A 72,089-nucleotide genomic window follows, 5' to 3' on the forward strand; every position below is an offset into this window, starting at 1 on the left:
TACTTGAATCATCTTGTTGTGGTGTGTGGATAGTTGGAAAGATATGTTAGAAACTGTTAATGTCTGAACAAAATAAAATTATTCAATAAGTTCAAAGGCATAGCATGAAATAGACATCAGTAGAGGGAGCAACTTTCTACCTCTAAATCTATTGGCTCTATTGAATCCAAAAGATTGACATTAGGAGGACACTGATCCAATGCATCTAGAAGTCTTCTAATACAACTGCAATACATATAATTCAGTTAGTGTGCATTAAATCCAAATAATGAAGTTTAAAGTTAAAAATAACACACAAACCACTTACAATTTAACCTCTCTGTGTGTGTTTCTAAGAGAGTTGAATAAAAAGCATTGCTTCTGCTGGATGTCAATAGAAGCAAAGCTCCAGTGGTCACTGCATAAGGAAAAAAGCATTAAGAAATCAAAGGCTACAAGAGTACTCAATCTTGAAGGAAAATCCCAAAAGAAGCAGCCACACACATACTTGTTATGGTATGGAAGTAGCAAAATATCAACATGATCAAAATCACAGTGTCTGAACCAATTGGAAATATCCATGGGAGTTTCCTTTGGATCTTGCAGGATCAATAATATAAACTGTATGCTGTACAGCATGGTTCAGCCAGCTTCTCATCATGCTACATTGGACAAAACAATAATTAAGGTAAGGTGTAAGGGAGGAGGTACAATAAGGATTGTTTTGCAAACAAATGTAAAATAAAAGACACTTACTAGAGCATTGCAAGAATGATAGTATCTGAGCAATACTCATTCTTATGAGCCAATGCTGCCAAGCATGCTCTTGTCAAGTCAAAATTATTCTCTGAAAAATCATCTTCAATATGGACAACTATGTTAGGGCCCAGCTCCTGCAACCTTCTCTGTATCTGTAGCTCCATCTGTACAGTCTCCACATTTATAGCAGACTTGGATTCCTCTATTTGCTGCTTCAGTGACTCCTCATAAGCAGCTTTCCCTCTGGTGCTCATTGAGTGGGTCACTTCAACAACCTTCACCTTGTCTGCCTTCAATTTCCTTGTAGGTGGAATTAATAATATGTCTCTCATTTTAATGTCCTGCCATTCCACAAGATGGACCAGCTTGTCATACCTCCACCTCACTCTGGACAATGTGTTGAAGTCCTTGGCCATCAGAGTTACCCTGTGAGCATGGGCTGCTACAAGCATTGCATCTTCAAAGTACTTCTCTAGGTAATCCTCTGCCATTTCCTGTAAGGAAAGAATGGCAGTCCTGTTCCACCTGAAACCAAGGTGCCAGCTATCATAGATTTCTCTCACTAGCCTCTGAAAAGGTGCCTTGGGGATTGCAAAGCCTATAACTTTTTGCTGTTTTCTGATCTCCTTTAGCACACCAGCAGAATGCTTTAACCTCTTGGACTTTTGCTGTAGCATGCTCATTGGCTTCCCCTTCCTGCCATGTGCAACTCTTCCTTTTGTAGGCACACTAGATTCCTTGACATCAGCCCCAGCTGCTGCTGCTGCAAGCCCTGGCCCCTTGCCAGACCTCCTTGCAGTTGCCTTGGTTCTTGCCATCACTCTGAAAAGGTCCATACAAAGCAATAGTAAAAGATAAGAAACATGGAGAACATAGAATGATTAAAGAAGGTGATGACAACTTGGATGAAGCAAAATTGAACAATTTGCAACAAAAGGCGATTATGAAGATTTGAAATTTGTAACAGCTCAGAATCGCGTTTTTCTGCAAGTGCTTGAAACAACATGCTTTTGCATTCATATGATGAATTCTCTATCTTTCTAACTACAAACAATATGTATTGTGTTTATAGAAGAACTATGCAGGCCTGAAATGGGTGGATAAAGAAGCATTTTAAAATCTGCAACAAAATGCGATTTGCACTATTTTGAGATTTCTAAAATCCTGTCCTCGCGTTTTGCTGCAAATTCTAGAGACAACATACTTCATCATGCCTTTAGTCATTTCAGTGTGTATGCAGCTTGGTGCAACATAGATTGAGCCTATGGACATCAAGAAGTGATCAAACTCTCATTCAACAGGGCCAAATAAAAAGTCTTCCTGCTTCTACATGCAGTGGAGAAAATCTAAAAAATGCATATAATATTTATCATAATATGTAACCTACATCACATCAATCAATTCCTTACCCTAATATACTATTAAACAAGAAGGAGAGGAAAAAGATTTTCTTACTAACCTGGAAGCTATCTGCAAGTGTTCTGTGCTGATGATGAGTATCCTGTGCTGGGTGTGAACCTCTGCCTGCTGGTCTGGATGCTGATGGTGTGGAGTAGGGAGGTAGAGATGCAAGAGAACTGAGTTAGGAGAGTAGATTATTACAAAATACAAATAATGGAGTTATTAATACCACACGTGTGAGATATAGTCGTTTTTTAACACGTGTGGGTCCCACCAAATCTTTTGGGATTTGAAATTTGTGGGTCACTTTTTGCCTTGGAACTTGTGCCAATCATGATTTCATAATTAGATCCATTAACACTTTTCCCTCCCCGTATTCCATCCCTGCCAGCACCCTCCCATCATCCTCTTCTCTCCCACTTTGACCACTTTCTACCCAACACACTCCATCCACTCTGCAACCTGTCTGAAGACTACTACCATTACCAGATCTCCAGGTTACCAGTGCTACAGCTCAGTTTTGGAAGAGAGCAGGACAATCTCCAGGGCTTTTCCATCAGTATGGAAGAGGAAAAGAAAGGTCAGAGATTTATACCATTTCCAATGTTTTCTGACATATATTTCTTCCATCTGTAGAATTCTTAAATCTCAGTGCCTAGAAATCTGGCAGATCACCCTAGGATTTGATTAGAGATGGATATGAGTAGGATTTAGAATTTTGCAACAAAATGCGATTAAAGAGGTTTATGTTTTCCAAATGCTCCAAATCGCATTTTGCTGCAAATTCTGATATTTGTTCTGGTTTATATTTTTTCTCCTTCTTTTAATCTCTTTTGCACTGGGGAATTCCTCCTTGCATCATTTACTATCCTGAACATTGTGAGATATCCCTAGCATTTGATTGGAAATGGATGTCAGTAGAAATTCAGAATTTGCAACAAAATGCGAGGAGAGCACTTTACATTTTTCAAATGGGTCTGCATCGCGTTTTGTTGCAAAGTCTTGTGTCTCTTTTGGTTTTTACTGTTTGCTCATTGTTTTGCTTTCTATGTCCATGGAGATGTCTTTCTTGATGATGAGAAATGTTTCTGCTTTGGAACAGTTGATCCTCAGGCCCCTCCTTTCAAGAGGAAGTTGGACTTCTCTGCTGCTATACTCAGACCACAGCAATCACCAGGTGATTCATGTGTGCTGATGAAGAGTTTTGTTTGGTGATATCCTATACTTTATCTGATTGCATATGTGAGCATATAGAATTCATGTTATATAAATTTTGCTTCAGGCAAAAGCAAGAGACTAGAGCAGAAAGGTGAGTCTTCCCTTTCAAAACAAAGGGAACCAGCAGAGGACAAATCTCCAGATTTGCTCCTATTTGACTTTCTTCACAAGTGCAAGGCTCAAAGGAACTTCCACATATACCATAGTATTTTCAACAGGGAGTTCACTATGAGCTCTCTTTTGGACCATCACAGAGATTTCCTTTCATACCATTGGGATACCTTCAAACAACTGACAGAGGCAGGAAGGATTGTGGAAGGTGAAAAGATTTTTGTGCATTTAAATCATATTGTCTCCATTGAGAAGCTGAGGTATCATGTGAATAGAAGGTTTGACAGCCTGCCTGAGGAATATAAATTCAGTTGTAACTTGCACACCAGAAAGTGTAGAGTGCTTGAGGAAAACATGGCATTCCTTATGTACATTGTCTTTCAACAGCAATCTCTAGAAGAGCAAGGGCAGGAGATTGAAGAAGAAGATATATCTGTGGCAGAGGTAAAAGAGAATATTCCTATGGCAACAGATATAGCAGAGCAGGAAGAAGATATCAACCTCGAGGATGAGGGGCTGCAAGTGGCTGCTCTTGACCTTGTTCAACTAAGGACTGAGACTCTTAGGGCAGCACAGCCAGTTGAAGACTTTGATGTTCATCAGAGCAGCAACTATGCAGTGCCCATGCTTCCAGGTGTCTTGATTGGTGGTAAAGATTATGTTTTCCTCCATGATATAGAGTGTATGTTCAATTTGAGGGAGGACTATGCCATTTCCCTTATTGCCCAGGCTTCAAGGCTTGACAAGGAGGTTGGCATAGAGGATGACCATTCACTGCTAGCTTTGGAAACAACCTTTGATCCTGCAGAGGCCCTTACTATTTGTTTCAAAGAGGCTGAAAGTTTCCAAGAGCCAGATGAAGCTGCCTTCCAGCTCACCCTGGAAGCTATGAATCTCTCATCACTTCATAAGGAAAAACTTAAAGAAGAGGCTGGACTGGAGGGGAGAGGAATAAATCTTTGGAAAGATGAACTTCTTGTTGCTGATGAAAATGAGAGGGTATGATATTATTACTTCAAATCAAATACTTTATGTTGTGTTTAAATGTTTTGTAGTTATGTATCATTGTCTCACTATAATCTTTTGATACATGGCAGCTACAAATTGAGGATGACACATTCCTCCAGAGATCAAGTGGAAGCAGGCCAGCTGGGTTTGGCAAAATGTCAAGCCTAGCTCATTATATTCATGATCTAGGTAGTGCTAAGATCTTGATTTACCATAGGCAGTTGAGCAACAATGGAGAAGCCATTGTTTACTTCTTTAAATGTTTGTCTAGGGTATTAGGTGGACATGATCTTCCATGGCAAAAGGAAAAGATCATTTTAATAGAGAGGTTGTCCGCCATAGATATATTTGGGGATTATGTGAATAAGCAGGCCTCTAGGGCCTCTTACTTTTTGTCTTACACTTCTTATGCATTAGCATGTGGTGTTAAGGAGCCCAAATGTCTAGAGGGCTATGGAAAACACAAGCTCATAAGGTTCCGAGAGCCACCCATGATTGCATCAGGCCACACAATCCAAGAAGAAGAACACGTGGAGATAGCTGAAGACAAGGATACCCCTCTCAGACAAGCAACATAGGCAAGCATTGATAAACAGAAAGTCGACATCAAGCCAATAAGGAAGAAAAAGAGTCCAATCAAGTTCAAAAAGAGAGTTCCGACTCGCAAGCCTTAGGAGTAATAGGATTTAGTCATCAAATATAGCATAAACATTATGTTGAAGTTGAACTGATTTGTACAACGTCTTTGATCCTCATCAGTTCCTTGTCCGTACGGACGATCAGTACCCTTTTGCATTTGTCCCATCATTGTATGACACTTCAGTACTCTTCCCACAGTCAAAAGCTTCTAAAAGTGTTTGACACTCAGTATTTTATTGGTAAGGATCAACAGTATGTCTAGCATAATTAAGTAGTATTGATTGAATTTTTTGTGTGTTAATATATGGATGTATTGATGCTTGTTAATATAGATCACATGTTTCACAAAAGACTTACTTTTGATAGAGTCTCAAAACATATAGGCATTACACCAAGAGTCACTTGTTCCACAGAATAAAAATCTATTGATTGAGTTTGAAAACATGTGGACATAACACCAATAAGTTACAAACTGCTATTCATGTTTACTTGTCCATTTATGGTTTCTAAATATCTTCGAATCCCTCCACTGTCTATGTCTCTCTGCTGCCATTGAATTGTCCAAAGTTTGTCTTCGTCTTTGCTTTTGGGCTAGAATAAAAGCAAGCTTGACTTTGGAGCTAGCAACTTTTCTTTTAGCATGCAGCCTTTGTAGAATGCCTCGGTAAAACCATTGGAAGACTTCCTTCAGACTATTTGCCTTTTGACTCCCTCCATAGTGTTGTGTGTGTCTGAAAAATGCATTACGTGCCATGTAGTGAGACTTCTCCATGCCTTGGGTAGACCAAATTGCTGGGCATCCATACTTTTTGACAAAATAGGGAAGGTGGTTGTAGATAATATGCTGTTTTCACAAAGACATAAGAATGCATAGTAAGTTATAAAAGAAAAGAGGATCACACTTAAGTAAAAGAAGAAGACATCACTTTACCATGTAGTGAGTTATATTGCAGGCTGTCCATGCGTCTTTCATTGACTTCCCAAAATGTTTTATTGCCTCTTCAAAGTTCTTGTAATCACTCTTTGTCCATGTTACATTGTCACAGAACATGAAGAGTTGATCAAGAGACCTCCACACCTCTGCCTTCACATTTCGTGCTTCCCCATCTGCCTCATGATCTTTCACGGCATTATGGACTTGCTTCCACAATCCATAACTAATCCTTGAAACTGTTTTACCTTGCCTTACTTGCTTACTATTGTGTTTGGGTCGAGACAAGAATCTTCTTGCCTTAACACCACCAATAGAGGGCTTGATTGGTACCTCCTTGCCATTGCTAGACTTTTTAAAATCCTTTGTGATATGAACATCACCTCCATGCAGACCTATATCGGATAACACTTTTTCCAATGCATGAAGAGCATCCTTTCTATTTCTTTCGGGACGGAGTTTCCAAGCAAATCCAATATACAAAAATACCAATTTCTCAATAATTCGACATAGAGCATGCAATGTGCATATGTGAACATTACATAGTGGAATGTCAAGAATGGCCTTGAAGTCAGGGTCAACTTTATCTCTATTAGGTGCTCTCTTCCACCATTTAGAATCCATTACTTGCGCTGATTCTTTGCATTAAAGACAAGGAGACTTTGAGTTACCTCCTTTACTAACGTTATACATGCACTTAAGTGTTTTAAGATCCCCCGCCATGTGCCACTCTACTTGAAAATCACCTTTTCCTGCAACATGGAGATTCTCTCCTTGCACCTGTCTTTTAATTATTCTTGGTATTTCCGTGTGGTGAAACACCCAATCTAGTGTTTCATGGTCTTCTGTCTTTACCTGTGATTATACAAAACAAAAGTCTTACTATAAAAGATTTGAAAACATTGACTAAAATCAAGTACGAAATAAAAAATGATCATACCTGGAATGAGCCCAACCACCATATGTGTTTCTCCGACTGCACACTAAAATACTTCGAACTCGCTTCATTCAATGATGTATCAAGTGCTCCATTCATCAATGTGATAGTAATCCTTTCCATTTTCTTTTCCTTCACAACCTCACACTCATCCAGTTTGATAACAAATTTCAAAATGCCTTTGCACTCTTCAAATGTTATTCCATAAAACTCGACCATTCTTCTTTGAAGTTGTTGTAGATCTACAAATATATTGTTCCAAGGGTCATACACAGTGGTTCCTTTAGCACCATGAAATATATCTTCAATATGGATATATGGTCCAATAAACTCATCTATACTTTCATTCAAATGACCTCTTATCTTCCACACTGTTGCTGGATTTGGCAGTAAAACTCGTTTAATCCTTTGATCTCTCAAAGTTGAGGATATCGCATGGAAAATTGAACTATATCCCTTCCTGCTAACTCCACTAACATCAAGAGCCATTGTAGTACCATCAACTTGATTATTGGATATAAAGTCCTCTACAACATTGCGTTTGATTGTTTTGTATTTTTTTTCTTCAATCAAACCTTTTGCTACACCACAAGAAAGAAATCCTTTCATTTGTTTAACTGGAAGAAGGTTGGGATCCATATTTTCTTTTGCAGGCTCCAATAATTTCCTATAGTAACAATATAGTAACAACACAATATGCCTATATTATTCAACACTTCCAATCCTGTTTTGCATTAATGGACAAAATACATAGTCATTTGAGAGTATTTTTGAGTTTAAAAAATAAAAAATTGCAAACTAACCTTGCTTCCTGAATTCTTCGCTTGCATCCACCAGTTTTAGCCTTCAAATTTGCAATGTTTTTAATCTTCCTACTTCGTTGTCTGTCTCCAAGCATGGTTCTCTTCCTTCTTGATCTTGTTAACTCTTTTTTACTCTTTGAATGTTCCTCAATTTCATTCTGCAACTGCTGCTCCAATTTTGCACGAATAGCTATCTCTTGAATCCTGGCTCCCTTTTCTTGTAGGTATATTGTTTTATATGTTTCTGCAAATGCAGACTGTGCTGAAATATAACCAAGAAGTCCATTTTGTCCATCGCCCGCAAACCTCAATAGTGTGGTTGGATTGACAAATGGAGGTGTAGAGTTTTGTACTGGACATTTTGGATATATACTTCCATCACACCATAAGTCAATATGTTGGAGCCCTTCTCTTCTCATATTTTCCCGTTGTTGAGCATTTAGCACCGTATCCTTTCGTCTTTTTTGTGCTGGAGCATATTGTTCTTCTAAGTCGATGTGAAGATGATATAATCGCTTCTTCTCAGATTGTACTTCACTAGTATCGGCCATTTTTGTGCTTCTGAGGTTGCAAAGTTGGCTTCTCAATCTCATAGTCTTTTTGTAACATGAATTGTGGAAGTGTGGCGGTATCCATACAATCATTAAGTTCAGTGATGGATTCTTTATGAGAGGCCTGCACACGTCGTCAAAAGAGATGCGAAATCTTCGAGAAACAAAAAAAATTAAGGAGATATTTAATGCAAAATCGTGTTAGTTAGACAAAAGATTATCTTATTCTTTTCTGAACTGACAGTTCAGTGGTCTTTACTGACAGTTTTGAGCCACGTTTCCATATTTTATTATTTTTGAGATCTTTTAGGAGAGAAATAAATCGAAAAATAGTGAATTTCTTACAGGGCCCCAAAATGTGCTCCGTTTTTCCCTAATGCCTCTTCCATTTGGGAAGTTACTAGCATGTTGTGCGCTTTTGCCGCACAGGTCGTTGGCTGGGGACTTGCCCGACACCGTATGCGAGCCACGAATGGCTACAAGCATACAACCAGGGAAGGAAGCTCAAACAGAGTGCAAAGGGTGTGTCACTCACCGCTCAACTGCCGCCTTGAAGGATTCCCGCGTCCAAGCAGTGAAGAAGGAGCCGCCGTCCCCGCTCTACCGCCTCTCCGCCACCGTGCCGCTACACAGTGCTTGATCGCTCTCTCACTCTCTCTCTCTCACACGCAGGAGAAGGGAACCAAGGAGATAAGGCAAGAGCACTCTTATATTCACAACACATGAGAATGAGGAGTTTAGGGTTACATTTGACTCTTATAGGTGACTTGGTCGTTCACACCTGGGTGCCCATACATGGCCGGCCGACCCTAACCCTTATCCTACTGATATTCAAGGTGCGCCTCTCATCGGCGATCACCCAATCCCTTCATCCTTAACATATGGTGCCGACAAGCCCGGCCCATGACTCATAATATTTAAATTAATGACGTAAAACATAGTACGTCTCAATGTCCGTCATAGGTTAACATGCCCCCCTTCCTGATGTAGATTCCGTCCTCGGAAGCTATGGTATGGTAAGCTCGATAGGGTTGTTGTGGTAGACCGTCTGCAAAACAGGGAAGTAGAGTGAAAGTATGCTGGAATTCAAAAGATATAAAGTGTATAAATTCAAGCATGTTAGACCACAATGGATATTGCTATGAGAACTTAGTTTAAGGTTCACATGAATGAGCTAGTGTAGCAAATTAACAGGAGTTTAATAATTATTGAAAGTAAATCAAGAGTTAGTAAGGTGTCAAAGGTTAATCAAGGTTTATGACTGGCCTAAGTCAAGGAAAATAACCAAGCTTAATAAATAAACAGATGGCCACACTGTGTCTACTCTAAGAACAAGTTAATACCACACGAGTCTAGGGACACAAGAAACATCAGAGTTACAGGAGCCTTTTGCCTTTATTTCTTTATGCACGTGACAATTTTTAAACACAATGGCGACCTTCCTAAGGCAAACTAACATCGATCCCGGTACCATGTTTAACACAAGGCATTATCCAGGAATCTATTAGTTCACCTTAGGCAAGGCTACCCCCTACCAACCATGGCATCGGTCTGGAGTAGAATACTCCTCGCCCACCAAGTATCAATAAGGCGATAGGCCAACATTAAAGCACATCATAGACTTGTATTGCCACTTATTGTAGGCTTTGTTTTTTTTTTAAAAAAAAATTATTTCTTTTGATCTTCGCTCCTGAACTATAATTTGTCTTGCATCCTTTCGTCAAAGGGGTAATAGCTATGTCCTAGAGGTCAACACACACATGGCCAGGTGTCAAACATTAAGATGGTTTGACCCTAGACCTAAGACAATCGTATTCCAAGGTTAACTAAAGACTGCATGCATTCTCTAGAATATATCCAATAAGGTTAAACTGATTAATGATTCACACTAGCACGTCAGGCAACTTCAAAAACTAAGTAGTACATTGACAATTTCCATGTGGTCATGCATTATAGTTCATGCAATTAATTGAACAGTAAAAAATTAAAGAGAGTGGGCATGGAAGAATTACACCTGAAATTGGAGATCTCCTTGATTTGACGAGACAGCTTGCAATTTGATGTAGATATATTTTGATGAACGTTGCGGTAGTCTCAGGACTTGAAAGCAAACCCACCTCAAGCTTTTTAACCTGTACAATCAACTAACAAGCACTATACCTCGAGAGGCACATCAGTGTGAAAAATCAAAGACTCGTTTAAAGAATCCAAACGAGAAAAAACTTGAAAACACTAACCTACCTACCAGTCACCACATTACTACTGAGGATACGGTAAGAGGATGTTGTAGAGTCCTGGCTCTAGCCCTAAGGCTAAGCCTCTATCCGTATCATCCAAACAAATAAAGTCAACCTCAGTAGTGCCATGAGTTTCATCCGTCCATTCATCATTGTCAGATATTTCCTTTTCAATTTCCCATCCACATAAACTCATCAAGAATGTAACCATGCGAGGATAGTCATCTTGTGAAAAAGGAAAGCATTGGGCTAATGGGGATATGTCCTCTACGGAGTAGGGGTCAGTCATGGTCAATAGGCGAATTAGCCATTCTAATTCCTCAACATTTTCCTCTCTGGCTAGTACATCTATATGATCCCATTCAGTCATGGTCAATAGGCGAATTAGCCATTCTAATTCCTCAACATTTTCCTCTCTGGCTAGTACATCTATATGATCCCATTCAGTTTCAATAACAGGATAGCACATGTGAAATATCTGAGAAAGGTATAGATGATACCTCTCACCAAGGGTGGGAGTGGATGAAGTGTATGATGATCGTGCATCTGCCATATCTGCAAACACAGATATAGCATTAGTAGGTTTATGACAGGTCAATCTAGTTCCGGATATTGCTCCTCTTTTTGTGCTCTTGCTCTTTTTACTATTTTTTGTTTTTCTTTTCTTTGCTTTTCTATGTATGAAGCTATATATATACATCCCCTTGAATTTGGCAATTACATGGTCAGGGGAGAAGGTTAAGGAGGAAGCATTAGAATGTCGAGCGTGAGTACATGCTCCCCCTTTCCTTGGGTAGATCATTTTATTTGCAATGATGTTGCAGCCTCTTGGAACCAATTTGTCCAACAGGTCATAGGTTGTGATGTGGGCAGATAGCTTTTTATGACCCTTGTGGCTACATCCAATTGCAGAGATGGTAGTGTATGCTCCCATTGACGAATGGAGGAAATGGTTTCCGCCGACGATACTATTACAAGGGGAGACGTAGACTCATCGGTTGTTTGTTGGGTGTTGACAAGAGTAGGTGTAGAGCATGTAGAAACTTCTATATGAGTGTGTGCCTGGCATGAGGAGCTAGAAGCTTCATGTGGCTCCCCCCTTCCTGAGCTAGGTGGTAATGATCGATATCGTTTGGGAATCCAAACTAGCTCTGGAGGAAGTGGTGCAGAGCACTCTGTTACCTTTCCCTTACCACGGTCTTGAATTGTCATTGGGGTGGCAACAATTGGTTTGCAAGGTTTTACAGGTGATGTAGAGGGATTCACCTTATGTTTAGGGACCCAAATTTGGTCATTCCCCTCGTAGTACCCTTGGGCTACTAATAATTTTTTAGGGATCCATCGTGATGTTACATTGCTTTTTCTCGAGTGGGTAGCTGCTTTCCTTCTACGCTGCTTCTTGTCTGAATGAGATTGAGCAGGGGAAGTAGCTGTTAATGAAGCTTTTGGGACCCATTTGTATATACTCTTGGGCATAGTAAGCGAAACCTTAGAGACCACCTTGCCTGTTTCCACTCTTGGCGTTGAAGCGTTAGAGGGGTGGCGAACAATCAAAGATGGTTTTGCCATTGGACTTTGTGATTTTTCATTATCTAACAATTGAGTGGATGACTTAGGTGCGGGGTTTTGAACGGTCAGACCTAGTGTTGGTTCTTGCGTTGTGACTCGTCTGGTTGCCCAATCGATATTGCACTTGGTAGCCATCATCCATTTGCGCCCTAAGTTTAGAGTCCCTTCCATGGTACCCGCAGGCATAACCAAAAAGCTTTGAATTACTATCCCCTTGTCATAGGCAACCGGAGTGTGCAGAATTCCTGAGATAGGGGTTTTCTTCTTGTTGATTCCTTGAACTTGGATAGCGCTCTTGGATAAAGGTGGTTTTCCAAGTTGACACCACACGCCATATGATAGCAAATTGTGTTGAGCTCCTGTATCCAATAATGCATTATACAGCACCTCCCCGTAAGGACTCTGTAACTCAATTGGGTATCTTAGAGGCGGGTTAGATTCCAGTGCATCCTCCTCTGCTTCCTCGAAAAATACTTGTATAATTCCCAAGTTGGCTTCTCGTTATCGTCTAGCACGCTGTTGACGTTCTTTTGCTTCGACTCTCGCTTGTATCTTTTGAAGCTCAGCTTGTTCTTTAGCTGCCTTCTTTTGATGGATTGCATGTAACTCCTCTTGGCTCAGGGGGTCATAGTATCTTTTGATGAACTTACTCCCATTAAGGAATCCAATGGTTTCAACTCCGTCTCGAGAGTCTCCACTCTGATGGTACCTTGCGGGGTAATTTCACATACTCTATACGGTCCCTTACCAACATATTTGAGTTTTTTCTTTTCGTTACGCACTCCATACATCAGGACTTTATCCCCAACCTTGATGTCCTTGTCCTTGAGGTGGCGATCAAACCATTTTTTCCTTCTATCCTTCTCCACAAGGGCATTGTATACAGCCAATTGTCTTTCTTCATTTAGCCGCTCAAGGATATATAGACGCTCTACTAAGGGATTACCATCCCAACCCTCTTGAGTAGCAACATGAAGACTAGGAATGACAAATTCCCACGGCATGACTGCTTCTTGGCCATACACCATTTTGAATGGTGTGCAATTAATAGCCACTTTGTACGCAGTACGATAGGCCCATAAAGCTGTCGTAAGCTTTAGATCCCAATCCGTGCGATGAGCTTTAACTGTCTTTGTCAAAACAGAGATTAATGTCTTGTTTGTACTCTCGGCTTGGCCATTCGCTTGCGGATAATAAGGAGTAGATTTATGATGGGATATCATGAAATTTGTTGTTAGCTCCTTAATCACGTCATTTATAAAATGCATCCCATTGTCGCTCACAAGTTCAAAAGGACAACCGAAGCGTGTGATTATATTTTCAAAGAGGAACTTGGCTGTTGTCCTCGCATCTGCCTTATGTGTCGCTTTCGCTTCAGCCCATTTGGTCATATAGTCAGTGGCTACAATAATATAGCGAGATTGTGTGTTTCAGGCCGCTGGACTAATTGGACCTACAAAGTCTAAACCCCACTTTTCAAATGGTTGGTTTACTTTGATCGATGTAGGGGCATTTGATCTTTCCGCTGGGGTTTCTTGTATCTTTGGCATTCATCGCAACCCTTCACAAAGAGTGATGCATCTTGGAACATAGTGGGCCACCAATACCCTGATTGTAAGATCTTTCGCGCCGTTAAGTCTCCTGAGAAGTGACCACCGGCTACACCCATATGTGCCTCTTGCAAAATGTATAGATACTCATCCTCTCGGGCACAACGCCTAAGAACATCATCCTTTCCTCTTTTATAAAGAGTCCCGGCTATCAGGCAATAGGGTTCGCATTCTTTGATCAGCTTTCGAGCTAGATCTTTACGAAGCTCCTTGGGTGGGAAGCCATTAACCAAAAAGTTAACAATCTTCTCACTCCATTCAGGCATTGTCTCCACCATGAACAGGGAAGTGTCAGGTAAGTCATCATCAACTCCCGTAGGAGCTTCACCATTAGGTATGCGAGACAAATGATCAGCCATAATATGTTTTTTGCCAGGTTTCACAACAACAGTGAAATCAAACTCAAGAAGAATCAATAGCCATCGTGTGATTCTTCCTGTGGAGCATGGTTTGTTTACCAGATACAACAATGCTTGATGATCCACATAGAAAACAAACTTGGTGGCAAGAAGGTAATAACGAAATTTCCTTACTGCATATATCATTGCCAACCCTTCTCGCTCCGTAGTGGTGTAGTTCATCTCTGCATCGTTCAACTGGCGACTCGCAAAGCTAATGGGGTAGTCTAGCTTGTGTTCTCCAGGTTGAGTTAACACACACCCAATAGCAAAGTTTGATGCATCAATATGCACATGGAAGAGTAAATCCCAATTAGGCATTCTCAAGATTGGAGCACTCGCTAAGGCCTTCTTTAATAGCTCATAGACACGGTCACATTCTTCGGTCCAAATAAACTCAATGAGAAGTTTATACAATGGTCGAGCTATCTCGGCGAAGAAGAGAATAAACCTTCGATAATAACCAACGTGGCCCATAAAGTGTTGGACTCCCTTGTAGTTGGTGGGTGGTGGCAGTTCCAGAATGACCTTGATTTTACTCTCGTCAGTGGAAATCCCATTTTTGGACACTATATGCCCTAAAATAACTCCATGTTTAACCCAGAATTGGCATTTGAAAGGATTCAAGGAGATGCGATATAATCTACACCTTTCAAATATTTTTCGTAAACACATCAAGTGCTCATCCCAAGAGGAATGAACAAAAAGATCATCTAAGAAAGCTTCACAGAAGTCCCTTAGATATTCCTTAAAGGCCGTGTTTATCAATCGTTGGAATGTTGCAGGTGCATTGGTCAAGCCAAAAGCCATGACGCGAAAGGCAAACACTCCAAACTCCGTGATAAATGCTGTTTTAGCTTGGTCCTCGACTGCAATTGTGATCTGATTGTAACCCGAGTACCCATCTAAAAAGCTATATGCCTCCTTGCGCCTGCCACTCTTTCAAGCACATGTTCAGAATATGGCAAGGGGTAATGATCCCTTCTGGTGGCTGCATTAACCTTTTTGAAATCAACGCACACTCTAAGTTTCCCATCCTTCTTTGGTATGATGACTATCGGCGGTGGAGAAATGATGACTATCGGCGGCGGAGAAATGATGACTATCGGTGGAGAAACCCATTCTGAGTGCTCAATAGGGTATATGAATCCACATTTTACAAGCTTTTCAATTTCCTCTTGCACAATCTTTGCGTACTTAGGATTCATTGGGTAGGGACGTTGCTAGACTGGTTTAGCAGTGCTAATCATTGGAATCGTGTGTTGCACCACCGAGGGTGGAACACCCTTCATATCATGATATGTCCAGGCAAATATGTCCTTAAATTCCTTAAGAAGCTTCGTAAGTGCAGCTTCTTCCGCCTTGGTGAGGTCTTGAGCAATAAAAACTGGTTTAGACTCCTCACCCGGATCTGCTAAGTCTATCTCCTTAACTATCGCAGGGCCATCGTAGACACCGCCACTCCCATTGGTAGGCATTCGTTGGGCTTTTGTGTAGACCACTTTACGTTCCCCTGCTGTGGTAAATGATTTGAAATGCTCGGGTGCGGGGTGTAAGTCTACTGGTTCTTGTTGTGCTAGGTTTTTTTCTTTCAATTCCGCTTCCTTTTGTTGTTGATCCAACTCTTGGTTTTGCCGCCTTCTTGCAGTACGACTTAGTTTCGGCTTCTCTTTGATTTCTAATTGGGCGACGTCATGAGGTTGCGGAATACACCACGTGACACTTTGGAGGTATTGTCCCCAATTATCCGCTATCTTTCGATGAGCATCAATGGCTCCTACATAACTGAGCCATTCTGCAGTGGATCTTTCCTTGTTTATTGCAGTGCGTACATTAGCTCGATAGCGTTGGCGCTTATGTCTCGTTTTCTTCTTACCAAGTTTTTGATTTTCGTTTCTATCAGATTCGGACTCACTTGGTCGATCTTCACTTTCGGATGAGCTGCAGGAGGTCACTGTCCTAGGCCTTGAGCACCTTGCTTCCACATTTGGATATTTGATTCATTCCCCCCATCAGGCTCAGAGTCAGTTTCTTCTTGAGATTCATACTCAGAGTTACATTGGTCAGAGTCTTCACTACTGTCAATGTTAGTGGAGTTTGCCACTTTCTTGCCATCAGGAATTAAGTGCATAACACCTATCATGTTTATTAGTACTAATGGTGGCATATCTTGTCCCTCAGGTGTTACCCAACTTGTGCCTCTATTTCCCCATGTGTCTATGGTTGCCGCTAGGTGTACCCAATCCACGTTATCCGACTCAGTCATACCCGGTAGGACATCCATATAAGGAGAATCTTTCCCATCATCAGTCTCTTTTTTGCATGTATAGCAATACCTTAATGGGGCAGAGTGAACAGTGGTATCCGATCGATTATCGATAATAACCTTGCTTCCTAAAGGATGCGCACGACCATTGTCAAGATCAACTCGAATGACAGAGTCCTGGAATTGTAGGTAGACATGGTTTTTCGACCAGTCATGTACCATTTGTGCTTCCCTCATGAAAGGACATCCTAAGATCATTTGATATGACATAGGATGCTTGGAGAAATCCATTACAATGAAGGTATGTTTTACCTTGTATCCCAGGACCTTGATCTTAAGATCCCTTAACATTCCAATAGGTTTAGCTATGGTTCCGTTTGCCATCTTAACCACTATGTTTGTGACTTCGAGGTGAGGTCTTCCCATGGATTCCCAACAGTTTTTAGTCACAATGCTCACTCCAGCACCACCATCAAGGATTCCCTTTAGAGTTAATCCCTTGGTAGTAATGGGGAGGGTGGCATTAGATTCGTCCCCTTCAAAGTACTGTCCCAACTTGTTCACAGGTATTTCAACGACCGAGTCTTCATCTAGGTTGGGTTGTAGATCCCAATGTTTCCCTTCATCTTGAAGCGTGTCGGGTCTATCCATATTTGCAAATTGTGGTAGTCCCACCTTTAGCTCTCCATTGAGAAATGCCCGAAGAGCTAAGAATAGCTCAGGATCTCCGTATAATTTGGATATGATTGTGGTTCTGATCTCAAAGGACATGAAATCCATTAGCTTAGACACATTCAACGGTGCTTTTCGAGACATCGCCCCTTGACTAGGGACTGGTGAAGATGGAATCACTTCCTCTTCAATGGGGTCAGGCATTCCCTCACTAAACATCCTTTCCAGTAAGAAGGGTGTTTGCCCACTTCCTGATGTCCTATCCTCACTTTCTTCCCGAATGATACTAGGTATAGCTAACGGTTTATGGTTCCTGTGAGGCTGAACTTGCGTAGGAAACACTGTGTCTGGAATTTTGATTTTTCTCGGGTTTGGCTCCAGTTCTCTTTGTGTTTCTTCCACCAAACCCCTTAAGTGTTGCACTTGTTCAATCTCCTCAACTGGGTTTGGGTAAGTTCCAATCTTTGTCTTGAGGGTTTTTGGCCCACGTGGCTTGTCTTGGGGAGTCTCAGTCAGTTTGGGTGGTCGAGAGGGCATTAACTGACTTGGTTGTGGGGCTGAGGAAGTTTCCTTTTGTTTCCCCTTATTTATGTATTCACTTGATTCCCCTTTGTTGAGCTCCCAAGTGGGTTCCTCCCTTAAGGTAGTGGCTTTGGTCCCCATGGTTTCTATTGAATCTAAATCATCTTCAGGATCATTCATATACACGGGGTCGTCTCCTGTCCCTATGTTGGTCTTTGAACTGGGCTTGGAGCTCGTGGCATTAAGCGATCTCTTCCGCCATGTTTTCTTTTTCTTTGCCTAAGCGATTGATGCAGTATCCCTCTCTTCAAGAATGTAGTTTTGATTTTGAAGCATTGACCGTGTAACTACATTCGTGGGTACAACGGGTGTGGTTTCTCGTGCTTGGTTGGTGGCCTCAACCAAATTCAATGGCGTAATCTTGGGTGCATTAGGATTATGTGGACATTGAGTAATTAAATGATCTATGCCACAACGATTACATGTAAGTACCGGCATTCCCGATGTGCTCCCTTGATTTGGTTGCATCTGAGTAGCGATCTTCTGTAACCTATTAGGGCACTCCGCCACACGATGCGGTCCACCACACTCGTAGCATTGAAGAGGTGGTCTTCTTGCCAAAGTATTAAGGTTTTGCCCTCTAGTGGCGAGAGCAGCCGCTTGATATACAGGCTTGACTTGCCCGAAATGATCCTCCATGTAGTACTGGGGAATCATTTCAAACGTATCAATCCCGTATGGAGCAGTCGGGTCTATCTCCTCTTCATAATCCCCACACGCACTATGTGACTCACAACCCATCTGGTTTACAGGGGTAATCCTTGGATGTGGGGGTTGTGGTCCTAGCAACTGGCGGTGGTAATGGCACAGACTGGATTACATTCGGATTCCTTGGAACTATGTGCTGTGATGGTTGCTCGACAGGTTGTGCAGGCATTAGCGCGGGTACTTGAGGTGTGTTTGACCAGGCTAGTGGTGCCTGATTTGCCAACATTCGCTTAAGTACTAGGCAATCCTTAGATTGATGGCCATACTTACCACATGCATTGCAATTCCCATTGAATTTGACTCTGAATGTGGGACATTCACTCGTGCTATGTGGTCCTAGCACACCGAACACCATTGTTGCTCTCTTCTTGGGTACATAGGAGCTCGATTACCCCTAAAGTATTCTTGGAGAGCCTTAGTAAGGTCGGTCACAGACATTTCAGATATCTTGGGCTCCTTGGCGATAGGTTTTACCGTCATTGGCTCGTGCCCAAATACTTGTGAACTAATGGATTTTGTCTCCGAAGACACCTTTTTACCTGCAATCATCAAGTTGTCTTCTAACTGGATTGCATTGGCAGTGACTGCTTCCCACGTTGTAAGACCTCTAATGACTAGGCCATTGTAAATGTCCTCGTGGCACAATCCTCGGATGAATCTATCGAGGAGTTGGTTGTTATTGAAGCGTTCATCGGGAGTGCAGCGAGAATTTAGATGCTTCAATCGACTTATAAAGTCTCTCACTGACTCCCCTTCCTCGCGTGCAGCTTTTTGGAGTTGAGATGCTACTCCCCAAAGCACACCCTCACGTATGTATTCTTTCAAGAACAATCTCTTGAGAGTGGGGTAGTGAGTGCGCTCTTCAACCCTTAAGGTTCGATACCAATCTCCGGCCTTCCCACTCAAGGTTAAGCCTAAGGCTTTACACTTATGCAGCTCATTGTGTTCTTCCAAGGAATCACACACGTGTTCAAAGACTTCAATGTGCTTCCTAACATCCTCGTTACCACTGAAGTTTTGAGTGAGCTTAGCCACTTGTACTGCCTTGCTTCTAGGTTCTCTCTCAGGCATGCCCCGCATGTTTTCCGCAATAGATCGTCCGATCGTCTGAGCAAACGCTGCGAGATCACCTAGGTGAGCAGGCATAGCTGGTGGAGGCACTTGTGGGATAGCCTGGCTGATAGGAGTTGGCGTTGGTCTGAGTATGTTGGCAAATGACGTAGGATATGATATGTGGCTAGGCCTAGCTCCTCTTGGATGATGGTTGTGTTAAGGCAGTCGTGAAGCATACGCCATTGGCATACTGAGAGGCGTAGGAGCTACACGAGCATGAGTAGCGATAGCTACATATGGTTGATAGGCACTGGCACGCACTGTTGTAGGTACTGTTCCACTAGGTAGCGGTGTTGTACTAACTACAGCGGTAACAGCTATGCTCATCATTGGGGTAGGCATTGCGGATTCCCTAATGGAAAGTTGAGCGAAGGTTGGAAAGCTAAAGTTACTACTCGTGGGCTCAACCTGCATTGAGATTCCAGGCAAAACAACATACGAAGGGTCTATGGGACTCACCGAGGAGGTCTCCAATTGTGATAGGGTTGGTTGTTTGGCCTTGCCCGTATCCAAAAATCTCATAGGGCCAGCGAAAACTAGGTTCACCCCCCTATTTTGCCTCTCAATTTGGATAATTCTATGAATAGCCTCACATATCATTTGTTGTTGCTCCTCTAGATTAGTGGCACTAGATGTAGATCGTAGGACTTCTAACCAACCTACATGGTATGTGTAACCCGTGTATAGGTCCGTTAGAGTCTCTGTGTGTAGATCATATTCCCAATTTTCATTGAGAAATATCCCATCTAGACTTGGTGTGCCAAACGGTTCTCTTGAAGTGGACGCAATGTCACTTCTTATGGATTGGCTTCTAGGGACCTCTACTTTAGGAAGAGTATCGGAGGGTGGTAGCTCAGTAGGGCCCTCATTAAACAAAGTGGGTAGAATATCCACATGGACACTCTTTGGGAGGGTAGGGTCCACATAAGATGTGAATGGCGAATCTACTACCCCTCCTTCCTCATTTACTTCGCTTGTCACATGTTCAGAGCGTGTAGCTCTACTAAAGGTCTCTATTAGACGACTAATCATGCTAGATCCGGGTTGTGGGGCCCACCCTGGCATGTTTTGGATTGTCTCCTCAGGGTTCTTGGTAGGGTGCCCTTCCATGGCTTCTGAGTCAGAGGACGAGTCACTATCCACTATTCGTGGATCTTGGGTTGCACTCCCTTGGGTTCCAGCCGAAGGCCAATATGCCAACGTGGAGGGATGGTGTGAGCCTGCGTAAACTGAAACACTTTCTAGTGGTTCAGGCTCTAGGACCCGACCAGAACGTAGATGCATGTGACGTGGGTATCCTACGTGCGTTAGTAACTACCCTTGAAACTCACACAAGTGGTTTCTTAGGTGTTTCGCACCCCGTTTTTACTTGTTTTTAGATTGTTTTTAACTCATTTTTGACCCCCTTACTTACGGTCTAACTTGGACTAGGGCGTGTGATAGCTCGAAACGAGCGTATCGTTCAAAGGGTCCTAGTGTGCTTTACAGCACCGTGTTCGCCTATCTAGAGCTCCTGTAGTCCTCAAAACAGTCCGTTTCCCTTGGGGGGAAGGAGCGAAAGCCTATTTGCTTGTGGAGGAAAGGGTGAGGGCTTTATCCCACATGCTCACTTTACTCCTTGGGGAGTGGGCTACATATAGGGCACAAATTCCCATAAGCTCTCACTTGAGAGAAAGCTATGGAGGCTCACTCTCCTATATATATATATCAAAAGACCGAGGCCGGGGTCATGGGTCAATTGGGGTTTTTTCTTTTCAAAAATTTTTTCTCCAATTAAAAAATCTTTCCTCTCCACACATTTGGTTTTTTTCTTTAAAAATAAAATTTTATTTTTTTATTTTTTTATTTTTTTATTTTTTTATTTTTTTATTTTTTTATTTTTTATTTTTTATTTTTATTTTTTTGAAAGGTTTTCTAGGGTTTCTTTCTGGGTTTCAGCCTTGGCCGCGGTGCGGTTCGCACACAGCACAGGTCTAGGGATTCAGGAATCCCCCCTCACACACAGAAAACCAGATAACAGAGCGCACGCCCACACGCAGAGCGAAAAAACAACAAAAGAAACAGAAATGCAGAAGACAACTTGTAGAAACAGATTACAAAACACAGAAACACCTCAACAACAAACACACAGACGCCTTTCTTGCAATGTAAATTAAGCTTCACGCAGCAGCCCGAGCTGCAAACTGGAGCTTGGTGCAGGGCAACTCCCCGGCAGCGACGCCAAAAATGTGCGCTTTTGCCACACAGGTCGTGGCTGGGGGGACTTGCCGGACACCGTATGCGAGCCACGAATGGCTACAAGCATACAACCAGGGAAGGAAGCTCAAACAGAGTGCAAAGGGTGTGTCACTCACCGCTCAACTGCCGCCTTGAAGGATTCCCGCGTCGCAGCAGTGAAGAAGGAGCCGTCGTCGCCTCTCCGCCGCCGTGCCGCTACACAGTGCTCGATCGCTCTCTCACTCTCTCTCTCTCACACGCAGGAGAAGGGAACCAAGGAGATAAGGCAAGAGCACTCTTGTATTCACAACACATGAGAATGAGGAGTTTAGGGTTACATTTGACTCTTATAGGTGACTTGGCCGTTCACACCTGGGTGCCCATACATGGTCGGCCGACCCTAACCCTTATCCTACTGATATTCAAGGTGCGCCTCTCATCGGCGATCACCCAATCCCTTCATCCTTAACATATGGTGCCGACAAGCCCGGCCCATGACTCAGAATATTTAAATTAATGACGTAAAACATAGTACGTCTCAATGTCCGTCATAGGTTAACACATGTACTTTTTTTGGAAAAAATATCTCAGAGGTCGTTCACATGCGTAGAGTGCCTAAGCTAATTAGCACGAGCGGCTCGTTTGACCCAACAAAGAGTACGCCAAGCTTCTTGAGGCTATAATGGGTTGTGAGAAAATATAAAAAGCCAAAAAAAGAGAAGAAAAAAGAAGGAAAAAAAATGTGTGCTTGCTAATTAAGATCAAACATGGCAACGATAGAGGGATTGCCAGGGATTGAACCCAATGGCTGACATCTTTAAGCCATTGAGATCTATGCCCCAAATGCACCTCCCAATACCATTGGCCATGCCTATAACAAGTGTGTCATCGAGTTTTACAGCCCCTGTCACTTTGATCCCACCGGGCTTTGGTCCCTTACCTAACATTCCCACCAATCTTATTAGGTACCAACCCTTTTACCTCTGGATGATGACACCTTAGATATACTGACTAGTCTAGGAAAGGGGGGTTGCTGATTGAGTTCCTACCATCATGAGCACTCACATATACGACCTCAGTGACTCATACAGAAATACGACCGTACAAATTTCCATAATCATGGGAAAATACGACAGAACAACGGATCTTGTTTAATTCATACAAATGTTTGAACAGAGATGTGAAGCCTTTGAAAATCCCAACTGTCCCACCAAGGTACATGCGTTGGACCTATGTTTAGAGGGAAAGGCTAGTCGATGGTTTATCACATTGATGCCGGCAATCAAGACCAACTTTAAAACCTTGAAAAGAGCCTTTATCCATGGCTTTTCAAGACAAGGTGATAGGTGGAGTGCAGCAAAAGAACTCTATTCAATTGAGCGTAAACCAAATGAATCTATTAGAGATTTTATCCTATGGATAAAACTCTTGGACTCACGATGTGAGTCATGGGAAAAATTAAACGATTTTCAATTGAAGAGATGTTTCATGATGGGCTTAACGAAAAACAGCTGATCATTGTATCCAACCCAGAAACATTCGATCAATGTTGTAAAGAAACAGTACTACATTTAGATGACAACATGCTGGAAGATGATCATGCTATGAGGTGTCCCTCATCTAAACCAAGTGAAGAAGTACTATGTTTAGATGACAACATGCTGAAAGATGATCATGCTACGAGGTGTCCTCCTCATCTAAACCAAGTGAAGCAATGGAAAAAGAAAGATTGATCTCAGAATTGTCATTCCCCGAATTCTATGCAGCCTTGCTTAAAAGCTTTCAATCAACATCTCTAAGAGAAGATGAGCTCCTTCAAAACCAACCATCCTTAATGCCTCTACAAGTGAGGAGTGAAATGCCTCTACAAGTGAGGAGTGAAATGCCTTGTGTTCAGTGCAATCATTATGACCATTCCAATCCCCATTGTGCATACAAGGCACCTGTTTTTCTATATTACATATATTATAAATCCTTTGATCATGATACTAAAAAGTGTCCTAATTCATCAACAATTGACTCAAAACCTCCATCTCCCGTGCACCAAACATAAACAGTCCAAAGGGTAGAAACCACTCAAGAGGCATTTAATCAAACACTTTAGTGTTTCTATTGTCGTGGACCTCACAAAGTGGTAGACTGCATAGTTTAGAATGCTTCCATGCCCATAGTCACTGACACTTTATAACCCATGTGTGAAAACAATTTGGCATTGATCACATGTTCCAAGATTGTCCAAGACAAGTTGCTTCAATGCAACTTTTCTCATAAAATACAACTCTCAACATCTTAAGTGTACAAAACAGGCAATTGTCCATGGTACCCTTGAATATGCTTACATGCTTACAAGCTAAGGCACGAGAAACGATAAAAAAGAACGCAAAAGACAATACCTCAACATGGGTAGAAGAACATGCTTTAAAGCAAAAACCAAAAGAGAAAACAAAAGCTTTTGAACCTAAGAAAAACAAGAGACAACAAACTATTAAAACCAAGGTTGAATTAAAGGATAGGGAAAAGGAGCCTGTGGAGGACATAAACCCAAAAGAGCCAAAAGCTACACATGACGCAGAAGCATCCACATCAAAAGCCACCACACAAACCACAAAACCCATATGTGCGACACAGGATACAAAATCCCAAAAGAAAATTTAATCTTGTCACATGGGCAAACATAATGAAAAACTGACGATCCAAAGAAATTCAGAAGATGAAACAAGTTCTAGTACGTCACTTAGTGAGGATAAAACAAGTTCAGACTCTTCACTCAGTGCACCTCATAAACTAATTAAGAAACTAGAACTCACCCAACTACCCTAAATTGAAAATCATGATCACATGACATATGTGGAACGCAAAAAGCAAGCTCAAGAGATCATGCTTAGCATGGTTGAGTGTCTTACAGAATCACTAGTTGTGATTAGGCCTAATAATGCCAAACCTAAAAAAGTAACCAAAATACAAAACCTGGAGGAGTACCGCTTCCCTTTTCAAGAGGGAGACATACTCTCTATAGAAGAGCCATCTGAGACAGATTGCACGAATTATGCGGTTGAGAACGCACGTGAGGAATTCGATATTTCCCTTACGAAATTAAAGCAGTCTCTCAAAATTTCATTTGGAGGAACGGTCTTCTCTTATGGTGCAGCCAACATAACATCAGCACTTTCACCTTTAAGGGCTCAACATAAATTATACCAAGACATAAAAAGCTCCATAGAACAAGACTCTGAGGATTTGCAAGTTTCCAAAGAGACCTCATTCAGAATTGTCAGAAGGACAAGTGTGCCAGTGTACACATTAGAAATTCTTGAAAAAACTGAGAGCCAAAAAGAGGACGGAAGTGAGTGGGAATATGAAACAGAAATGGGATCTAAAGTTGAAACAAAAATTGAAACATCCATGGTTTCTCTTGAAGATTCTATCATCATATGGTTATATTTCCCTACAAGCAATGATGTTAAGCGCAAACGTTGATGATTAGCTCTCAAGCTAGTCATAACATCATGACAATAGACACTTGGGTGTCATTGGGACAACCTAAACTTATCCCTATATAGACAATGTTCTTGCAAGAGAAGCCCATGGAAAAAGCATTAAAGTTATAGGTTACTTTAGCTATTCTACTCAAACAATCGGTGGAGATGTGGAATTTATATTCCATGTTACCCTAGATTTCCTTGAGTATGATGTCATCCGTGTTGGAACTTGGATATGTCACTCATTGTATTTAATAGATGAATCCATGCAAACAGTCACCTTGAACACTCTTGCAAGCAATGTACAATTGCTATTATGGGAGGAAGAGACCTTGGAGGAGCTGGAACTTCCAACATATCTGTAATATACCCATCTTCACTCTAATAAAGAAATGTCCATGTAATAGATGAATTTATGAGTTTTTATGGTATAGAAATCAATGATTTTATTAAATGAGCCATTTTTTCTTAGAATCTTCAAATTCCAAGCCTAAATTTAGAATTTGCGTGTGATTTTACCCTATTATAGGATTTTACAGCATAAAAAACGGACATCGGATCAAGCTTATGCGCAAATTTTGGTTATTTTTAGTTAAAAAACGACGACATTTAAACCTTAATAAATGCACGACCGGGCGTCCAATTGACAAACGGTCTGCACCCCAACGACCAAGGGAACATCCCGGACAAAAAAATTTTCACCCCCGAGTAGAGTCTGCCACGCAAATCGAGGCCAGCGTCCCAAATTTGGAGACCTCGCCCCAAAAAAGGGACTGTACACACTCACCAGGGTGCCCGTACAATGGTTGCACAAGAACCAAAGGTTGGCCACCCACTGTGTGGTCCACACGCACCGCTACGTGGACACCCATGCTACCTCTGACCAGATAAGGTACATGCTGTCTCTGACTAGATAAGGTACATGCTGCCCCCCGCTGACCAGATAAGGTACATGCTGCCGCTGACCAGATAAGGTACATGCTGCCTCTGACTAGATAAGGTACATGCTGCCTCTGACCAGATAAGGTACATGCTGCCTCTAACTAGATAAGGTACATGCATACCACTCCTTTCCATGTTAATCTCGCCACCATACCTTTCTCCCAGAGCCTTGTAGGCCCCACTGATCCACATCCTTTGCCGGCACATCGTCCTTTCGATCATACTTTGCTTAGCGCCCACACCTATACCCCACAGCTATATAAACCCCTAGGGTGTTCCATGGGCAGCACACATTTTTGCGTAGCCTACACTATGTCGTGTCGCCATCTGTAGTGCCCTCTGTCCTTACGCAGTGTACTTGTTGTAGTAGTGGAGCCGCCCCTCTCAACACCCCCTCATCTGCCACTTTTCAGATAAGGCAACTTTCCTCAACTCCCCCCTTGTTAGAAGACAGTGTCCTTAGCTCTCCCCCCCTCGTGTGAAGAGACTTACAGCAGCACCCCTCTCCTCTTCACAGCAAAACGTTTTTGTTAAGGACATCTCACAAATTCCCCCTCCCATTTGCGTGGACTTTAGCAAGAGGTTTTGACCTTAGAGAGGGTTCATGCGCTGTGGTCTTTTACTCATACGGTGAGCAAATGATCTCAAAGTTGAGATCTGGCTGGAGCATTATGATCGCGCGACAGCGAGCACTACAAGGCGAAGTCCAAGATGGCTCTATCTCAAAAATGCCAGAATATTACCTCGGGAGGAGCACGCAACAATGAGATTAGAGAAGATGCTCCTAATGCGGCTCCAACCCTCCCGTTACAAGCTCCTTAAGGAAATGGTGGCTAGGTTAGCTTGGTTATCTTTTAAAGAAGAGTTTTTTTTCTTTAATATTAATGTTAATAAATGTGTATCTTTTCCTTTTTTAAAAGAAAAGTGTATGAAACTACGATTTGAAGTGATGCTGTATTCAATGAATTGTATTAGAATTGTTATCTTTAAGAGAAAGAGTGCAAGTTTTTCCTAGCTTCGGCGCTAACTCCGTTCCGTGCTTGTGTAGCATGGCGGCATCATTAGCAAAGTCGAGAAATGGCCCAAGCTATCCCTCATACCATTGCGAGAATAAGGTTCGTCGATTGAGGTGAGAAATTATGATGCTATCTAGTTCTGAGGGCCCAAGCTAGTGCGGTGAATAAGCCCAACCTAGTGCGTAGACATCCCTCTGAGGGACAGGAGGATCGACGAGCGACGCAGCCTTAGAGGGCGACAGGCCCGGCTTGAGTCCTTGGCCAGTGGGCCGACGATGAGGTGTATGGTCCCGTAGGGTTTTGCACAGCATGTAGAGGCTGGGAAGACCGAATTCTAGATCATCGCGGCAGTATAAAGGAAAATAATAAGAGAGCCGGTTTGGCTTGTATGGGATTGATTCATATATAAACTTTTTTTATAAATCTTGTCTTTGGCATTATTGTACTATGGCAAAGGGCTATTTTAACAAACCTTGTGAAAAAGGACCTTAATTAAGGAACATATTTATTTTTGTCAAACAGTGTGGTAGAATTAATTAGAAAATAAAATTGACACGTGAGTAGGGTGGAAGGTGGGAGGTGGGAGGATGGAATGCCCCGATGGCACCATCCTACGGATGGGTGGACCCGTGAAAGCCCTACGCTAGATAAATAGGTTCTCAGGCAATTCTATTCTAGAAGACTAGGCCAGCGGGGCTGTGCCTTGCATGGATGAGAAAAAAAGTGTTGTCTCTAGGAATCAAGACTACTAGTTGCCCAAATTATGATCAATTACCCTATGGGTGATTTGATTTTTAGAAGATCACGCTCCCTCTGTGGGATAGGACTAGGTCTTACCTGTGAATCGTATCCTTGAATCTCTGCATGGTCAAGGTGTTGATGAATAGGAAATTTTCTCCAAGTTAAGACTTAGTGGACTATCTTAAGTGTTTCCCCTATTTTGGAAGGGGGTAACCTTACAATATCTTTTTGAAAAAAGCCCTAGGATTCAGGCTGGATTGAAACTTTCCAATAAAATCACCACACCAACACGAGAACACAATCTCATGACCCTTGAGTTATGGGATTTGTTAGGTGCACCAACACTCATGACTCATCCTCCTCAAAGAATTCCCTTTACTTAAGAGTTGAACATGCCATGTTTGGGGTACTTTGAATATACAATGTATATTGAAACTAATCCCCTTACTTGTAAGTTTTTGTAGTTGAGTATGTGTTGGAAGAAAATTTGATCTTGGGGGCATGAATGGGCTATTTCTGCCGAAGCACCACTGTTCTTTGCTCTAGTGATAGAATCATCTCATGATGGTCAATGATAAAAAGTTGACAATATCATACTGCAAGGAAGAGGATCCAACTTTAATGGATTTCTATGATGCTGAACACAAAAGGTTACAAGCCTCTTCCACAAAAGCCCCTCTACACAATGACCTACCATCTGTGTCAACAACCGACTCTGATAAAGCATCTACTCCTTACCAATGAAGTTTGATGCCAAAACCTCACAATAAATAGCTATTCTTGAAGAAGTTCCCCCTGCGCAACCATCTATCTCTAACAAGGAGTTCAAAGAAAAAGCCCGAGATCCTATGCCTCTTTATCTTGACAAACCCCAGCAAAGGAGACAACCACATGCTTGCAAGCCTCATCATCGACAACCACTCCATAAGAGACTCTAGCCTCATTATCATTCGAAATATCCATGAGTCTCAAACCTACACCCTCAACGCCAACCAATGTGAAGGAGGTCCCCAAAGCTTCTGCATTAACCAAAAAGAAAACTTCACCAAGACAACCAAAATCAAGGTATCTTAATGGTACCAAGATGTGGGTGGAGAAGCAGCTACTTGTAGCTGAAGGCTACTACAAAGGTTCCATTCACATTTGGGTCGACAGTCAAAGTCTCTTCCTCAACGCAGCACTCAGAGGCCAAGGAAAAAGAAAAGTACTCCAGAACACCATCCACAAAAACCTATGTGAGTTCCTCAAAGAACTCCATCAAGTCAACAAGTGTGGGTACCAAAACAATTACTGCAAGATCAAGGGTACTACAAAGGAAATACAAATGCTTGGATTTCCAAGTGCATCACAAGCCCCCTAAGCTTGCAGAAAGAAGGTAACCTCAGTACCAAACGCATCAGCACCAATTTATACGGTTCATCAAAGATGGGTGCCTATGCATCTGCTTTAACAACGAGGATACTCTGATAGTAATCCCATCATATGGTTGCCAAAATCGAACTGCGTGAAGAAAGCCTCACCACATTGACTTCAACCCCAACAGCTTCACAACTAAAGTTTGACAAGAATGGAGGCCCAAGGAACACCAAGTAAGTCACTCATCCACTCTCGTTACACAAGAGCTTGTGTGTTTGAACAACCGCAATGGTAACCAACTAGCAGTCTTACCTACCACCTCAATAACATTTGAGCTAAAAATTCAAGAATCGATTCCCACGTCTACAACAAAGACTTATGAGTGTATCAAAGACAAACTCACAACGCTGTTTTCACCTCTGGATGTGAAGTGTAAGTGTAGAAGCTATGCGGCAGACATACGAACCTATTCTCTCGAAAAGAGTAGCCATAAGAACCTGTTGCTCATAAGGTGGTAACAAAAAAAAAACACACACATACAAAAAAAAAACACACACATACAAACGCAAGGGAGTCACATATATGGCCTACCAAACAACTCCTAATGATCTTAAATATCCATTATATTAAGCTTATAGCTTACTTTTCTTTTAGCTTTAATAATGTAACAGCTGCTCCATGAGTACATATCCATACTCATGCACTGGAGGACATTTGCACCAAAGCCTTAGCATCGACAACTTTGAGATAAATCTTTGGATTGGAGGGCCATGGTGGGCGAAAGCCTGGTCAATGGTACAACCCATCGCCTAGAATTTTCCATCAAATTACAAACCTCTCCAAACGACACTACCATCTTCACAAATCTATGATCTTCAATTCTTAGTGAAGATATCTATATTAGCCTTTCAAGACGACGTAATTCTTTCAATCCTCGCCAACAAGTGGCTACTTCAACATAGAGCAATTGAATAAGAGTCTATATGACTCACTTCTTGTACTTCATGTATATCTACTTCATAAGAGCACTTAAATATACATAAAAATATAAAAAGCACATAGGAAGAAGCATGCAAGAACATGTCCTACTCAACAACATTTGACAAGAATCCTGCCACACAAAGGGACATTATCAAAGGCCAATTTCTTCAAATGATGAATGTTGCTTCAATGAATCAAATGAGAAAGTAAGAATGATGAATGTCGCTTCAATGAATCAAATGAGAAGCTAAGAATCACCATCATGTTCTGATGATAATGTCTACGTTCCTCCGATTCCTTCCCTCTCTTCTCTCCAATATTAACATCTCTTAGCATCCCCACTAACACAAATCACATGTAACCTTGCTTATGATTGCAAAAAAAAGAGCAAAAAATTAAAAAAAATAAACATGCTCACACAAATATAAAATGCAATCACTCGTAAAAAACCCCACCCCCACCCTGTTAGGAATTCCCAATAAACCACTAACCTTTTCATTTACTAACTAGCTTTTCTTATTCCTTTCGGAGGGACAAAGACCATCAATTAACATCAAAGCCATCAACAAAGCTTGTCCATTCTCCCCACACAAAGGTCTTTAACACGATCACGAGGGCATGATCGCCACCAGGAAGGGGGGGATGTTAACCTATTCCTAGGGTTAACAAGATATACTGCCATTATCTCACATCAAGGAGTCACAATTGATACACCGAAGGGTCATACATTTAAGATATGAAGCAATGTGTCCAACGCTACAACTTGGATGGGCCCGCTTGTAATGGTGTGATAGAGTATTTATGGCAATTTCCGCTTCAAGAGCATGTGATAGCAAGTTAGGATGAAGTCTTAAAGTAATGTACTTTATGGATATATTATGAGAGTAGTCATTATAATGACCTTAGGCCTATTATGAGGCTAAAGTAACCGGTCGGCCATAGTTTAAGTGAGTGTGAACACTTATGGCCATGTACATAAGTGAATTTCTCTCATAATACATGATTCTCTCCCATTGTGCAATTGAGTCTTGCTCTTGCTAATCTCTCTCCCTAATGCATGCTAGTGAGCATGTCTGAGTGAAGTAAGGTGAGAGGAGGGGTGAGTACCCATAGTGCAATACGGCAATGTGACAACACTCACGGGAGGCATGGTAGAATTGCTTCTCAAGGAGTTATAGAGCTTAGAGACCTCAAGGGTTACGAGCTCGGTCATTGAAAAGATCCTCTTGTTGTGGATGTGTTTCAAGGGGGGTTAGGTTGAGCCATAACAAAGTGCCAAAATCAAACTTAGTCATTTTCCCTCACATAATTTTTAATTAAGGCCCAAAAACTTCGATGTTTGTATGCATGTATGAAATGGGTGGTTGCAAGATGAGGGTACTCACTTTCGTTCACTCTCTCCAAAATTGGGACATCCATCCATCTCGGGTGGAGTACCTCGATCGTGATAGTGCCGCGAATCAAAAGACGACACGTGGCTCCCGAGCCTAAATCGACATATCTCGATCGAGATGCCAACTAATGCCACGCTAGCAGGTCCGGCTTTCCAGGCGTCATCCATGTCACCAATACATGTCACCGCCACCACAATATCTCGATCGAGATATCTATGCCACTCGGATCCACATCAGGGCCACGCTGTATCCCCGTAGGCATATTTGACTAGCACATCTCCATCGTCCACGTGTCTCGAACGAGAAATATACATCCAATCGCGACCATTCATTGTTCGAGGTAATCGGATACAATCTCCACCGTCCCCATATCTCGATTGAGATACTGAGTTCAAATCTCAGCCGTCCAAATATCTCGATCGTGATATAGAGATTCAATCTGCACCGTCCGAATATCTCGATCGAGATACATAGATGCAATATCCACCGTCCAATTATCTCGATCGAGATAAGGAAACGCAATCTATACCGTCCATTCACGTACACTGGAAGATGCGATCTCGACCGTTTAAATATCTCGATCGAGGTATATAATGAATCTTGACCGTCGAGATACCTTTTCGTGGTAATGCCTCTAAATCGTGGCCGTCCAATTACCTCGATCGAGATATTAATATCAAATCTCAGCCGTCGATCCTTCCCCAACCCTAGAATTAGGTGTGTATCTTGGCCGTATGTTGCACTAACCCTAATATCCAGAGCGTTAATCTTGCAAACCCTAAATTGCATGATGTTACCGAACCTCGATCGAGGTTATAAAACCGGAAAACTTTTTTTTTTTGGCTCATTTTCACAAGTCGTTTTCACTCCCTTGCTCTCTCTTGATTTGGATTAGTGTTAGTGAGCCCATTAGCTTTGTTTTTAGCTTCATTAGTGCTACTTAGCACTAAGCATTAGACCTTTCACATTAGACCCTTCACATTGGACCCTTCACATTGGGCTTAGGTTTTAGCATGGAGGGCCACGAGGAGGGCCACGAGGAGGGCCGCTCATCTATTGCGGACCTCATCGCGGAGATAGACCGTGAGTTAGCGGCTATCCGTAGGAGTGCTAGAGACACTCCGTCTACATTACATATCGTGGCAGACTTGGAGGCGATGCTTGCGTCCCTTCGTAGCCTTCACGATATTGTTTATGTAGATGAGTGGATAGCCCACCATCGCGCTGCTCCGGTGTCACATGGCCTGACATATCGTCAGGTCTGTGATCTTGCTCCTATTAGGGATGGGGCTTTCCTAGATCTTTTCCTCGATAGTCGTGGGATGAGGCCCGGGGCGGGGAAGCCCCTCACTATTTCGCGGTGTTCGCATCCTCGTATGGCGGCACATATCTATAGTCGATATGTTGCCGCATATGGGAGGATGCCGAACAACCGCCAGATCCCCATATACTTCGCAAAGCAGTTATATGCGGAGTTTGTCTTAGGGGAGGAGGTCGATTACACCAGCCATCGTCCAGGTGGTGGTGCTGGCCGAGGCCGTCTCCAGGACCAGGGTAGGCGGCCTCCACCAGCACTTCGTGTAGCACCTGCCGCCACAGATCCTTCATTTGTGCCATTGTCGACAGTAGAGGCTCTTGGCACGCAGGTCGGCATTGACGTACGGAGTACCACGGAGAGCATCCAGCACGTGGTGCGCCTATTCTCACGAGCTATACCGACGACAGATGTGGAGGTATTTACATATATATTACGTCTTAAGTTTTTTTGGTCATTTATCTTCATGTTTATATGTACTTTTCTATATTTTTACATGAGCAGCATGGTTGATTGTGTCACGCAGGTTCCCACACCTGCCACTCAGAGGCTCACTCAGGAGTTGGTAGAGGCGAGAGCAGAGATAGACCGCCTCCGAGCTGCATTACAGATGGCAGAGGCAGCTACTGCAGAGGCACAGCATCTGAGAGAGTCCGACATCCAGCAGGTAGGTTTCTCTTGCACGTTTAAGTTACAAATTTCTTTAAGTAATACCTAATGAGAGACTAATCAAATATTTTAATGCTTTACTTTTTTGCGTAGGCTCGGACCGAGGTAGAGAGCTCCAGAGCTGAGGCACAGCATCATCAGATTATGGAGCAGATTGCCCAGCACAGGGCAGAGCAGCTGATGCTGCATGTTCGAGAGTATCGTAGATCATCGGATGTGACAGTGCCTTACCTACCGTTATATCCACGGCCTATCACAGAGGTTTTTCGACGACCTCTCCCTCAGGATGCACCTCCCTTCCTACGGGATGCGTGCTGCTGTTTATGTATCGAGGACATTGATAGTACAGGAGGATATGCCCTAGGATGTGGACATATTTTCCACTTGTCTTGCATCACCCAGGAGCTCGTCCGGTTCTCAGCATGCCCATCCTGCCGTGCACGCGTCGACTTAGCGACGTACAGGGTATTGGGCATCGATGATCTTCACCCAGGCCTTGTACGAGTAGATGCCAGGACTGGGAGGCCTGTCGACTTTACATCAGCCATGGACTTGGGACTCGACGCCTTCGACGATAGAGCCCAGGAGCCTGAGGTGCCTCCTGAGATAGAGTGGAGCTCACATGAGTTCGACGCTTACCAAAGAGTGCTACATGAGAGCCAGGTGACAGCATTTGAGCGCGTGGGTGGTGCTGGCCCTAGTGGCACAGCGGGTGATGGTGCTAGCAGCAGTGCTGCTTCTCATGAGCAGCGTGTCCTTACAGCAGAGGAGCTTACACGAGCAGAGTGGCAGACACGCACCATTGCAGATTATAGATTTTGGGTGTACAGACAGAGGCGTCTTGCATTAGCACGACGCAGAGAGAGAGAGAGGGCCATAGCAGCTTTTGGGACTCGTGAGCTCCCGAGTATACCGGCACTAGCTCACGATCCTTCCTTTGAGGCAGACCTCCCCGCAGACATTCGACGACCCCCGCAGCCGGCACAGCCTCCTTGACGTGCACAGCAGCCTCCACGCGCACGTCGACCGGCAGTTAGAGATGACGATTTTGATTGGGTTGCTGTTGATAGTGACTAAACTCAGACTAGCTGGGTTAGCTCACTTACATTGTACTTAGATTTTTGGGCAGTGACTAACCTCAGGCTAGCTGGGGTAGCTCATTTTCATTCTGATGTACTTATTTGATGTTTATATCATTATGAGTTTTCTCATTATTGAGTATCATTACATTTTAGTTGATGTTCTTGATTTTATTATATTTCTTAACACTTTTGCTATCATATTGTTTGTTGAAAATCTCCATGCCATCATACCCAAACATGCTCCGATGGGGACCAAACTTTGCAAGCATGTGGGGGTGGGCCCCCCCCACATGCTTGCAAAGTTTGGTCCCCATCGGAGCATGTTTGGGTTGGCAATGGGCGCCCAGTGCGGTTTTTTCAAGTCTCTTGGTGCTTAAGAGGCCATGGAAAATCCGGGCCTTCCCCATACCATCGTACCCAAACATGCTCCGATGGGGACCAAACTTTGCAAGCGTGTGGGGGTGGGCCCACCCCAAATGCTTGCAAAGTTTGGTCACAATCAGAGCATGTTTGGGTTGGCAATCGGCGCCCAGTGCGGGTTTTTCAAGTCTCTTGGTGCTTAAGAGGCCATGGAAAATCCGGGCCTTCCCCATACCATCGTACCCAAACATGCTCCGATGGGGACCAAACTTTGCAAGCGTGTGGGGGTGGGCCCCCCCCACATGCTTGCAAAGTTTGGTCCCCATCGGAGCATGTTTGGATTGGCAATCGGCGCCCAGTGCGGGTTTTTCAAGTCTCTTGGTGCTTAAGAGGCCATGGAAAATCCGGGCCTTCCCCATACCATCGTACCCAAACATGCTCCGATGGAGACCAAACTTTGCAAGCATGTGGGGGTGGGCCCCCCCCAAATGCTTGCAATGTTTGGTCCCCATCGGAGCATGTTTGGGTTGGCAATCGGCGCCCAGTGCGGGTTTTTCAAGTCTCTTGGTGCTTAAGAGGCCATGGAAAATCCGGGCCTTCCCCATACCATCGTACCCAAACATGCTCCGATGGGGACCAAACTTTGCAAGGATGTGGGGGGGCCCACCCCCACATGCTTGCAAAGTTTGGTCACAATCAGAGCATGTTTGGGTTGGCAATCGACGCCCAGTGCGGGTTTTTCAAGTCTCTTGGTGCTTAAGAGGCCATGGAAAATCCGGGCCTTCCCCATACCATCGTACCCAAACATGCTCCGATGGGGACCAAACTTTGCAAGGATGTGGGGGGGGGGCCCACCCCCACATGCTTGCAAAGTTTGGTCACAATCAGAGCATGTTTGGGTTGGCAATCGGCGCCCAGTGCGGGTTTTTCAAGTCTCTTGGTGCTTAAGAGGCCATGGAAAATCCGGGCCTTCCCCATACCATCGTACCCAAACATGCTCCGATGGGGACCAAACTTTGCAAGCGTGTGGGGGTGGGCCCCCCCCACATGCTTGCAAAGTTTGGTCCCCATCGAGCATGTTTGGATTGGCAATCGGCGCCCAGTGCGGGTTTTTCAAGTCTCTTGGTGCTTAAGAGGCCATGGAAAATCCGGGCCTTCCCCATACCATCGTACCCAAACATGCTCCGATAGGGACCAAACTTTGCAAGCGTGTGGGGGTGGCCCCCCCCCCAAATTCTTGCAATGTTTGGTCCCCATCGGAGCATGTTTGGGTTGGCAATCGGCGCCCAGTGCGGGTTTTTCAAGTCTCTTGGTGCTTAAGAGGCCATGGAAAATCCGGGCCTTCCCCATACCATCGTACCCAAACATGCTCCGATGGGGACCAAACTTTGCAAGCGTGTGGGGGTGGGCCCCCCCCACACGCTTGCAAAGTTTGGTACCCATCGGAGCATGTTTGGGTTGGCAATCGGCGCCCAGTGCGGGTTTTTCAAGTCTCTTGGTGCTTAAGAGGCCATGGAAAATCCGGGCCTTCCCCATACCATCGTACCCAAACATGCTCCGATGGGGACCAAACTTTGCAAGCGTGTGGGGGTGGGCCCCCCCCCACATGCTTGCAAAGTTTGGTCCCCATCGGAGCATGTTTGGGTTGGCAATCGGCGCCCAGTGCGGTTTTTTCAAGTCTCTTGGTGCTTAAGAGGCCATGGAAAATCCGGGCCTTCCCCATACCATCGTACCCAAACATGCTCCGATGGGGACCAAACTTTGCAAGCGTGTGGGGGTGGGCCCCCCCCACATGCTTGCAAAGTTTGGTCCCCATCGGAGCATGTTTGGGTTGGCAATCGGCGCCCAGTGCGGTTTTTTCAAGTCTCTTGGTGCTTAAGAGGCCATGGAAAATCCGGGCCTTCCCCATACCATCGTACCCAAACATGCTCCGATGGGGACCAAACTTTGCAAGCATGTGGGGGGGGCCCACCCCCACATGCTTGCAAAGTTTGGTCCCCATCGGAGCATTTTGGGTACGATGGTATGGGGAAGGCCCGGATTTTCCATGGCCTCTTAAGCACCAAGAGACTTGAAAAAACCGCACTGGGCGCCGATTGCCAACCCAAACATGCTCTGATTGCGACCAAACTTTGCAAGCATGTGGGGGGGGCCCACCTCCACATGCTTGCAAAGTTTGGTCTCCATCGGAGCATGTTTGGGTACGATGGTATGGGGAAGGCCCGGATTTTCCATGGCCTCTTAAGCACCAAGAGACTAGAAAAACCCGCACTGGGCGCCCATTGCCAACCCAAACATGCTCCGATGGGGACCAAACTTTGCAAGCATGTGGGGGGGGCCCACCCGCACACGCTTGCAAAGTTTGGTCCCCATCGGAGCATGTTTGGGTACGATGGTATGGGGAAGGCCCGGATTTTCCATGGCCTCTTAAGCACCAAGAGACTTGAAAAAACCGCACTGGGCGCCGATTGCCAACCCAAACATGCTCCGATGGGGACCAAACTTTGCAAGAGTGTGGGGGTGGGCCCCCCCCACATGCTTGCAAAGTTTGGTCCCCATCGGAGCATGTTTGGGTACGATGGTATGGGGAAGGCCCGGATTTTCCATGGCCTCTTAAGCACCAAGAGACTTGAAAAAACCGCACTGGGCGCCGATTGCCAACCCAAACATGCTCCGATGGGGACCAAACTTTGCAAGCATGTGGGGGGGCCCACCCCCACACGCTTGCAAAGTTTGGTCCCCATCGGAGCCTGTTTGGGTACGATGGCATGGAGATTTTCAACAAACAATATGATAGCCAAAGTGTTAAAAAATATAATAAAATCAAGAACATCAACTAAAATGTAATGATACTCAATAATGAGAAAACTCATAATGATATAAACATCAAATAAGTACATCAGAATGAAAATGAGCTACCCCAGCTAGTCTGAGGTTAGTCACTGCCCAAAAATCTAAGTACAATGTAAGTGAGCTAACCCAGCTAGTCTGAGTTTAGTCACTATCAAGATAGAGATCTAGTCAGCAGCACCCTCTCTAGCTCTCAACTGCTCTAGAATGCTCTCATGGTCATCCACTCGAAGCCGAAAACGAGGGTGAGAACTGTGTTTTCGGCTCTGTACTCGAACAAGAGTGAGCCTGGTAGCAACCACTAGATGAGAGAACTGAAATGCCTCTAACTCCCACTTCCACTGCTGGAACTCAAGACTCCCCCGATGAAGTCGAATCTGCTGGTAGAACCGGCCTGCCACAATCATGCTATGGGCGTCATAAGAAAACCCATGATCATCCACTGTATCCTGGTCAAGCATGCACTTTGGCCTAGTGCAACTCATCAGATAGTAGTCTACTCCCTCGCTGTTTCCCTCACTGGCAATAACATCAAATACATCACCCTCCTGTAGCAAATCTGTCAGGTCATCATAACTGACCATGAACGCAGGACCTGTGTGCTCAACAGACACCACTGGATGTGAAGGATGCTCGGGGGAGAGGAATGTCTGTATCCATGCATCTGCCCATCCTCTCGAGGCACAATGTGACCAATCGCCATCCATACATGCTCCACAGAAGCATGCAAACCGTCGTGTGTAAATCGTGGGGGCCGCCATGCACGTGCTCCTGATGGAATGTAAGCCCAAGGTGCCAGGTACTGTGTCACAATCATGGGAGGCTCTGCGGTCAATCGTGCCACCATCCACATGCCAAAAAAATCTCCTGACAATCCGAGCATCACGTCTGGGGTACGATGATGCTGCACTCCCACACAAATGTTGGGAGCACCACTCGACTACGTGGCCCGCATCTCTGAACCGCTGAGCATCCTGTCACAGCTGATGACGCCTCAAGGCACGTTTCACACACGCGCCTGCACCATCATGCTCACCCTTCCCGTGACCAGTCTCAAAGAATGACCAAATCACTGGGATACTAGACTGCACATGCCACCTATAAATCCATAAAAGATAGTCTTAGTTATTGTTTTCTTTAAGATGTTCTAGTGAATTTAGTTTAATTGAAAATGTAAGAAAGCCATAAGTACAACCTGTAGAGCCAATAGAATTGACGTGATGACTTGAACTGTGCGCCACAACCATCCGACCAAACCCATCGCTGGACATGTCTGATCCCACAATCTCCTAAAAAATCGTCATGGAGACGAAAGCAGTGTTGCACAAAATGTGCATCATGTGAACGATCATCACTGATATAGAAATGATACTCTCGAATAATGACACGGGTCTCGGGGGTACTCGCTATCCCATCTACATGAGCCTCTGCATGTCGATAGCTAATGTGGACCAAAATAGCAACCTGGTGAGGGAAGCAATACATACGTTTAGGACACAAAAAATCAATTAAGTAATGAAGCTCAAACATAAAACAAATAGTACAAAATATAACCATTACCTGCTCTGAGAAGTAATACTCAGATTGTATCTCCTGAAAAGGTGTGAAAGTGTAGTTCTCTGCAAAATCAATCACAGAGACGACCACACCAATAGGAAACTCTGCTAGGCATGCTCGGAACTGACGATCCTGCCACTTGGCACAATGACTGTGCCGTATGTAGGGGTAGATCTGCTCCCTAAATGTGGCTGTGAAGTGACAACGTGGTGTATGTTTGTCCACGAGCTGCAACTTCCTGGACTGTCCACCACTCTGGAGCTGGTGTGTCACATACTCATAACGTTGCCATGCCACTATCTCTTGGTCACTTGCATCAAGATCTACCATCTGTAGATGTGCAAGTGAACCACATGATGTGCAATTGCTCTCCACACAAGGCATCCTATGGAACTGGGCATCCTCCGTGCGTGCACACAAAAGAGAGTGGATGAAATCACGTGGACTACGAGGCAACTCTCTATGCCCACTAAGAGAACGGAACACATCATAAAAAAGATTGAACTCAACATGGTAGCAACAACAACATGTGTCACGCTGACGTGAGTACCTCACAAACCAAGGCTTACACCCCTCAAATGACCTTTGCCCAATTTTAAGCTCTGGATACGAAGCTACAAACTGAGAATACAACTCAGTTTGGGACATTTCAGGAAAGCAAGCACCGTGCTCAATGAACACTCCTCTTGTCACTCTCTTACGCAAAGCTTTCTTGAAAACTGGCGATGCACGATAATTCTCCTCCCAAAAACTTTATATCAAGGTTCTAGTGGTTTCATCTAGTAGGCGATCATGCCTAGCTACACGACCACTACTCGCCCACATAGCACCAACCTCATTGGCATCTAAACTTTGTCGCCTAATAGACCCAACTCTAAGTGCGTGTGGTGCTATGGAAAGGATGTGAGATGTGGCACTAACCTTACCCTTCATTTGGGAGCTACTTATGGCTGCCACAATAGCCCGTCGAGCAGCCAAAGCGTCCGCAGAGTTCCTCTTCTTGTTAACTATATAGGAATGACGAACACTTTGTAGCACCGCCATGCCAGCTCTCCTCTCTCTTCGACCTCCAATGTCGGAAAGCGCCCTGCAGTTGGCCATGTTGGGCAAATCAATCAAAGCATCAAGCACACATGCCTGTGATGAAGATGTGAGGTCTTTGAAATAGGATTGGAAGATTGCATGGGCACGACGATGTGCCCCTGACTTTGATAGTTCTTTCCTATCCACACGAAGGGCGCCCAAAGGAGGGGGGGTGGGTTCTTGTAGAAGAGAGGACTCAAGAAGGGCGGGTTCATGTGGATTATCTAAACTAAGGGGTAGTGGGGGGGAAGAGGGCGAAGGGAGAGGAAGTGGAAGAGGAGGAGCAAGGCTTGGATCATCGCCAACGGAAGGTGTTGCTCGTTGACGTGCTCTCCACTCTCTCTTTCTCTCACGAGCTACCCTTCTCCTCTCCTCCTCTTGAACTTGGTGGATGGGGGGGAGTCTAGTCCTATCACGTTTCCGACTCCTACGGCTTTGAGAACCCATTCTCAAGGAAGCTAAGAGAGAAAATATTATAAGGGCTCAATGATGGGATAGTACTACAGATAAGTGTGGGATAGTACTAGAGATGTGTGATTATATAGGAAAAATAGGTTATCCACTTCAAATCTCACTGGATTTCCTATCTAAGATTGATTGGATAACTAAGATAAACATAAAGATATTTAAAGATAAACTATTATCCACTTAAAAATTAATATTATTTATAATATTTATTAACAAGTCTAAATATTTATCATTACCAGATATATAAATATATATAAATATATCTTTAAAGAAATCTTTTATTTTATAATTATATAACTGCTTTTTTTAAATAAAGTATTTTTTTTATATTTTATTCAAAGGTTTATTCTACATAAAAAAATTTCAAGAAATATAAAAATAAAAAATTTATTTTTTTAAAATTAATAATATGATCTTTAATAATATTTTTATTGATCTAATCCCAAAATATAATCTTTTTAAATTAGTGATTTTAAATTCTTTTATTTAATAAGTTACATATATTTTATTATTTAAATTTCTATATTCTATTTCTCTAAATTACTAAATTAACTTTTCCAAAAATATGTTTTTGAAAAAAGAGGGGAGGTGGGAAGGAGATGCCACGTGTCACAAGCGTGCATGACACGTGGCATTCTCTTGACATGTGGCACTATTATGGTTGATGTGGCAATTCCATGATGTGGCATGCCATGTCACCATGTGCGAGGTGGCATGCAAAGGTGGCAAGATGATGTGGCATTAATGATGACTAGGATGATGAGGTGGGGAGTCAACTAGGTTGACCATGTTGACATGGAAGGTGGAGGTGGCAAGCTGAGGTGGCAAGCTGCTTATGTGGATCCTCTCGATGCTCACGTGGACATAAAGTGGCATGCATGTATAAGGTTTGGGCCTACCCAAGCCTCACACATGGAATGAAACCTAAGCTGTGAAGTTTACCAAGCCTAGATTTCCAAACCTAACTAGGATTGTTTTAGACTTGAAAAGGGGAGAGTGGACACAATATGGGAATTTTCACTTGGGAGGATTGAAAATGGACCTTCCCATACTCAAATCAAGCCAAATTTTTTTTGATAAATTCATGGCAACAAGAGTATTGATCCCATGAGTTTTTAGATTGAAAGATTCAATATTTAATTTTCTAGAATTAAATTACTATTGATTTAATGGGCCTCTGACAGTCATAATAAATTTTCCAAAGTAAATCTACAAAAATCAAACCGTTAGATTTGTAATTTTATCTTATACCCACATTATACTAATCTTTCCCAATCTAATCATCACTAGATCCATACAATTTGAGCATTTTAAATGGTAGATGTGGTGGGAGGATAAAATAGTATGTTTTTTAACAATTCTAATATCTTTTAAATAATATAGAAAATAGTAGAACACATCAAAAATTACTCGATAAATCAAGTTAAGCTCTATGTTATTTGTATTTGTGAAATGCAAAGTGGGAACATCGTATGAGTAATAATGTAAAAGTTATAGGCAATTTACTCGCATTCACTATACCTGTCTAAACCTAGGACAGGGCCTGTATACAAACTTGGTTCCCAAAGAAAAGGGGATTTGCAATTATTGGATATTCGATCAGATTATAGTTTTAGGTGCCCAACTTTGCATATGATGTTTCATTAGAAGACCTTGAAGTGAAACTCCTTGGCTAACTATGAGAGATTGGCTATTCTTCTTGAAAAAATGCCTGTTTTTCAGCTAAAGCCAAGGGCGCCCACGCCATGAAACTAGATAACCTCATCTTGCAACCACCCAAATAAGGATAAAAAAGAATCATTTTCAATTTATTTACAAATGTATGATTGCATTTTCAATCATTTTCAATTTATTTACAAACAAATGTATGATTGCACGTATGCATGGATGGTCAAATCCTTCAAGATAATACTGGTAATGGTTTTTGTTTTTCATAATTAACCAATGCTGCATTGGGGCACGCCTTCTGGTAACCAACACTAGGCAACACATTGGGTATCTAGTGTTAATCCTCGTCTTTAGATTTGAGGACCAGGTTCCTTAGAAGTTTGGTCCCAACTTCGAGCAGGGCAGGGTCTTTTCTAGCGGAGTATATGTAAGAGTTCAAGAACCTAATAGCATCTGTGAGTGAGGTGAGAGGACACTAGCAACTAACTAGTAGGATTCCGAGGCTGCAATTGTTGTCTAGATCGTAGAACTTGGCGCATCAAGGGTAACTTAGCTTGAGTAGTTGAGGGATCATTTTGTAATTTTTCAAGATGAATTCTAAGTACTTTTTTTGTTGTTGTTATGTGATTTGCGATAAAAGTAAGTTTTTTTAAAGGTGTTACACTATCATTAAGGGCCAAAACTGTGCTAATAAAAAAGGGGTAAGAAGGAACTTTGTGCTATACCCATGCATCTATGCCACCATGTGGTAGTTGTTAGATAACAAGCATCACATACCTTTCTCTATGCCACCATGTGGTAGTTGTTAGATAAAAAGCATCACGTACCTTTCTCTAAGGAAAGCAGGTGGCCGGGTGGACTTGATCAAGCGGGTTCTTTCCTTTATCTATGCACGAGATACTTAGTTAGGTAGAATCCTATGATTAGGGGTAGTTTTGTACATCCTCACGTCCTAAGGGGCCAAGGATAGACGAACCTCCCCCGAGGGAGAAGTTAGGGTAAACTACCAATTAGGATACTCCCTCGGTACTTGATAAGGGCATGGGGTGGTATCTTACAGGTGGTATCACAGTGATGCATTGCCTACTTGCTCACAAAAGCTTATGTGTTGTGTCTCTGCAGATGCATCTTAGATGGAGAATTAGTGCTTGGAATCAGCTTCGATCACCTAGCCATAAAACCCCTCGACTTTGCAAAGCATGGACTAACCACTTTGCGGCATTTTATTGCTCACGTGGTGCTACCTACTGATGGTATAGCAACATCCACTACTGCAAGTATATATTTGTTAATGATATTTACCACAACTTAGACTCAAACCTCTGCTTCCTCCAAATATTAGAGAACCTTAGGGTTGTGTGTCACTTTGTATTTTATGGCACACTAGTCTTTGATGAAAAGATGGTAGTAGATGGTAGAAGGGCAGGAAGTGCATGTGTCAAAATACTACTATAATCGCAACTTAGAATTTATCCCAAAGCATAGGATTTACTACCCAGGTTGTCTTCACTTCGGGTTTTCAGGTGTCTCTAACCCTAGGAATATTTATAGCATAAATGTGTATGAAACGCCCCCTTGCTTTGTGAAAGGATTATCTGCCTTCTCGAAGAGGAAGTGATCAATCTTGTAAAAATCTTTTGTGAAAAAGTAATTTTTTTGATTTTTTTGCTAGAATTGCAAGGAAGTCTTCCCGTGAAGTATTCAATGTTTAAGCACGTCTTTCCTAGGATGGGGATGATGAGAGGAGGATCCTTCTTAAGCAGATGAAACCATCTTCTTTCTATAAACCGAACCCGAAAAAACTTCCCTCGCCTAGAAAGCACGGGTTATTCCTCCAGGATATTTTTATTCTAACGTAGTCAAGAGCCTTAACTAACCAAACTGATGCGATCAAACCAGTAAGTCACATGGTGAGATCAAGGAAGAGACTTGCACTTGGATCATAGAGACCAACGCTTTTTTCCTCGTCAAGAGGCACATCCGTTGATTCTTTTCCATAGAACAAGGACTATCTGGGATTTACTTTATCTATCATAACATAGCAGAATTGAGTCTTATTTTAGGGATCCATCAGTCCAGCCTAACCCTATCGAGTCCCATGGTGTAGTGATAGGATCCATTTAGGGATTTGGTTATGTTTTGTTCTGGGTACTAGGGAAAAGAGTTCCCAGGTCCCCCACCGGTGCTTCAAGCAAACTTCAAGATAGTCACACCACTTACACACCCAATATGAAATTACCTGTTTCATAGGTTTAGCTGTCTTTAAAACAATCTTTTAATGAAACCATAGTATCAATGATCGTAATCCTCCAAAATATCCAGTTTGAATTCTAATTTCCAATCATTCCTTCATCGGTGTACCTATGGCATCATTGGGCAACCAGAACGCTCACCACCTGTTCACTCAGGGGCCTTTTCAATAGTTCCTAGCTCATAGTACCCGAAAATATATTCACTTATAAAAATCCAGATGGACTCTCCGTTGAAGATCAGCAAGCTCAACCAACAGATCCATATAAAAGAGCCATGGACTCATCCATTGAGGACCAACAAGGTCAATCAACTAGATCCATGCCCGGGTTCAGAAAACAACTCTAACTCCTTGTTCCATTTTCTTCCTTGACGCACGTGTGGGTATCTTCGGTGACCCAAAGCTCGAGCACATATGGTTCAGCACCCTCTAAGATCCTTCAGAGGTCACCTAGCGCTTCACTCATAGGCCACTTCCTTGGTCCCTCATCCACCATACTCACCATTTAAATTGAACTGAGGCTGGTCAAGACCTCGGTCGACCTTGCTATGTGAGACGTCCTCCATTGATTCTCTGTCAGCTATTGGAACTTTATCACTTAGGTCTCCATGACCTCATTCACAAGATTGTCAAAATGCTTCCCCAACATTCTTGACATAAAATAGTCATTTAAAAATAGGTCATAAATACAGTTTCTAACGAACTCTCATCTTTCCACATTGTTTCACATCATTTCTCGTTATTCCTCATTCTTCTACATCAATTCACATTGCTTAATACACATCCAATCATATGTATTCCCATCGTCCTTCATGCATTCTCATCTAGTCACATCATATTACATCTCAATTATTAAGAGACTAAGGTTTTGTAAAAGGGGAGAAGAAGGGTGTGTGTGTGAATGGACTTATGGTCCAGTAGCTCACCTATTTAAAGGTGGAGCTAGAAGGCATTTTTGTATGGAGCAAGAAGCCTAGTTGTATTTTGAGCAACTTAATAAGCAAGATATTTTCTTGTATTTTGTGTCTCTCTCCTCCACATCTTTGATCTAGCATGAGCACCACAAAATTGTAACATGGCATCAGAGCTTTGGCTGGTTAGGTCACTTTTTGGTTGGTGTAGACTAGGTTATCCACTTTTCATTTTTTGTGGAGAAGAACCCCCTTCCAATGGAGGAGCTCTAGCATCCTATGGAAGCCGAATCGTTGCAATCCTTCAATAGAGGAAGTGTTAAGGACTTCATGGCGGATTGATTCGTACCACTAATTAGTGGGTTTTGCTCCCTGGAGTCACACCATTGCGACTGGTTCAAACCGGTTGGTTGCCCCGCTGATTCCGTACAACCATTCTCCTTGTGCGTGGAATCATATGCCCCAAAACCTTAGGGTTTTTGAAGCCCTATTCCTCCAGGTCCTACAGCTCAAAACTCAGCCCTAATGGCAGCCTGAATCGAGCGTTAGAGTCAAAACACCAAGCAGCTGTCTGGTTTTCAGCCATGGAAAGCTTGTATGAAAGCTTTATAAAAGTGTTTTAAACACTTTTATAAAAGTGTTTCATGCTTATCATTAAAGGAGTACTAATCTCTTAAATGCTCTTGTGAGGGTCTTTTTCCAAATCCTTGAAGTGGTGGGCATGAACCATGAGGTATTCATAAGCCTCATCGCATCAAGCTTCATCAACATCTTCAAGTGCACAAAGCTTCTCAAAGTGTGCTAAGCACTAATAGTGTTGATTAACACTAATGAGGCTTCTAATCCAACAAAGGGGAGTCATTCCAAAGTGTCTCTAAACACTAAGAGTGTTCTTAAACGCTAATGTGTGGTGAATCTAATCACCAATGCAAATGTCATTAGACGTTAGAAATGTGCTCTTAAACCTCCATCAAAATTAGTGATTGGGCACAAACCCTAAGTGCTAAACCATAAAATTTACCATCTTAATCTCCTTTTTATGCAGCATCCTTAGCTCGATTAAGGGTTGTTGCACTCTCATAACCCTTTCTCTTTCTACTTAAGCCAAAATATCAAAAATTTCTGGTTTTTTCTTCTTCATAAATCAGCCTATTACTCTTTGGTAACCTCCTTCAATACCCAATGTCAAAGGACAACACCCAAATTAAGTTGTTCTCAGGAGAGGGCTTCCACACTTGGCAAGTTCTTGTCAAGTACAAGATGATGTCCAAAGTTTTTTTGGCCATTCATCTCCGACACTAGGGTAATTGATCGAAGATATTGAAGATAATGAGAGGGCACAAGCCATCATCATGCTTCATCTTGATGAGGCTCTTATTCACCATGTGGACCAGCTTCCGACTGCAAAGGAGAAATGGGATGAGCTTGATAAGCTCTATGGAGCTCATGGTAAGAATTCCAAGATCTCACTTAAAATTGAAATTTTCAGCTTGGAACTCAAAGAGGGAGATGGCATTCGAGCTTCCATCTCTCACTTGAAGGGCCTTATGGCTCAATTTGCATCAGTGAATGCAAGAATGGATGAAGATGATGCAGTGGGTGGTTGTTTTGCTAAAAGTAGTCAAGAAAGTGTACCCCACCTTAGTTACCACCCTGAAGAACATACCTAATCCCACCCTTGAAGGAGTCATTCAATCTTGTCTTGATGAAGAAAAAAGGCCAAAGGGAGGAGCTAAATCTTCAAATGCTGTTGGGAAAAGCATAATGAGTGATAATACAAGCTTAATGTGAGAAGGGATGATAAATGAGCTATGGTGGTTCAAGATAAACCATGGTGGTCACATGAGCAAAAAGGTAATTAACTAGCACTTAATCAAGGATTAAGGGAACACAACATGGCAGCATGATGAGGAGCTTCACATAGCATAGAAATTTGTGTTTTTCTCATTAGGAGGGCCATCATTTTATAGCCAAAGTGTACAAGGTTGAGTGACATCATTGCTTACATATCATCAAGGGCATCCAAGGCCATCTCCCCCCACATGGCTCCGTAGAATATAGCCTCCAGAGCATCTTCTGAAACTCGCCTATTCCAAGTGGGGGTTTACCCTTCATTCACCTAGATTCTCTTCGTATTACATGGTCCTTTTACATTTCATTGTGTGCCTTAACCTTAGGCCATGACATTGATCACATATTCCAACACCCTCCCTTGATCATGGCATGGTATATTGCCCTCCCTAGATCCAAACATTACATGAAAGAAAAGAAGCTTACCCTTCATTCACCTAGATTCTCTTCGTATTACATGGTCCTTTTACATTTCATTGTGTGCCTTAACCTTAGGCCATGACATTGATCACATATTCCAACACCCTCCCTTGATCATGGCATGGTATATTGCCCTCCCTAGATCCAAACATTACATGAAAGAAAAGAAGCTTAACTCATAAGGAGTATAGCTCTACAGTACATAAAAGAAGTTAGCATAGCTCATAGGGAGCATGGCTTCTACATTGCGAAAAGAAAATATCATGACATGAAAACATTCCTACATGAAAACATTCCTCTCCCATACCCCATCATCATCATAGCATCATCATCATCATATCCATGGGCATCATCATCATTTGTTGGTCATGGAGACCCAACTCCCCATCAATCCCCCCTTGAGGGCTACATGGCCTACTGAGAGATATTGTGGGCATCATAAAAATAACACATAACCTACATCATCGGTGGTTAGAGGTGTCCATACATAAACGTTTGGGTAAGAGAGGGCATAAACATTGTTGGCTTTAGAAAGCCCAATCTGCATCTACCGCTTCATCAAAAGAGGTAGTAACATTGTTACATGCTTGAATTGCTTCTTCGGAATCATTCGAAGTGCTTGCCATATTTGCCTGGTTGGTGTAGCATTTGTCGACGAGGTGACCTGGCTTTCCACATTTGGTGCACATTCGCTTTGGCTTGTCTTTGTAGTAGCAATTCTTGAGAAGATGGCTTGTCCTTCCACAATGTGTACATTGGAGTGGTTTGCCGGCTTGCTTTTGAACAAGGTATGCCTGGGTTGAGACAAGATCAATGGCCCTACCTTTCAACTTCTTCTCTTCTTCTAAGAGAACACTCTCTATCCCCTCCAAAGTGGGATCTTGCATGTACTTTAAGGTCGGCATGAGTGTATCATACTCAGATGGCATTGACTTTAGGAGGATGGCTATGGCATCACTCTCCTTGATGACTCGTTCATTGATGGCTTCGAGCTGGGACATCAAGCTCTTCATGGTGTTGATGTGAGACGCAAGTGTCTCATCAACCTTGAACTCTAGACTGTAAAAGTCTACTTTGAGACTGATTTTGCTGTGGAGGCCTTGAGCACCAAAGGATTTATCCAATGAATTCCAAGCAATTTGTGAAGATGTTCCATTACCAATGTAATGTATATAACTATCTTCAACTCCAAGGGCAATGAGAGCTAATGCTTTCTCATCCTTGGTTCGCCAAGAGACTTCTCCTTCTCGTGTGGCAGGTTTAGGTATAGTACCATTGACTATGCCCCAAACTCCTTCTTTCATTAGTAAGAACCTCATTTTGACTTGCCAAGTGTGGAAGTCATGACCGTTGAATTTCTTGATGAAAGAGGAAGATGAAAATGTTGAATCCATGATTGAAATTGAACAATGCAAAGTATTAAAAGCTAGAATCCCCCATCACCATATAGATGCATGTTATTACTCAAGAATTCCCCAAACCCATAAGCCTTTGCATAATAATAATAACTGGGCCTAGACTTGATTTTCATCCTAGGTTTTCTAATCAATGATTTCTTGATATAAGCTTCATTAGATGATTCCGCATCCAAAGGCATGATTGCAAAGAGGTATTCAAGTCAATATGCATATTAAAATGTCATCACAATAGATAATTACTATTAGGTACATGATGATTAGTGGAGGTGATTAATTCAAAGAGGGAAAACTGCCCCAAAAAACAGAGTGAGCTTTGAGCAATTGAATGAAGCTCTTCTCAAATGAGAAACATAAAATGCTTTAAACCAAGTGAAAACCAAGGTATTGGCTTTAAACTCAGCACTCAAACATGTCAAGATGCTTCAATCTCTGGAAATCTTCTCTGCAACACAGCATGTACTGCTACTGATAAATTAGTTCAAACAGCAGCTACAGTGGACCATTGCTCATGAAAATAAACATGTGGGGGCTTCATAGCATCAATATTATGCTCACAAGAGGAATTAGCAAACCATTCACCGTACAATGCAAATTTGATGAAGTTCGCTAGAAGACAGCGTGCTGTTGCAGAGTTGATTGCGTCACGTAGACAGCGTGGGAGCTCACATGGAGCTAGGTGTCGATGGAGCCGGCTGCTAGCTTTCTTTTGAATCAAAAAGCTTGTGATTCGATGGACTATAGAGCTCGTATGAAGCAAAAAACCAGCACGGGGTGAGTTGGAGCTTTAATGGAAAGCTTGAAAAAATGAGAAATATAATTAATGTGGTTAATTACTATGCCTAAGGATAACCAAGGCTCTGATAGAAATTCGTGTTTTTCTCATTAGGAGGGCCATCATTTTAAAGCCAAAGTGTACAAGGTTGAGTGACATCATTGCTTACATATCATCAAGGGCATCCAAGGCCATCTCCCCCCACATGGCTCCCTAGAATATAGCCTCCAGAGCATCTTCTAAAACTCGCCTATTCCAAGTGGGAGTTTACCCTTCATTCACCTAGATTCTCTTCATATTACATGGTCCTTTTACATTTCATTGTGTGCCTTAACCTTAGGCCATGACATTGATCACATATTCCAACAAATGCAACAACTTCATCGAATATCAAACAAGCTTTGTCACATCAAGCGATCAAAGTAAGATGTGTCCATTGCAAAAAGGTGGGTCATTTGGCAAATAATTGTTGGATGAAATATCCCAACAAAATGAAATGTAACAAGTGTAAACAAACGGGACATATCACTTCTAAATGTCCTAACAAAGAGTCAGAGGTATCAGCCTCTAACTCCACTGAGAAATTGTTTAAAATCTCAATGTAACCACATCTATATTCCTAACCTTGTATGCCTAATGTTATAAAGGCAACCTATGTCCAATACCACCTATTCCAATTTTCTTTCATAGTTGGTATTGAGGGGGGTATTAAGAGACTAAGGTTTTATAAAAGGGGAGGAGAAGGGTGTGTGTGTGAATGGACTTATGGTCCACTAGCTTACCTATTTAAAGGTGGAGCTAGAAGGCATTTTTGTATGGAGCAAGAAGCCTAGTTGTATTTTGAGCAACTTAATAAGCAAGATATTTTCTTGTATTTTGTGAGTCTCTCTCCTCCACATCTTTGATCTAGCATGAGCACCACAAAATTGTAACATGATTATATCTATCCTCACCACATCTCATCCATTCACATCTACCCATATCCATATCACATCACATCACATCCATTCACATTGCATCTCATCCATTCACATCTATCCCGATTCACATCACATCACATCACATCTCATCCATTCACATCTATCCCGATTCACATCACAACACATCTCATTTATTCATATCTATCCCGATTCACATCACATCACATCCATTTCACATCACATCACATCCATTCACATCTATTCACATCACATCCATTCACATCTATTCACATCGCATCACATTCACATTCATTCACATCTATCCCGATTCATATCACATCACATTCACATCCATTCACATCTATCCCGATTCACATCACATCACATCACATCCATTCACATCACATCTCATCCATTCACATCACATCTCATCCATTCACATCTATCCATATCCATATGACATCACATCACATCCATTCACATTGCATCTCATCCATTCACATCTATCCTGATTCACATCACATCACATCCATTCACATCACAACTCGTCCACATATCTTGACATACACATACACATCCATTTACATCACATCTCATCCCATCCACATCTCTTCATATCCACATCCACATCCACATCCATTTACATCACATTCACATCTTATCACATCCACTTACATCTTATCACATTCACATCTTATCACATCCATTTACATCACATTCACATCTTATCACATCCACTTACATCTTATCACATCCACTTACATCTTATCACATCTTATCATATCCACTCAAATCCTATCGCATTGCATTCACATCTTCTTACATCGTATTCTCATCTTATTCACATAATATTCACATCTATTCACATTCAGTAACATTTTCTACTTTCGATATCGATGGGACTTTTTCTAAATTTCTGCCAATTGCTTAGCCTAGTTAAAGGTACTTTTTCTCGATGGATATTTTCATATTCTTTCTCAAATTTTTGCCAATTGCTTAACCTAGTTAAAGGTACTTTTTCTCGATGGATATTTTCATATTCTTTCTCAAATTTCTTAAGTGAACTATATTCAATATTCTTCTTTTGAGTAAAAGATTCATGGAATTTACAAAAATAAATTCTACCCATATTTCCTAATAATGTTCAAAATTTCACTTTTGATAATACTCATAATTTGAATTATGCTACAAATTCCTCTTTTTCTATTTAATTTCTTGGATCTCAAATATAATGGGAATTCCTCTTGTTGCATTTAATTGATTGAATTCCAAATGTCATGGGAATTCCTCTTTTATCATAAAATAAATTTATCTAAAATTTCTCTTTTCTTTAATAAAAATATCCATTATTTCAAATATGTCAAGAATTCCACTTTTACCATTTAAATGATTGAATTCCAAATGTCATGGGAGTTTCTCTTTTATCATTTAAATTTTCTTATACATAAAATAAATTTAAATAAAAATATCAATTAATTCAAATATGCCAAGAATTTCACTTTTACCATTTAAATTATTGAATTCAAAATGTCATAGGAATTCCTCTTTTATCATTTTAATTTTCTCATACATAAAATAAATTTATCTAAAATTTCTCTTTAAGTTAAATATTCATTATTTTAATATACCAAAATTTTTCTTTTTTTCATTTAATTACATGGATCTCCATTATCATGGGAATTCCTCTTTTTTCATAAAAATAAAAATACCAAAAATTACTCTTTTCTTAATTTAATTATTTATGCATAAATACTAAAAATTAGTTTCCCATGAATTTGATGAAAATCATTCTTTTAGCATAGGATGTCCAATCCTAGAATATGGTAGGAAGTCCTATTTTCACATTATGCATAAAAATGAGTTATGTATTAATTTCTAAAAATTTTGCCATAGCTCCGCTGCTATTACTGATAATTTTCAATATTTCTAGAAAGAATAAGACTTTGTAATACAATTATGATAGAATAACTATCCTTAGACTTAAATCCAATTTATGGAATTAAATCATAAGTTTACCATAATTTTATTTGCATAAAAGCATAAAAAGCCATTTTCTTAACCTCTAGCTTAACAAGCTTAGAGATTGATTTTGAATTAAGAATTTATGAGAAGAATTCATTTGCTTAAGAATTAGTCATAGGAATGACTATTCCTATGGGGAGAGAGAGATATACTTAAAAAGCATCCTAATTAAGCATAAAGATCAACTTTTTTGTGATTAATCATTAGAATTCTTATAGAAAGCTTGATTTGCATTGAAAACAATTAATTTGAAACTTCTCAAGCTTGAGAGGGGTTGAGAAGTGAAATCTTTTGAGAACATTAATGAAAACCATGAAATTACTTCTTACCTCTTGATTTTGATTGCTTCTTTATCTTAGTAGAAGGAAGCCCCCAACCAATCAATTGGTTTAGTATGTTGAGAAGAAAGCTCCAAGGATTGTTGAAGAGAGAGAGAAGCTCCAATTTCTCCAAAAGTATAGGATTTTTAAGGGATCATAGAAAATATGATTATTTTAATGTAATAATGGCATGGTATAGTTCACAGATAATAATACAAAAGAATGAGGGTCTATTTATAGGTGAGGGAGGCCACTAACTGAGTCCAACTAAGTTCTAGAATTTTTAAGCTTGAGTTTGGCTGAATTTGGATAAGATTTGGACTAGTTTAGCTCCCTTTTTGATTTGGTTTGATCTAAGAGAGAGAGGAGAGATAAAAATATCACAATTTTTTTGAATTAAAAACTCATCCACATGTGTGAATTAGGCGCCTACATCAAGAGTCTCCCCCTCCTTACCAAGGTGTCAAAACTTTATCATTTCTCTAAAATATCTCATTTTTTAGTAATATCTCTTAATTTTTAACTAATAAACCTTGTACTCACTCAACTCTTCATCTTATGTGAGCATTTACTCTTTTTTGGGTATTTTCTTTTATTCTTTGGATTTATCTCATCCCAACACTTGGATTAATCCTATTGGTCCATAGGAGCCTTAATTGGACCATAATCCAAAAATTTCTAAAAATCTAGATGCTTAGACTAAGGTCCCTTATATCATTTTTAATTGATTCCTAATGCACATTGGAAAGTTCATTTTTAACTTTTATTTCAAAGGAAACCATTTTAGACACTAAGGATTTTTATATCCAAATATATCTCGATTTTAGATTATCTCTCTCTAGACATTTTCTCTTTCTAGGCCAAAAAAATAGGGTAAAACAAGATCTTTCTTCTATTTCCAGAGAGGGGAATAATTACAAGAACAGAAGGGGAGGTTCTTACACCTTTACGCCTCAAAAGCTGGAGGGAGGAATCTTACATCTTACCCCACTTAAAAAACGTGAGATGTCCTCATCTCGTAGGTGGAGTATAATCTTTTTCATCTTCTTCTTCTTTAATCACTTCCAGTGTTACTGCCTTGGAAGTGGATGGCCAATTTGGGAACATCTCTGTTTGACTTACCCTATTCTGAGGTGGAGGACTTGCATTACTTTGGATTGAAACTGAGGGTTAGAGGGTCTACATCTGGGATTTCCTTGATTTTGATGGAAAGGAACCTAATTACTCTGGAAGGAAGGAGCTGGAGTCTGGAATCTTGGTCCTTGATTTCCCCGCCCACCGTGAAAACCTTGATCCAAAAGGAGTTGGGCAATCCATACTGTGATGTCCAAATCCTTGACAGTTATAGTATTTCACTTCCTTGTTCAAGGGTGGAACTTCTGAAGTTAAATTCCAGGGGATTGAGTTTCGGGAAAAAGATCTTTCTTCCATTCTGGAACTTTCCATATTCTGAGCTTGTTGACCTTGTTGTCTCTTAGGCGGTGGAAGGTTGGAATAACCTTCTGGAGCTAGAAAGATGATGGTGCTAGCTTCGGTGGGACCTTGACATCAAAGGCCTTGGTGAAATCCTTCGCCATCTGCACTGCTTCGGCCATAGAAACTAGCTTGGCATTATTCACTAGGATATTCAAAGGTTTGTTTAGTCCTCGAATGAACCTAGCCAATTTCATCCAACGGTGGTGAGTACTTGAGGAGAAGAGCGAACGCTTGGTGATACACTTCAATAGTTCTGCTCCCCTGGGTTAACTCTAAGAATTTATTCATCTTGATTTCCATAAAGTTGGGAGGACATAATCTCTTAGGTAAATTTTGAGATCATTCCATGTCTGGGTGTTTCGTTCCACACGGTTTGTTGTCTCACAGTGGTTTTTCCATACCACTTTAGCTGTTTCTACGATCTTCAGCCTTGCAAGAGCCATTTTACTCTTCTCATTGTACCCGGTGACATCGAAGTACTCTTCCATTGCTTCAATCCAGTTCTTCTCTCACCCAAGTTTTCCCATTCACCCTTGAAAGGTCCAGGCTACGATCTATGAAGAGTTTTTTGAACATCCAAGTCGAGCTCTTCCTCATCGAGTTGGGGGTTAACATTCCTACCACGACGACCTCGATCCATGATCCTATCAATAAGAAAATTCTTGTTAAGTCCCTTTATTTATAATTTAAATCCAACTTTAGGTCCAACTGACTCTGGGGTTCTTTAGATTGGTCAGTCCTCCACAAAATCATGGGATAAAGATCCCTTCTAATAGAAGAACATATAGAACTCATTATCAGAGAATAATTCATTCATATTCTTAACACAGTAATGGTCCATCAAACCGAAAATTCCATCTAATCATTCCTTCACAAGAATTTCAGTTATGCAGGTTTTCAATTTGTCATCTCTTAATTAGATCCACTAGGTCAAGGATTAACAATAGCAATCTGTTAGCACAATCCAGTAATCTCATAGTGATTTTCTAAAGTCATACTCGTCATTCTAGTTACCAATATCATCACTGGGATTTGTCCCATTCATCCTCATTGTGGCTTTGTTCAACTTATCTTCTTTTAACCATAATTCAGGAATCATCATCTTTCAATCAGAATCCAAATCAACTCATCAATTCTCAACCAGAATTCTAAAATCATATCAACCAGCATTCGAATTCATGATCTGGATAGATTTTTTGTTTATAATTTCAAGGTCTTAGATTTACTCGTATATATTGTCATTAAAGAGCTGCAGATATACTCACGGTATATATGGGTAATCATGGTCCTTGGAGTTATAAGGTAAATATCATCATATCTAGGCCTCAAGCAAGTCAAGGATTCCATACAATTGCGGTACTTCCATCTAAAGATCCAATTACCAATTTATGATTTTTTATTTTGAATATCAATTTGTATAAATTTAATCACATAATTATAATCTTTTACTGGTACTTCATAAATTATTGACATTTCTTGCTTCTCGGTTGATCCACTTTAGCCAATTCGCTCTGATACTATCCCTATCCCCTCCATGCGACGAATTCGGGGGTGCTAGCAGCAGCGAAAGTAGCACTTCTTGCGTAGGGCAGAGCCTCTCAGTCGGGGCCTCGCCCATGGATATTCGGACAAGAGACTAACCCCTCAGTTCTTCCAAAACTGTACCCGAAAAAACTTCCCTCGCCCAGAAAGCACGGGCGATTCTTCGAGGATATTTTTATTCTAACGTAGTCAAGAGCCTTAACTAACCAAACAGATCGGACCGAACCAGTAAGTCACATGGTCAGATCAAGGATAAGACTTGCACTTGGATCATAGAGACCAACGCTTTTTTCCTCGTCAAGAGGCACACCCGCCGTTGATTCTTATCCATAGAACAAGGACTATCCGAGATTTACTTTATCTATCGTAACATAATAGAATTGAGTCTCATTTTAGGGATCCATCAGTCTAGCTAGCCCCATCCAGTCCCAACCACTCTAGAGATAGGATCCATTTAGGAATTTGGTTATGTTTTGTTCTGGGTACTAGGAAAAAGAGTTCCGAGGTCCCCTAGTCGGCGCTTCAAGCAAACTTCAAGATAGTCACACCACTTACATACCTAATATGAAATTGCATGTTTCACAGATTCAGTTGTCCTTAAAACAATCTTTTAATGAAACCATAGTATCCGTGATCATAATCCTCCAAAATATCTATATTGGCAACTAGAACGCTGACCATCTGTCCACTCAGGGGACTTTTTAGTAGTTCCTAGCTCATAGTACCCAGAAATATACTCACTTATAAAAATCCAGATGGACTCTCCGTTGAAGATCAGCAAGATCAATCAACAGATCCATATAAAAGAGCCATGGACTCATCCATTGAGGACTAGCAAGGTCAATCAACAAGATCCATGCCCGGGTTCAGAAAACAACTCTAACTCCTTGTTCCATTTTCTTCCTCGACACACGCGTGGGTATCTTCGATGACACCAAAACCCAAGCACTGTATGGTCAGCACCCTCTAGGATCCTTCGCAAGTCACCTAACGCTTCACTCATAGGCCGCTTCCTTGGTCCCTCATCCACCGTACCAAAAGCTCACCATTTAAATCGAATTGAGGCTGGTTAAGACCTCGGTTGACCTTGCTACGCGAGACGTCCTCCATTGACTCTCCATCAGCTTTTGCAACTTTATCACTTAGGACGACCTCATTCACAAGATGGTCAAAATGCTTCCCCAACATTCTTGACATAAAATAGTCATTTAAAAATAGGTCATAAATACAGTTTCTAACAAACTCTCATCTTTTCACATTGTTCCACATCATTTCTCGTTATTCCACATTCTTCTATATCAATTCACATTGCTTAATCCACATCCTTAATCCACATCCAATCATATGTATTCCCATCGTCCTTCATCCATTCTCATCTAGTCACATCATATTACATCTATCCTTCATCCATTCTCATCTAGTCACATCATATTACATCTATCCTCATCACATCTTATCCATTCACATCTACCCATATCCATATCACATCACATCATATCCATTCACATTGCATCTCATTCATTCACATCTATCCCGATTCACATCATGTCACATCATATCCATTCACATCACATCTCATCCATTCACATCTATCCCGATTCACATCACATCTCATTCACTCACTTTTATTATGATTCACATCACATCCATTTCACATCACATCACATCCATTCACATCACATCTCATCCATTCAAATCTATTTACATCACATCACATTCACATCCATTCACATCTATCCGGATTCACATCACATCACATCCATTCACATCACATCTCATCCATTCACATCTATCCATATCCATATCACATCACATCACATCCATTCACATTGCATCTCATCCATTCACATCTATCCCGATTCACATCACATCCATTTCACATCACATCTCATCCACATCTCTTCAAATCCACATCCACATCCATTTACATCACATCACATCCCATCCATTTACATCACATCACATCCCATCCACATCTCATCACATCCACATCCACATCCACATCCATTTACATCACATCTCATCCCATCCACATCTCTTCACATCCAGATCCATATCCATTTACATCACATTCACATCCACATCCACATCCACATCCACATCCACATCCACATCCATTTACATCACATTCACATCTTATCACATTCACTCACATCGTATCACATTGCATTCACATCTTATCACATCGTATTCTCATCTTATTCACATTGTATTCACATCTATTCACATCTATTCACATTTAGTAACATTTTTTACTTTCGATACTGATGGGACTTTTTCTAAATTTCTGCCAATTGCTTGGCCTAGTTAAAGGTACTTTCTCTCGATGTATATTTTCATATTCTTTCTCAAATTTCTCAAGTGAAATATATTCAATATTCTTCGTTTGAGGAAAAGATTCATGGATTTACAAAAATGAATTCTACCCATATTTCCCAATAATGCTCAACATTCCACTTTTGATAAATACTCAATTTGAATTATGCTAAAAATTTCTCTTTTTCTATTTGATTTCTTGGATCTCAAATATCATGGGAATTCCTGTTTTTACATTTAATTGATTGAATTCCAAATGTCATGGGAATTCCTCTTTTATCATAAAATAAATTTATCTAAAATTTCTATTTTTTAATAAAAATATCCATTATTTCAAATATATCAAGAATTCCACTTTTACCCTTTAAATGATTGAATTCCAAATGTCATGGGAATTCCTCTTTTATCATTTAAATTTTCTTATACATAAAATAAATTTATCTAAAATTTTTCTTTAAATTTAAATAAAAATATCAATTAATTCAAATATACCAAGAATTTCACTTTTACCATTTAAATGATTGAATTCCAAATGTCATAGGAATTCCTCTTTTATCATTTAAATTTTCTCATTTATAAAATAAATTTATCTAAAATTTCTCTTTAAAATAAATATTCATTATTTTAATATACCAAAATTTCTCTTTTTTCCATTTAATTACATGGATCTCCATCATCATGGGAATTCCTCTTTTTGCATAAAAATAAAAATACCAAAAATTTCTCTTTTTTTAATTTAATTATTTATGCATAAATACTAAAAAATTAGTTTTCCATGAATTTGATGAAAATCATTCTTTTAGCATAGGATGCCCAATCCTAGAATATGGTAGGAAGTCCTATTTTCACATTATGCATAAAAATGAGTTATGTATTAATTTCTAAAATTTTTGCCATAGCTTTGTTTGCTATTAGTGATAATTTTTAATATTTCTAGAAAGAATAAGACTTTGTAATACAATGAAGATAGAGTAACTATCCTCAGACTTAAATCCAATTTATGGAATTAAATCATAACTTTACCATAATTTTATTTGCATAAAAGCATAAAAAGCCATTTTCTTAACCTCTAGCTTAACAAGCTTAGAGATTGATTTTGAATTAAGAATTTATCAATGAGAAGCATTCATTTGCTTAAGAATTAGTCATAGGAATGACTATTCTTTTGGAGAGAGATAGATATACTTAAAAAGCATCCTAATTAAGCATAAAGATTAACTTTTTTGTGATTAATCATTAGAATTCTTATAGAAAGCTTGATTTGCATTGAAAATAATTAATTTGAAACTTCTCAAGCTTGAGAGGGGTTGAGAAGTGAAATCTTTTGAGAATATTAATGAAAACCATGAAATTACTTCTTACCTCTTGATTTGGCTTGCTTCTTTATCTTAGAAGGAAGCCCCCAACCAATCAATTGGTTTAGTATGTTGAGAAGAAAGCTCCAAGGATCGTTGAAGAGAGAGAGAGAGAAGCTCCAATATCTCCAAAAGTAGAGGATTTTTAAGGGATAATAGAAAATATGAGTATTTTTATGTAGTAGTGCATGGTATAGTTCACATATGAGAATACAAAAGAATGAGGGTCTATTTATAGGTGAGGGAGGCCACTAACTAAGTCCAACTAAGTTCTAGAATTTTCTAGCTTCAGCTTGGCTGAATTTGGATAAGATTTGGACCAATTTGGTTCCCTTTTTTATTTGGTTTGATCCTGGAGAGAGGAGAGATAAAAATATCACAATTTTTTTGAATTAAAAACTCATCCACATGTGTGAATTAGGCACCTACTTGAAGAGTCTCCCCCTCCTTACCACGGTATCAAAACTTCATCATTTCTTTAAAAAATCTCATTTTTTAGTAATTGTACCTGGGCACTAAATGCCTAATACTTGGTAATGGAAATCTCATACAAAAAACAAACACTAACACAAAGACATTCCCTTTAGCAGAAAATCATAACAGTAAAACGGAATACAAAACATCATATAGCAAATCCGCTAACACACAATAACCCTGAACAGATGATCAGAACTAATTCATGTCATAATCATGCAAGGGATTACATTCCGCTTCTTCATCTTCTGCAATTCTGAATATCCGTTATGCGCCTTCCCCTGATCAACTAACTACATCCCTTCATATCTATCACTTCTCATGAATTCCTAAGCAACTACCCAAAAGGATCATTCACATACATAGAATTCGGATATTTCAACTTAGGTAAAGTTAACCCCTAACACATGGCACAGCCCGGTGGTTGGGTTTTCAAGAAAACCCAACTCGGACCCATAAATCCCTGATCAAACCATCCATTGTCTTTACATTGCTTCAAAAAGAAAACACAATTGCAAACTGAAAGCAAAATCCTACTAAACTGGAAATCCTAAAACACTAGAAAAGCGCGTAAATTACTGAGGTAACACCACTGGCTCCAACAGCTTCGGCGGATCATCTTTAGTCTTTGAATCTTCCACCGGCTCCAGATTGACCACTGGAACAGCAATCTGATCTGCAGGCATTATATCCTGTGACACCATCTGAATGACTTCAGCCTGCTGGCCAACTGCTTCCTTTTCAACCTCCGACATAATCTCCACAGTTTGTCCATTATCCCCCACAGTAACCTGCTCTGTATCCAAATGTCCCTCATTAGGCAACTCCATAAAACACATGGCTTGAACTTGCTTCTCAATCTCCAACAATTTCAACATCAAAGCACCCTTTTCAGACTGTAAACCTGCTACTTGATCCAACAATATCTACTCAGATTCAGAAATGAAAGCTCCACTTAAAGTATTAAATGGCTTCATCACCCAGGCTTCAATCCGATCTCGGATACCTTGCCACAGCTTGACTCCCACCTCAGTTAAGCTCCGCCTAATCACTGCTAAATCAGACTCTGAAACTAACACTCCCTCCACATCTTCATTACTCTGAGATAACATCTGTCTTTCAGTAGCCAACAATGGTTGAATACGTTGGGCTAACATCTGATTCTCCACCTGCAAACCCACATTTTGCTCAGACAATACAGCCAACTCCATATGCATCTTCTCCTGCAATTAATATGTCCATTCTTTAAACAATCCCAACGACATCTTTGTCTTCACCAAATTTCTCTGACACTCTGCTACCTGGTCTTTCTCTTTAACCATTGCCTCCTGAGCCTGAACTAACAACATCTTAGTTTTCACTAACTCCTCCTCATGATGCTTGACTTTAAGCTAATAAGTAGCTTCCGATCTCGACTGCTCCTAGATTACCCGAACCTGGTGTTTCCAATCTGCAATACTACTCTCCTGCTTCCAAACATACTCTTGGACCTTAGTCAAAGACCAGAGCACATCCTGCAACTCTCCCCCACAAATAGATCCACTCAAAACACTCTGTTCTGCTTCCTTGGCTATGACTAAAATGGAATCCCACTGATTTGACTTGACAGGAGTAAAATCCATCGTCTGAACCACAGATTTGATCGCAGATGAATCCACATCCAATTTTCTTTTCTTGCTAAAAGTGAATTTCTTACCCAGTGAAACTAGTGATGGATCAGTACCAACAGACTCTGTGGCTTGATGCAACAAATCAAGCCCTTTCGGAACATCTGGTGAGACCAACACCTCCTTGGCTTCGGAGCGAGTATAGCCTGCTTCCACCAAAGACTGAAACACATGCATCTTGTCAGGCTGATGCTCAAACCCCAATGGAGAATTCACTGCCCCCTCCGGGACAACGTCAACCTGACCCGGTTCTTCATGACCACCATGCACACCCCCAGAAAAACCTGGTTGAGGCGGCAAAAGAGGCAATTTGCTGGCAGACATAATAGGAACCTTCTCAAACAAAGCTGCTAAGAATGCCGACAGCCGAGAAGTCACTTGAGACTTCCTCTTATCAGTGATTTCCACCTCCTGCAGAATTCTAGTGTGCACCAAAGAAGCCCAACTAACTTTCCCCCCTTTCTCAGCATACAGCAAAGGTGCAAAATTATCTTTTGACATGTATTCCAATTTAATTACCTGACAAATTCGCTCAAGGTACCATCTTAAGTGCTGACGACGGGGTTCAGCGACATTCTTCACCATGTAATAGGCTCGAGACCCCTGTGGAAGCCCAAATTCCTTCCTCATGGCCACATCCGAACACTTTGCCATAGCCACAGTTTCTTCATAATGGAGATGAAACACTTCTGCTATCAATTGAGGTGTCAAACCCACAGTCGCAGAGAGGTAACCATTCCTCTTACGAATCACCTCCAACTGCATCTTGGCATAAACATTTTCCCGCCATCTGTCCCACGACAAAGATGCAAACTCCCATAACCCAATGGTCTGCAACCACTGAGTAGTCACCTCCTCTGATGACAGATCCAGATGAACACCAAAATCCAAGAAAGGATCCATTAAAGCCTGCAAAGTAGTAGCTTCCAACCCCCCTACCTCAGCAGCAGACAGCGCATCCTTAGGCTCGAAATCTTCATCAGCCTCTGCAGACGCACGGACAGAAAGCTCCTTACTGGCGGCGGGTTGCTGACGCAGTCGCCGGGGAGAAGAGTGCTCCACAGGAACCACCTTAAGCGGCATCGAACGCCCCATCTCAGCCAGCGCTTGACGCAGGGAATTCAACTTTGCTAAGCACTCTGCGTTATTCATGCAAAAAGACTCCTCAAAGCATGCCAAAATTGAAATGTGCATGAAAAAACCCCCACACGTGGTGATATAAAACACAACGTCACCCAGTCGGCCAAATCTACCACACATGCCCGACTTTCCATCAGTATCCTCCACTTGTACACTAGCGGACATTCCCAAATTTTCTAACACATCCCCACTTACACCTTCGCCTGATTTGCCCACTGGTGCGGATATTCCTCCGTCTGCTAAAACTCCGACCTCTGCGGATACTCCGACCACCACTGGTGGCTGACCCACAAACTTCTTCAGTCGGAATCCATTAATCGATTTCTCGACCAGAGTCCCAAACATATCAGCAAGTCAAAAAGTACCCTGACCACAATCCTCCATGATCTTGTACGGCCCTATGTACCTCAGCTTTAATTTACCCGGATGAGGACCAAGCTTCGAATTATACAACAAAACCCAATCCCCAACCTGAAAAACTTTGAATTTGATCTGCCTACTGACCCAAGCCTTCCGCCTTTGCTGAATCACCTCTGTGATATACCCACTAACAATCCGATCCTCTTCAAGCTGATACAGCATCCGCTGTCGGCGGAACTGAACAGATTCTTCCGGTGATAACCAATCAGCAATAGCCACCCGCAAACTAGGAACTACATATTCCATTGGAACCACCGCCTCCAAGCCATACACCAGCTTGAAGGGTGTCAGACCTGTAGTGACTTTAAAAGCTGTACGGAATGACCATAGAGCAGAATCAAGCTTCACATCCCAGTCATCCCTATTCTCTGCTACTGTCTTCTTCAAAATCTTCACCAAGATCTTGTTGGAACTCTCTGCTTGACCATTGGCTTGAGGATGATAGGCAGTAGACTTCTTATGCATAATCAAATGAGTCTTGGTCAACTCCGCAATGACAGCATTGAGAAAATGAGTACCCCGATCACTAACCAATTCCACTGGGCACCCAAACCTGGTCATAATGTTGTGATACAGAAACCTAGCCACACTCTTGGCGGTATTATCTTTCAAGGCAACAGCTTCCACCCACTTCGTACAATAATCAGTAGCCACCAAGATATAACGACAACCTGTCCGCTTGGACTTAGGCTTGATTGGCCCAACAAAATCCAAACCCCACTTCTGAAAAGGATCTAAGGGTAGAATCGGATTATCCGCCATGCGGTCTGAAGCTCCAGGCTGCCCCAACTGTTGACATACCAAGCAACTCCTAGCATGATTGTGTGCATCCTTCAGCACGGTAGGCCAGCAAAGCCCAGATTGAAGAATCTTCTTACCTGTAATGTCTCCAGAAAAATGCCCACCTGCAATTCCACCATGAGCCTCTTGCAGAACTGCTGATTGCTCAAATTCTGGGACACAGCGACGGATAATCTGATCTATCCCTCTCTTGTACAGAGCACCTGCAATTACCAAAAAAGGTTTACTCCTGAGTGCCAGCTTTCTCCGTTGATCAGTGGAGAATTCCACTGGCATGGTGCCATCTGTCAAGAAACTCAACATCTGATCATACCAAGAATCCAATATCGCCACAGTAGCTGAAAACAAAACCGAATCAGGGAAGTGATCATCCACCCCTACAGCTACTTCCCCAATCTCCAACCTACTCAGATAATCCGCTACAGCATGCTCCTTTCCCGGGGTATGTATGATCAAAAAGTCAAACTCGTGGAGTAGAAGCATCCACCTAGCTAACCTACCCGTCAAGTGTGGTTTCTTTACCAAATACAATAAGGCCTCATGATCTACATGGAAAACCACCTTATTGCTCAACAGATAGTGTCGGAACTTGTGAAGAGAATACACCATCCCCAAAGCTTCCCTCTCCGTGATGGTATAATTCCTTTCAGCACTTGTCAATATCCTGCTAGCATAGTACACTGGTCGAAACCAGCCCTTAATCTTCTCCTGCATGAGGACAGCCCCTATGGCAATGTCCGAAGCATCTACAAAAACATGAAACGGTAACCCCCAATCAGGAGGTTGCACTATCGGTGCCACCACCAACATCTTCTTCAGAATTTGAAATGCCTTTTCTTGAACTGGAGACCACACAAAATCCACTCCCTTCTTGGTCAAATGAGTAAGGGGTGCACACACATCTGAAAGATATCGCAAAAACCTACTATGCCACTTAACCTGCCCCAAAAACCTGCTTGTCTCCTTGAGAGTACTTGGTGCGAATGGCCTCAATCTTCTTAGCATCAATCAAGATGCCTTCCCGGGACACCACATGGCCCAAGAGAATCCCACGCCTTACTGCAATAGCACATTTGAAGGGATTAAGAGCTATGCGGAACATCCGACAGCGCTCCAAACAGAGCCTCAGGTGCTGTAAGTGCAAAGCCATTTTACCAAAGACACTAAAATCATCAAGAAAGGCTCACATAAAATCCAACAGATATGGCTCAAATGCCTTCTGAGCCACAAATGAAAATGATGGTGGGCCATTCTTTAATCCAAAGCTCATCACCGTGTAAGCAAATGCTCCCCACTCACAGTGATAAAGGCCGTCTTATCCACATCCTCCGGTGCCATCCTTATCTGATTATACCCTGAGAAACCATCCAAAAAACTATACATCTCATGACCAGCCACAGCATCAAGGAGGGTATCACAGAACGGTAACAGAAACGGGTCAGTAAAATAATTGTGGCAGCATTCAACTTCCTGTAGTCCACACACACCCTGATCTTGCCATTCTTCTTTGGCACGACCACAATGGGAGACAGCCAAGTCACCTCATTGACCTGCTTGATAAACCCTACCCGTAATAGCTTATCCAACTCCTCCTTGACCTGCTTGGCGAAATTTGGATTCATTCGATACCGCTATTGGATGACAGGAACAGCATCATTCTTCAAATTGATACGGTGCTAATGTAACGCTGGATCAATGCCCTTCATATCAGAATACTCCCAGGCAAATACATCTCGAAACTCCACTAACAGCTGCTGCAAGTCCTCCTTAAATTGACCTTCGACATACACACTGACTCGGACCAACTTGGGATCGGGGATGCAGTACCTAAATTCATGTCCTGTAATTCATCTTCCTCCACCCTGATGGACTTCTGCAAACGCCGTTCATATTGCTGTTCAGCTGCTATAATGGCTTCCTGCTCGGTTACAGAATGCACCTGCTGAGCCTTGGCAGCTAAAGCTTCTTCCACAGCCCGCTGAAAAGTCTGGCCTTCCATGATCTGGCCTGGTACCACCTGGATCTCCTGCTCGGGCACCACACTGTCTTCAGTCAGAACATCCGATGATTGTTCCAAACCCTCGACACTCTGCGGAACTGCCGATACAGGGTGTCCAGTATTCTGATATCTGGTGACAATAGCTTCCACATCTACATCAAATACCGGTACTACCGTTGGATTTGCTTGCATATATGCCTCCTCCTCATCTTCACCTACATCACTTGCCAAATGAATGCCCTGAGCACATAAAGGCTTCTGCCCCTGCTTCAAGAGAACTTTGGATAACATGGACAAGCGAGTTGTCTTCTTGCCCTGCCTGATCACCACAGTATTATCCTCCCAATCCTGCTTGACTATGGCAATTTTAAACCAGGGACGGCCTAGCAACATGGCATAGGCAGACCCGCTATCCTGCATCCGAAGCACCACAAAATTCACAAGAAACGACAGACCACCCACCTTAATAGATTGATTCTTGAGAATCCCCAAAGGTTGAAGTCGCCTCTGATCTGCCATCCTCACTTGAAAAGGTGCTGGTGCTAACGCTCCCAACTTCATACAGAGGTAAACGGTCTCCGGTAGAATATTGACTCCGGAACCCCCATCCAGTAAAACCTCTTCAAAATTGTGCCCGTGGAATACCACCTTAATCACTGGGACTTTAAAATCCACATCTACGGACTAAGCTTGAGAAACTCCCACAAACGGGGCTTGATCCTCCACCATCTTTGCTGGAACTGGCTCCTGCAGCTTCCCCAACAGTTGTTCCCGAAAAGCCAGTACCATGCTTAACAGCTGATCCAAGGAAATCTGAATAGGCGCATGCATTAGTGCATCAAATAGATCCCCAGAACCTGGTACTGTTTCAGTTACCTTAGGGACTGGATCCGAATGGACCACCGCAATCTTTCCTGGAAGCGGATCACAAGGTGGCTGGGCTGGAATCGGTTCCTCCGACAACTATGCCTTTAGCAGTGGCTCCATCGGTTCCACCGGGAGCTGCTTCTGCTGGAGTTTCTGAACCTGACTAGAAACTTTTCTACGAACCACCTCCTGGTCCTCCAAACTGATAGGTCCCTTACCCTTTGCACAGGTAACAGCCAAAGTATCCACTACATCTTGCCCCTTACAATCCCCAACGAGCATACCCGTGGAGCACTCACCGAGCCAGCAAGAAGCCCGAGGGTTAGTGCTAACACACTGCGCATCAACAGAGCTAGAAGCTTTCAGCACTTGGAACTGCTGCGGCACACCCTGAAGATATGAAACCCCCGTGCTATCCCCCGCTGCTTTATCTCCCACCATCTCTATCAGGATGGCATTTGCTTGAGCTGGAGGTCCTTGCTGCTGCCGGTCCTGGGGAGGTCCCTGACCCCGATTCCCCTCATTGAATCGGATGACAGGTCTCCCTCTTTCCTCCCTATGCTTACACCATAATTCACAGGCCGGACCAATTCGATGCCCGTCTTTTCCACAGTAATCACACAGTGGCACACCCTGAGGTCCCCTCTGAAACCCTTGCTGCCCCTGCCAATTAGGTCTTGGAGCATATGGTCTTGGAGGCCTATTATAGGGAACATGCGGAACGGTCGGAACCACCGGATTAGCCTCTGCAACTTGCTGAGGTGGTGCTCTCTGAACCACATTGGGTGGCACCTTGCCTGTAGTTGGGGTTGTACCAACAGGCACCCGTAAGATGGCCTTCCTTCTCACAGATATGGCAGTACTGTTTCTCCTTGGGCAAGACTGCTGCATACCCTAAGGCTTTAAGTTTGTGAAGAAGCTTTTTCTCCTTCTCCTCCCTAACCTGTTTCTCTTTATCTTTTTTCTGCTTAGCCTCCCTTGAGGCCTTTTTCTTCTCACTACGCTTCTCATCCTCCGATTCATCAGATGAGCATGCCGACTCGGCCTCACTATCCGAGTCTGACTCAGTCGAACTATCCGAGTCTGACTCAGTCGAACTATCCGACTCTGAGTCATCCTGCTTCCTGCCCTTCTGTTTGCCCTTCTGAATGCCCAGTCGCTTTTCCACCCGAGTGGCAGCTGTCACGAGGTTATTAAAGCCGCCGGCAATATCCACATTTGCGACAGCACTCTTCAAGTTCCTCCGCAATCCTTTGACAAAATAACTGGCAAGCATTTCATCCGAGGGTCTTTCATTACCCTGCAGTCTGGCAGCCAATCCTCGAAACTTTTGAGCATAATCTTCCACTAATAGATGCTTCTGTTCCATGGCCTTGATCTTTTTGACGAGATCAGTAGGAGTTTTCTCCTTCCTGAACCGGGCTAAAAACGCATCCTTCAAAGCATTGAAATCTGCAAAGTGGGCCAAGCCATATTGGCTAAACCAACTCATTGCTACCCCCTCCAGGGTTGCGGCAAACTGCTGCAATTTCACCGGATCTCCAAAATGGGCAGGGTACCCACTGGGGCTTGCCATCGGGTCTCGAATCGAGCCACGTGACAGTCTGGGTCTTCCTTAGGCTTTGCCTTAAATTTGGCAGCCTTAACCGTTGGATTGGGTGGTGGTGCAGCCATGTTCATAACTCCTGGTAGTGGATTAACTGGTGGCAGATTTTTCAATGGATCAAATTACAACCGTCTCTGACTCCGAACAGGCGGTCTGGAAAGAAATAGAGCACCAACAAATTGATGCAAATGCCGCCGGGCTTGTTCCAGGCTAACGACATTCTGCCCCGGCCCTTCTGCAAGTGGTGTTGTATGCTCGACAGCGTCAGCCTCGTCCACGCCGGCCTGCGGCAATTGGCCCTCAATTACGCCAGCAGAAACCGACGTAACTGCCATAGGTGGCGCTTCCGCAGCATCACCGCTTCCACTGCTAGAAGCTTCCGACCTGTCATATCTGCGCTTCCTGGCTTGAGCCCTCGTGAAATGAATGGGACTAGTGTGCCTCGCCCTATCTGACATTCATGCGAAACACAAACATCACAGCACAACACAACCCCTGTAAGATTCCTCCCCCACCCCCTTTTTGATGTCTAGTATCTTTCCCTGTAATCAATCCCTCTTCAGAAATATAAAGACCTTGTTTCTATCTGTTTTAGCCTAGAGAGAGAAAAATATTCTAGAGAGAGAATATTCAGATTTTGAATATTTTTGGATAGAAAAATATCTCTTCTAATTCAGATGAGTTCCCCTGAAACAGAAATTCAAAAAGAATTTTCCAATGTGCAATTGGAATTAAGTGAAAATAGCTATAAAGAACCTTAGCCTAAGGGTCTAGATTTTCAGAAATCTTTAGACTATGGTCCAATTAAGGTTCCTATGGACCAATAGAATCAATCCATGTGTAGGGAGGAGATAAATCCAACTTGTAAAAAGAAAATACCCAAAAATGAGTAAATGCTCTATGTGCAATATTAAAAATATGAGATATTTTGGGTATAATGATTTTATTATGACACATATGTAAGGAAGGGGAGTCCCTTAAATGCTCACATAAGATGAAGAGTTGAAAATGTACAAGGTTTATTAGTAAAAAACTATGAGCAATATTAAAAATATGACATATGTAAGGAACGGGAATTCTTTAAAGGAGGTGCATATTTCACATAAGATGAAGAGTTGAAAATGTACAAGGATTATTAGTAAAAAACTATGAGCAATATTAAAAATATGACATATGTAAGGAAGGGGAATTCTTTAAAGGAGGTGCATATTTCACATAAGATGAAGAGTTGAAAATGTACAAGGTTTGTTAGTAAAAAACTATGAGCAATATTAAAATGATTCCATTATGACACATATGTAAGGAAGGGGAGTTCTTTAAAGGAGGTGCATATTTCACATGCTTGAATGAGTTTTAAACTCATAAAAATTGAGATATTTCATCTCTCCTCTCTCCTCATTCAAGTCTAGTTCCAAAAAGTTAGCTTAACTGATCTAAAAATGGTCAAATATTGACCAAACTGATTTAGAAAATTCTAGAATCAGTTTGTTTGGTTAGGAGCTCAATTTTTCCTATAAATAGAAGCCTCCCCCTTGTTGAAAAATATATAGTGTTTATGCATCGTTACTCTACTCCAACTAAGCCAGAAACTGTGAATTCATTTAATAATTCACTAGTTTTTGGAGCTTCCCTCTTTCTTCAATCCCCATTAGTGGCTCCATCAACATACTTAACCAATTGATTGGTTGGGGGCCTCTACAAAGAATCAAGCAAGTTGTAAGGTAATTAGTGAATATTGATCTTTCTATAATTTCTCAATGTTTCTCTCTTCTCAACCCCTCTCAAGCTTGAGAAGTTTAATTGGTATGGTTTTTTTTAATGCTATTGAAGTTTGAATAGTAGTGAAGAGTTACATAATGCTATTGAAGTTAATTTTCATTTATGTTTAAATTCTAATGATTTTTATGTAAATTCTCTCTCTCACTCAAGAAATGGTCATACTCATGAACCGTTCTCAATCCAAATCAAGCTTTTCATAAAGCTTTTCCTTAACCCAAGATTAAGCTATGCTTGAGGCCAAATTAATGGCTTTTTTCTATGCTTTTAGTTTATGTATATTAATGATTCAATCCATTATGGATTGATAATCCAATTAGAGATTATTTTAATTATTTTCTTAATGATAAGCATTATCCCTTAGAAAAATTGAGATTTATCAGTCATAGCAGCGGAGCTATGGCAAAATTTTTATAAAAATTATGCATAAAATAATCTCATTCAAAGCATAAAAAGAGGACTTCCTACCATATTCTAGGAATTATCATCCTAGATTAATTGAAAGAATTTCATTACAATCATGGAGAAATTGAATTTTAATATTATGCATAATGGATAAATTTTTATATCAAAAGTGTTATTTTTACCATTTTTGTTTCATGCATAGAAGTATGCATAATGGACAAATTTTTATATCAAAAGTGTTATTTTTATCATTTTTAATTTTCATGCATAGAAGTATGCATAAAGGAAAATTTTTATATCAAAAGTGTTACTTTTATCATTTTTAATTTTCATGCATAGAAGTATGCATAAAGGAAAAATTTTTATATCAAAAGTGTTATTTTTACCATTTTTGTTTCATGCATAGAAGTATGCATAATGGATAAATTTTTATATCAAAAGTGTTATTTTTACCATTTTTGTTTCATGCATAGAAGTATGCATAATGGATAAATTTTTATATCAAAAGTGTTATTTTTATCATTTTTAATTTTCATGCATAGAAGTATGCATAAAGGAAAATTTTTATATCAAAAGTGTTACTTTTATCATTTTTAATTTTCATGCATAGAAGTATGCATAAAGGAAAAATTTTTATATCAAAAGTGTTACTTTTATCATTTTTAATTTTCATGCATAGAAGTATGCATA

At 41.7% G+C, this 72,089-nt stretch overlaps 1 protein-coding gene across 1 annotated transcript; it reads left to right on the top strand.

Annotated features, from left to right (window-relative positions):
- Window positions 1-31,580: 31,580 nt before the first annotated feature.
- Window positions 31,581-44,366, top strand: LOC147612864 (uncharacterized). The gene is made up of 4 exons (XM_086782118.1): window positions 31,581-31,601; window positions 33,460-33,600; window positions 33,696-33,863; window positions 44,343-44,366. Exons 1-4 carry the CDS (start codon window positions 31,581-31,583, stop codon window positions 44,364-44,366), a joined length of 354 nt encoding a protein of 117 aa, XP_086638244.1.
- The last annotated feature ends 27,723 nt before the right edge of the window (window positions 44,367-72,089 follow it).

This window comes from Cibotium barometz, chromosome 44, assembly GCF_041138505.1.
Source record: "Cibotium barometz isolate CiBa-2024 chromosome 44, ASM4113850v1, whole genome shotgun sequence".
NCBI lineage: Eukaryota > Viridiplantae > Streptophyta > Polypodiopsida > Cyatheales > Cibotiaceae > Cibotium > Cibotium barometz.

Bases quoted from the DNA above. Each gene is read 5' to 3' on its own strand.
- LOC147612864 (XM_086782118.1), top strand. From the start codon at position 31,581: ATGGGTGGTTGCAAGATGAGG. The intron at 31,602-33,459 runs GTACTCACTTTC...TGTGTCACGCAG, and splicing joins TGGGTGGTTGCAAGATGAGG to GTTCCCACACCTGCCACTCA. The intron at 33,601-33,695 runs GTAGGTTTCTCT...TTTTTTGCGTAG, and splicing joins GAGAGTCCGACATCCAGCAG to GCTCGGACCGAGGTAGAGAG.